This window comes from Talpa europaea (assembly GCF_964194135.1).
Source record: "Talpa europaea genome assembly, chromosome: 4".
NCBI lineage: Eukaryota > Metazoa > Chordata > Mammalia > Eulipotyphla > Talpidae > Talpa > Talpa europaea.
The window spans coordinates 50,308,305-50,380,393 of NC_140070.1; the positions used below are offsets into that span (position 1 = coordinate 50,308,305).

The following is a 72,089-nucleotide window of genomic DNA, read 5'->3' on the forward strand; positions in this document are numbered from 1 at the left end:
AATCAGTATGCAAAAATATGCTTTAACCCGTACTTCACACTATATGAAAATTTTAACTCAAAATGAACCATAGAATTAAATGTGAAATGTAAAACTATGAGCTTTCTAGAAGAAAATATAGGAAGACATTGGGGGAAAAAAACCTTTGTGACGTTTGGTTAAGCAAATCAAAATCCATAAAAGAGCACATAAATAAATTGAATTTCATCAAAATTGAAAACTTCCTTTTAAAATTAAGAGAATACAAAGGTGAGATACAAAAACTGGGAGAAAATATTTGCAAACATATTCTTAATATGAGACTTGTATCCAGAATATGTAAGAATTCCCAAACCAATTATAAGAAAACAAATTACCCATCTCTAAAAATCAGCAGAAGATTTGGAAAGACTTCTTACCAAAGAAGATATGTGAATGACAAATAAGCTCATGAACAGCTCAATATCATTAGTCCTTGGCATCATTTGGCATCAACATCACTGGTATCATTTGCCGATGCAAATAAAAAACCTATTAGAATGAGATAAGATTAAAAAACTGACCATATAAAAACTCTCATACACTGTTGGTGGTGCTGTAAAATGGTACAATTGCTTTCGAAAACTACTTGGAAATTTCTTGAAAAGTTAAGTATACACCTATCATATTTCAGGCATCCCACTGCTATTTTCTTTACTGAAAACATATGTTCAATGACTGTACACATATGTTCACAGGAGTTTTATTTGTAGTAGCCAAAGACTGGAAACAAAGCAAAAGTCCCTCAAGTGGTAAGTGGATAACAAATTGTGGTATATCCATGCAGTGGAATATTATTCAGGACCAAATTGTTAAAAAGAAACAAACTATGGCTATACATGCCAATATGGGTGAATCTGAAAATAATTATGCTGAGTGAAAGAAACCAGCACACACAAAAAAATAACATACGCTTATAATGCCCTTTCATATAAAATTCTAGAACATGCAAACTAATCTGTAGAGAAAGAAAGCAGTAGTTGCCTGGGGGGAAGGATTTGTGTGAGAATAGTGGAGGAAGGGAAACTTTTAGGGTGATGGTGGTGGTGATGTGCATATAAGTTAAAACTTATTAAATAATTGGCTTTAAATATGTGCAGTTTATTGTATGCCAAATGTATTGAGTAAGCCTGTTTATTTACAAAAACACTAGCAACAACAACAGCAACAACGAAATCACCCAGCAAATCAACTCCACTGGGAAATTATTGAGATCAGGTATATGTGTCCTGTTTTATATTTTCCACTAAGTTGATCCCGGGGCTACCTGTGCAGAACACAATCAATAGCCATCCGATTGCTTTCATCCTCACAAGACGCATCAGCAAGGAAAGAGAACTTATTAAGGTGGTTAACTGGTGCCATTTAGCTGATGGGGAAACTGTAATTTATTGATGCAACCAAAGTGACAGGAGGTCCAGGGAATTGTTCTGGTTAACCGTTTAACTGGGGAGCAAAATGAGATGAGGCAAGAATGATGATGGTGTTGATGGGAGAATTCTGTCCACCACTTCGGAGGCACTAAGTGCAGGAGTACTATCTCTCGATGTGTTAACCCTGAGTAGGTGCCCCATGAAAGATATTATCATCCCTTCATAAAGAAAGATGAGAAAGTTAGGAAATGTGTACAGGTAGTTAGGATGGGGGAATCCCCAAATCCATGGGCCCCAACACCATTTTTCAAACTGAATGAGGAACAATGGGTTGAAGCCATGAGGGTGCCCCAAGCTCAGGTGCCCCAATTCCAGGTGCACCAAAGCCATCTATCAAACTGAATGAGAAACAATCAGCTGAAGTCAGGGTGCCCCCAGCCCAGTAGAAAATGGAATGCTCAGAACACCAGCACAGTAACACAGTGCCAAAGCAATGGACCAAAGCTCATTTTGGAAAAGAGGCCAGGTAGCCTGGGAGACTCAGTGGGCCTCAGTAACCTAGGAGACCCCATGGGCCTCAACCAATTAGCAAGAGACACAAAGCTGAGACACCCAACAGGCGAATCCCCACGCCTTGCCCACTATACCCAGATAAACAACTGCTTCTTGCCCCCTCAGGGAACAGCCATTTGGGACCCCTGTCTGCTCAGAGAGCTGTCCTGTCCTTCTCTTTTCTATCAATAAAGTTCTTGCTTTTCTGCCTACCTGTGGTCTCAATGTTGAATTTTTTCTTTGCCAAGACAAGAACTGAGAGCCCCTTGGGGTCCTCGAACCCCCAAGCCCCATTCAAAGAGGATGAAATCAGGGTGTGACTAGTGAGAATACATATAGGTAATAAATTGTGGAGTTAGAATTTGAATCATGTCTGTCTGATTCCAAAGCTCTTCCTATTAAACTGCTGCATTCCCAGGAAGAAATACATGTATGGCCAAGTGCATGTGTACACACTAGACCACACACCCACACATATACATGTTTGATGTAACATGCATGTGTAAGCACAAACCTGAACACACATGTGTCACCTCTGGTGCAGCAACCTTGGGAGCCGCCCAGGATGAGCGATCACTCAAAGTCCACGTGGAGCAATGAGAAGCTTAGAGGGCTACATAGGGATGGAATGTGCAGCTCCCTCCCTAAGGAAGCGTTGTATTTATTAGAATCAAGTACAATCAAGTAGAATCAAGTATATAGGGAGTGTACATGCATGGCAGAAGCAGTCATTGGGGATGTAAGCTAAGGTGGAGTGACCAGGGGCAATTGCCTGGGGGGCTCCATTGTTCCTGCTAGTCAGAGCATATTATCTCTATTTTTATATGTGCCTGCTATTTTCAGTAGATACTGGTTTCCCAGAATGTTCCTCGTACTGGGGCTTTGCTCTTAGTGAGAGGCCCCCTGCATGACCCTACACCTAACTGACAAGCAGAGGCTCTGGGCACCAAAACAATATCCCTGAGAAAAAGGGGTTTTGGGGATTCCATACACATATACACTAGCATGTACTCCAAATGGCTACCTAGACAAACAAATGTATGCACACACATCCTCCTCCAAGACACAAGCATTTGCACCCACACATGCTTGACATATACAGCCAAACACACAATACTGTGTGTGCACACATGCACACATACACTTAGGGCATCCTAAGGACACACATTCTACCCATTCCATTCTGGCTTCCCATGTGCAGTGACCTGTGTCCTGCTGCCAGCTCCTCCCAGGCCAGGTCCCAGCATCATCAGGACACCACAGTCCTGAGTCTGGTGAAGTCATACTCAGGACCCTGTGGATATTCGAGTCAGGGAAGTCAGCAGCATCACATTTTCTCATGAAAGAAATTTCTGGCAGGTTCACTAACCTTTGAAAATATCAGCTCTCAGTCTGAAGGACTTCCTGAGTCCAGATCGAACTGCAAAATAACCTTGCGACAGACCACCCAGTTCTGAGCTGATGGGAATTACTTTCAACCCAGGCCAGCATGTCCCTCAGACAAAATGTTCCCATACCAAACCTGACAGCAGCCAGCTCTCAGGCGCGGGGGAGCCAAGCATCGGCTATTGTGATGGGGATGACTGCTCTGGGTCTGCGTCACTGCGAGGGCATCTGGGAGGGGGGGCAGGAAGGATTGGCCTGAGTGCCTTTGACATTTATGTCCTTGTGCTATAGGACAAAATGTCTGTCTGTCATCACAGACAGACGTGGCCTTGGCCTCTGGCAACCGTATTCTGTTTCTAGGGTTCAGTTTGGGGTAGAATTGTAGTTCAGTGGGTGCTTTCAGAAGAAAGAGACAGAATGTCATGCAGAAAATTGGAGATAAACTGATAACTCCAGGGTTGGAGGAACTGACTCACCGTCTCGTGGTGGATGACAGTCTCCCCGCCTGCTGTGGGGCCATATCCCGGGCTCAGACGACAGCCTATATTATCTCTGGACGTCTCGGTGATTTTTCTCAGTCCATGAAACACATGTGAAACAGAACTTTTGTATAACAACAGCTGCCAGGGACCCCGAGTTTATCCTGTTTCTCTCCTGAGTAACAGAGTGGTCTTGGGCAAGATCCTTAATTTCAGAGCTTCAGTTTATGCACCTGGAAACTGGGAATATCCATGCCAGCATTGTCCGCCTCACCAATTTCCCTGAGGACCAAAAGGACCAAAGAAGGAAGGTGGGTGTGCTTTGTCACATCCTTGTCACATCTTTCAACATCCTTGCCATTGCTTGAGGGTTTCTGCTCATTCAGCCTTGCACCAGCTTCCTGTCATGTTTTAAGTTTTTTCCATTTTCTTCTAGAGATATCAGAAATCATTTCCTTGCTTTCAGATCTTGGTTCCTCCTCTCCAGCACTGCTGCAGACGGTGTTGGTGCTAAGTTCTAGCTTCTCAACCAAGTGCACAGGCCTTAGCCGCTACTTCAAACTTCTCATTCCTGTAATTCCAAATACAACCCTACTGCTTCTCAGCCAATGGCTTTGCTTTCTGTTGCTCAAAGGAAAGAGAGGCAGAGAGGCGGGTTGCTTTCTGATTCCCTCCTCAAAATCTACCTACACTCTACCCTCCTTAAACTTTTACAAAGCTCTGGCCTCTGAATGGCTGATATCCCTACTTAAGCTTGCATTCCCTGCAACTTCCTTGGGAATCTCCCATCATTACTTGTCCCTTCTCACTTAACTTTTTCCCTTGATATTGGTCCCTTTGCAGCACATGAAGGGAATTTGTGTTTGTAGGAACATGTTGGGGGTTTGGAGTCTGAATAGGGGCAGGGAAAAAGTACTCCGGATGAGAATGATAATGGGACAGATTTGACTGAGAAGAATTCAAAGATAGGAATGGAGGACTATATAGATGTTGCAAGGGAGTTGTTGAAAAAAGCAAAGTTCCTGGATTGTCTGGACTGTTACCTTTCCCTCTCAATTCCCTCACTAACTCCATCTCTTTTCCTGATTTTTATTCCCCCGCTCTCATGTTGAAAACTTCTAAAAATCCAGGGCGAAATCTGAGTCCTGTAGGAGAATGATGAAAAAGTTCAGACCCTGTAAAGCCACTGAGAGTTGGGTAGTTGAAATGTTACTATACCTTTATTTTGTAAGTAATAGGACTCATTCCTGCCTCACCAACCTGTCGATCCCTCTCCTAGATGTGTTCTGATGAATCCCACCACTGGGTGCAAGGTGTAGTGGGGCTGCCCATCAGAGGGAGCTCACCCATTCCCTATGGATACATAAGGCCCCATCCAACCAATCAGCTTCTCTCACCAGGAACTTGAATTTGATGGAAGCATGTAGTTAGAACCAAGTTATTCTGACAGCCTCTTGTCGAAGAAATTTCTCTTTAGTTCCTCTTTAGCTTCCATAATTCAAGTTCTTCCTGAAGGCTTGACTGTTCAGCTTTTCCTTTAACTGTGAGATAGTCAATATCCTTCTTATTTATTTATTTATTTATTTATTTATTTATTTATTTATTTAAAGAAGTGGGGTACAGGCCAGAGTCATGGTGGTGGGGTGGGGTGAGAAGATTCACCAGAGAGAGCTGGGAGTAGAACAGGCAGATGTACCGAAATACGCTACTGAGGGGAGCTGTGGGCAAGACAGGAGAGGTCTACCATGCCACTTGAGATGTTCCCCTGCTGGCTGGGGATCGAACACGCCCTGCAAAGACCACGTACAGCCTCATAGCTCTGCGTTCAACCCCCTGCACCACCAGGGAGGTCCCAAGATAGTCAATATCCTTTCATCACTTCCATCTCTGTTGTTTTAATCAGGAAAGATTTGTCACTTGCAACCAGAGAATCTTAACTGATAAATATATATAACTCTCCAAAGCTCTTCTGAAGATATTCAAAAAGCAACTGACTTGCTGCCATATGATCTTTTTGCTCCCCCTTTATGAAACACCATCCGGAAAGTACTTTATCCTCTGAGTCTGTAATATCAGTACTATTACTGTACCCATTTTGTAGAGGATGGAATGAAACACTGAAAGATATGGGTATCTACCCAAGGTAGCAGGAATTTTAGTTACTCCATGGCAGTAAAATTCAGTGTAGCCTGAGGAGGTTAATGAAAGAGATCACTTTCTCCATCTGTCTCTATCTCATGTGGTCTGCCACCTCTGCTTCTGCTCCATCTTCCTGCCTTTCTCTGTAGACTGGCTAGATTTCTCACTCATTATTGTTGAAAAAGACTGTGCCAAACCTAACTCTAAATAGTAAATCTCTTCAAACCTCTGCCATCAATTATGTTTCTCAGTTTGAAGTATTGAGAGAAAATCATTTGTTGCCTGGACAACAGGAGTAGTCTGAAAAGTGTCCTCTCCCCCAAGATATCTACCTCCTAACCCCTGGAACCTGTGAATGTTGCCTTATATGGAGATAGAGTCTTTACAGAAGTAATTTAAGTTGTGGATTTTAAGTTGGGGAGCTTATCTGGTTGGACCCTAAATGCAATCATGTGTATCCTTATCAGAGTGGGAGATTAGACACGGAAGAGAAAGTGATAGGCAGATGGAGAAAGAGATTGGAATGAGGCAGCCATAGGCCAGGAATGCTTGCAGTCACTAGGAGCTGGAAGGGATAAGAAACAAATTCTTCCCTAGAGCCTCTGAAGGGAGGACTGCTCTGCTCATGCTTTGATTTTGGCCAGTGATGTTGATTTCAGACAACCAGCATCCAGAACTGACAGAATAAGTCTTAAGTCATCAAATTTGTCATAACAGCTACAGGAATCTAATACAACAGCCAATTCTGACCTGCATCAGATGTCTACTCAATGTTCAATCATTCTGTCGAGAGGATGTTAATAGGAAAAATATAGCCACTGGAACCTATTCTCTCAGCAGTGGCTATGGGAAAGAAATAGGTGATCAACTCTCAGAGAAAGGACATGGGAGAGGAGACACTTGTGAAACAGTATTACTTGCACAGTGCTATATAGGGTCAAAGTGAAACCAGATCCCTATGGCACAAGCTTGGGGCAAAACTGGCTTTTTCCCAATGCATAAGTGGGGGGATGTGATGGCTTTGTTGGTGTTGCTGGCTCACAGCAAGTACAGCTGGAGGGCAGACTGGCCCAGGCAGCTGGCAGCAGCAGTAGCAGCAGTAGAGGAGTTGAGGAGGTTTCCCTGTCACCACCCAATCATGCTCACTGCCTGTAGGCAGCCCCTCCCCCAGCTGAACTCTGGAGCCCTGGCTCCCCTCTCCTGCAGCACCACCCCAGGGAATGCAGCCTCTCTAGGGCTGCAGTTGCAAACCCTAAACCCTGTGGCACCTGGTGCAGGTCTGCAGGGAGAATTGTGTCCCACTGGGCCAGCACTGTGGCTCCCTGGAGCAGCAAGCAGTAGAGCCCCATGGAATACTGAGCTAACATGGTGGGTTCCCAGCAGAGCCCATCCTGCAGCAGCACCTGGACTTGTGTCCCAGCACTGTTGCAAAGTCTATCCCTCCCACCCCCCTGTTCCCCTGTTGCATTATTACACCCAACCCTGCTGAAAAAGAAAAGAATGAGCTGATTGGTACTAAATGGTCCAATCAATCACTTAGAATTGAAAGTGATCCAATCAGGCTTATAGCTTGGGGAACTTGAAGGGAAATAATAAGGCAGGGCAGGAGCCAGCCTCAGAACAGTCTTTTCCTGGCCTCTGAAGAAAGGAGCAGCATCAGCAGCCAACCTCTGAAGAAGACAAGCATCCAGCATCTGACCACTGAAGAAAGAAGAATTATGCAGTTGGCCTCTGTAGACTGTTGCAGAGTCTCAGCCACTCTATCTGCCTCCAGCCCTGCCTCTAACATGGCATGCAAGGAACATCAATGGCTTGGGTCTGGTGTCTCAAAGCTGTTTATTGTCGGTGTAGACCAACATCTCACAAAGAGCTGTTAACACCGATGTGTCTCACACTGACTCCCAATAAACTGGTAATGATTGGCAGTACTGGATAGAGCTACCCAATACTGGTGACAGGTAACTGGCACTCTGTGTCCAGATCACTTTTGGGAGTTGTCCACTGCTTCTGATCACCCAGCACTGCCTCCTGGTGCTGTTATTTTCTATTGTTGTCTAGTCTAGCATCTGATGCTATCCAGCCTGGCCTTCAGACTTTTGTTGTGGTCTGTTGCAGTGTTACCTTAGCCACTCCACTTGTGAGCACCTCCAGCTGGCTGTGTGAGTTGAATCCTGGCCCACTGCTTGCTAATATGCCAGCATCTCTAGGTTCTCATTGGCAGAACAGCACCATCTTGCATGAGTGGCCTTTGTTTTGGGACTACGTTAAGTAAACCCTATTGTTGTTGTTCCCTGAGCCTGAGTGGTCTTGCAATTGAGCACAGGGGTAAGAACCCATAGACAGTGACCTGTCCCCTATGTTGGCACTGTCCTTTGACCTGTATAGCACTGCTATAACACTGTTTCACTTGCATGCATCCCACTGCCACTGCCTGACACCTGTTATCACTTACCACCTAGGCATGAGAGGAGATATTGAGAAGCACAGGCCTTAATGCGGCACCAAACGTAGGCCTTTCTCCTTTCCCACCCAAACAGTTCATAGGAAGACCTCTGACTGGGCAGCCCAGGGAAAACAGGTGAGGTCAGAAGATGATTCTACCTTGTTGAGCTAATCCAAGAAAGTGTTTACCTAACACACATCTTTAACCAAAACTGGTGATAAATTCGTAGCATAGGCACCAATCTGTAGTCCAGGGAAAGACAGGACCAGCACATCCCGGAAAGCTAGAAAGACAACAAAAGCGTTTAGTCATTTATTCAACAAATGTTTGCTATGCATAGTTATGCACCACCTAGGTGATAAAAAATATACAGCCATCGTCTTCATGGGTTGAGAAAAGTTAAGTAGATAAATGAGCAAAATAATTACAAACAGAGAAAAGGCTATGAAGGAAAGGAGTACGTTTTGGAGACAGAATAAGGTATATGAGTGGATGGAGGAATAGTGGTGGTGGAAATCAGGGTTTGAAATCCAGGTTATATTGGGGAGAGAGACTGTCTGTGAGAAGTTTGACCTAAGAAGTCCATGAGACCCTTAGATTTTAAACCTGGGTGTGCGTGGGAGTAAAGATTTAAGCAGAAAATGCAAATTTGCTACTTAGAACCATGGAAATGAAGGAAGGTCCAGGAAAAAGAGCACACAGGGAAGATGGTATAAGTTTTCTCTTTGGCATAGAGAAGCAGATGAAAACCTGATGTGTGTGAGCAAACAATTCACAAGAAACACTCTACAAAATTGCCCGAAATTGTCGCTTCCTGGTTCCGTCTTAGACTACATTTCCCAGGATGCCTTGCGAGCTGCGCGAGACCGGAATTCCTCCCCTCTGCTTCCCGCGCATGTGACCTCAGGTAATCATGGCGCCCGTCAGAGTCACTGGGTCGTTGCGGAGACTTTTGGCAGGTTCTCGAGGCACGGAAAGGTTCCCTTTGCGGGCCCGAGCTCGGCTCCAGCACGGCGCCCTGCTTCATCCGCTGCCCGGGCCCTGTGGGGCGGGAATGTCACGCCGTCAGCTCGCCTCCGAGGCCGGTAAGTGACCTGCAGGTGTCCATTGCGGCGTTCTCCTGGGATACTGAGCACCGCTAGCCCCAGCTCCTCCTGCAGCGCGCCCCAAGACCCAACGGGCTCTCTTCTGTCTCAGCAGGGCCTGTCCTCACCTCCGTTTGTTTGTTTGTTCCGTTGGTGAACCAACAGTGCCTGCCTGAACTCTGCTCTTTGCGAAGCGCCGCACGAGGTTTAGGGGATACAGCGAACTTAAGACTTGACGCAAGATTTTTCCTTGAAGGATCTCATGGTTCAGTGGGGGAAGTAGCAGTTCATTGTGATATAGGGTAGGGAAATGCCAATAAAAGTAGCGTCCTACTGAAGCCAGTGTGCGCTGTTAATTTAGCCCTTGAACCACCACAGGTTCTTGTCCCAGGACACCGTAAAAGGGGAGTCGCAGGTTTTTTAAATAAGTAAGCAGAGGGAAGCAAACTTTATTCAAGAAAGTAAAGAATAGCTTAAAGAAAGCAAGCAAAGACTCCCAGGTGTGCTGTATCTGGGAGGGGCAAAGAAACCATTATGGGCCCGTCTCAGGGATATTTAAACCCTTTTTCTCTCTTCTAAAATCTCACCATCCTGTTTTGTGATTAGTTCTTTCTCCTAGTGGCTACACTCCTCTGGGAAGATATGCCCATTTCCCCAGCTCTTAGAGTTACTCCTTTCACCTACCCCTGTCCAAAGTCTCCTAAAATTTAATGTCCCAATTAGCCTTAAAATTTGCTGCCCTAGAGGCCTCCTTGGTGGCGCAAGGGTAAGTCGCAGCACTATGAAGCTCTCTGCAGCCACTGCAGCACGAGTTCGACCACCTGCCAGGGAGCTATCCACATGGCACAGCAGACCTCTCCTGTCATGCCAGTTGCTGCTCCCCTCACCAGAGTATTTCAGTCAGTCTGCCAGTTCTGTTCCCCACTCTGTCTCAGGTGAATCTTCCCCCTTCCCCACCTCTGGTCTGTACCCAGTTTTTGCGTACATAAATAAATAAATCTTTAAAGAAAAATTTATTGCCCTCTGCCCTTATCTCAGAAGCCTCTTTAACTCTTCCAAAGTCCCTGCCTGTACAGTCTCTGAAGCTGCCTAATTAACCCTAACTTGCCCTAGGACTCAATACTAGGTTGAAAGGGCAAGAAAAGTTTCATGGAAGATAGGTAAAGCTGAGACCTGGTTAACCTTGTGAGGGAAAAAACAAGTATTTTAAGCAGAGGAAACAGCATAAGCAAAAGTCCAGAAGTGCGATTGAACACATGTAGTGTGAACCCATCTTGGAAATAGGGTTAATGAGGCTTGGTTATGGCTTTGGATCTAGGTTTGAAAGAACTAATGTTGATTTTCAAATTTCTTTCTGGCTTGAGTAGTTGAGTGGGGAGTAGCCCCACTTATACCAACACAGAGAAGATTAATTGTAGCCACACTTTTTAAATCAGGAAGCAGAGAGGGGAGGTGGAAGAAGCAAAGCCCAGAGTAGATGAGGTGAGGAGATGGAAAGCGAGGCAACTAAATGTCTGCTTTGAACATCAAATTTGAGGTGCCTTTGAGATATCAGTGGCGGTATCCAGTGTGCAGTTAGATACAAGTTGTGAAAGGTCAGGGTAAAGACAGGGTGGGGAAGCTGGGAGAGTGGAGTGGATGACATTGTCTGAGGAGGGAGAAGTGCTGTGTGTCCAGTAAATATGTGCCTGGTACCATAAGGGACCGTTGGTGCCAGAGTATAAGATGGGGTTCAAGCCTGGGAGAGCTCATTGTATAGTGGGGCACATAGAGATGTAAGCAGGCCACCTTAGCCTTTTATAAAATATTTTGCAAGTCACTGGTAAGTTTTAAACATGAGGATGATCTTGATTACATTTTTAAAAATAAGAACAAAGAAGGAAGTGAGTGGACTATGATGGTGGAATATGAGTGAGTTGGTGATGGATACACTATGGTGGTAATTCCTGATGGGGAAATTACCATCATAGTGCTGCTAAAATTAATCTTCTCTGTGTTGGTATAAGGGGGGCTACTCCCCACTCAACTACTCAAGCCAGAAAGAAACTTGAAAATCAGCATTGGTTCTTTCAAACCTAGATCCAAAGCCATAATGAAGCCTCATTAACCCTACTTCCAAGATGTCACCTCAATTAAAATTAAAAATAATTTTTTAAAAAGATTTATTTATTCATACAAGAGCTGGGATACAGGCCAGGGGTATGGGAGGTGAGAGGATTCATCAGAGACAGAGAGGGAAACAGAATAGGCAGATTCACTGAAATACACTGCTGAGGGGAGCAGTGGACAAGTCAGGAGAGGTCTGCTGCACCATGTGAGTAGCTCCCTGGCCAGGGATCTAACTCATGCTGCAGTGGCTGTGGCTAGCTTCATAGGTTGCGTTTTAACCCTTTGCACCACCAGGGAGGCCCAATTAAAAATACTTTTATCAGTTTTATTGAGATATAATCTATATCTCAGCAGTGTATAAGTGTAAGCTGTACAGCATGGTGATTTTGCTTATGTATATTATGAAGTTACTGCCACAGTAAGAGTTAACAACCATCCTCTCATATATACACAAAAAGGAATATAAGGTTTTCCTCTGGTGATGAAAATGTTTAGGTTTTACTCCCTTAACTTTCCTATATTCCATAGAGGAGTGTTAACCGGTCATCATGTTATTACATCTCTAGTACTTATTTATCTTAGGACTGTCAATTTTTTCCTTTTGGTCTCCAGTTCTGTTTTCCTTAATCCATTTCTCCTTTTCCCACTCTCTGCTTCTGGAACTCACAGATCTTATCTCTTTGTTTTTCTTTTTTAAAAAAAAATGTTGTAAGTTTCCACATATAAGTAAGATCACAGAGTATTTGTCTTTCTCTGTCTACTTAATTGATTTAACGTAATGTCAGCAGGGGCCATCCATGTTGCAAATGGCAGGATCCCGCTTCTCCTTTCCCTTCTTTTAAAGGCCAAATAATAGTCCATCTCTCTCACACACACATATGCACACACACACACACACACATCCCTCCACACTTCTCTATCCATCTTCAGCTGTTGATGAACGCTTCGGTTGTTAACATGTCTTGGCTATTGTAAATAATGCTGCTATGAACACAGTGATACAGACATCTCTTTAACATGATAATTTTGTTTCCGTCAACTATATTCCCAGAAATGGAATTGCTAAATTATATGGTAATTCAGTTTTCAATTTTTAGTTCTTATTTCCATAGTGGCTTATTAATTTATAATCCCACCAAAAGTGCACAAGGTTCCCCCTTTTCTCCACATCATCGCCAGTGCTTGTTATTTCTTCTCTTTAGAACAGTGTGAGGTGATACCTCATTGTGGCTTTAGTTTGCAATTCTCCAATGATTAGTAGTGTTGAGCATCTTTTTGTGTACCTGTTGGCCATTCATGTACCTTCCTTGGGAAAATGTCCATTAAAGTCCTTTAAATTGGATTATTGAAGGTCGGGGGGTGTTCTTTGAAAGCTTTAAGATGTTCCTTCTAAGAAGAAAAACAGTGCCAGGCCCCATCTAGAGAGTGGGAAACTACCTGTCTTGGATTATTTGGGTTTTCTTTTTGTTGCTGTTGTTATTGAGTTGTATGAGTTCTTTATTTTGAACATTAGCCCTTTGTCATATATGTGGATTGCAATTTTTTTTTTTTTTTTTACTATTTTGTGGGTTGACTTCATTTTGTGCTTTAATTTTGTTTCATTTGCTGTGCAGAAGTTTTTAAGTTTGAGGTAATTCTACTTTTTAGATACTTTTTATTTTGGTGCTAATGCTTTAGGTGTCAACCATACAAAAGATTTTTGCTAAGACTCATGTCGAGGAATTTTTTTCTGTTTTCTTCTAGGACTTTTATGACTTCTGGTCTTACTTTTGAGTCTTCAACGCATTTCGAGTTAAATTTTGTGGATGGTGTAACTTATGGTTTTATTTTATTCCATTACATGTGAATGTCCAGCTTTTTTCAACACCAGTTGTTGAAGAGACTGTCTTCTTCATTGAGTATTCTTAGCTCCTTTGTCAAATATTAGTTGGCCTTACATGAATGGGTTTATTTCTGGGCTCACAATTCCGTTTGCATTGGTTTATGTGTCTGTGTTTATGCCAGTATCATGCTGTTTGATTAGTATATCTTTGTAATAGAGCTTGGAATCAGAAAGTCTGATTTCTCCCATTTTCTTTTTCAGGATTGCTTTGGCTCTTCAGAGTCTTTTTTTTTTTTTTTTTTTTTAAGATTTATTTATTTATTTATACAAGCACTGGGCACAGTCAGAAGCGCGGGAGGGCGGGAGAATTCACCGAGCCAGAGCAGGGCACAGAGCAGGCAGAAGGACCGAGGTACACTGCTGAGGGGAGCAGCGGGCGGCAGGAGAGGTCCACGCGCCATGCGGGACCCTCCGCCTGTGGCCGGGGAGCAGCTGGGGATCGAACTGGCGCTGCAGAGGCTGCGGGCAGCTTCTCAACCCAGCGCTCAACCGCTGCGCCACCGGGGAGGCCCTCTTCAAGGTCTTTTGTGGTATAAATTTCTGTGAAAAATGCCATTGGTTAGGATGGCATTTTAACAGTTCTCTATGGATGCTTATTTGTATTTTCTTCAAATTTTTTCATCATTGTCTTAAATTTTCATAATCATTCAATTCATTGGTTAAATTTATTACTAAGTATTTTATAGTTTTGATGCTTTCGTTAATAGAATCATTGTCTTACAAAGGAAGAGGTGAATAGCAAGGATTTTTTTTCCTGATGGCAGTAGAAATAGAGGTTAGGCAAAGGGATACACAAACTGCATAAGACGAGCTGAGATCTGCTTCTCCTCTCCTGTCGAAGGTTCTTCCATGACACCACGTGTCTCTTCAGCATTAGGTCCAGTGATCCAGGCTTCTCTTTCCTGTGCAACCCCTTAACCTAGAATTTCCTTTTTTTCTGTGGCCTCTTCTGGCCCCTGGGAATCCTTCTTTGACCCTACCATGCTCTTCTTTGCTCTATGTATAGTTCCTTCCTCTGTCGTTACCCCAGCCTCCCTCTCTCCTGAACACCTCCCTTGTATGTAGCACTTACACCGAGGAGTGTCATGGTAGATTGGAATTGATGTAGGCTCTGCAACCAGAAAACTTTAATTTAAATCCTCACTTCGTCACTTAATAACTAGCTGTCTTTAGGCAGGATCCAGTGTCATTTATAAAATTAGGATGTCTATACTTATTTTCTGGGTTGTAAGTATTCCTAAAAATGTTTGTCATATTTGGCATGTAGGTATGCAAATGGTAGCAACCATTGTTATTAATATTATTACATAAATTACTTTTCTCCTGTTGCTTCCTCCAACAGACTTTGAGTGCCCTTTGGGTAGAAACTGTGTCATCATTATAGTGAATACTTAGCAAACTTTAAATGAAGGAATCAGTGAATCTCATAGTATTAGACTTATGCATATTGAGGTGGACATTGTGCTGATAATTTCTATTGTTAACTTACTTTTCTATTTACGGGCTTTATTGGCTTGTTATTTTAGTCATCTTATTTACTAAAATTCATTTTAACAGAATCTGGTAGCTTAGAGATCAAGAAACCTACCTTTATGGATGAGGAAATCCAAAACATACTAATCAAGATGACAGGCTTGAATCTGCAGAAAGTTTTTAAGCCAGCTATACAAGAACTGAAGCCGCCAACCTATAAGCTGATGACCCAGGCACAACTGGAAGAGGTATGTAAATGCAGAGATATCAGTAGAATACCTTTCTTTAAAGGGTTAAATGATATTTCCACAGGCCCCTCTAGATATCGATAGCTTCTGTTCCACAGTCACTAGTGAGTGCTTTGTAGAAGACACTTTGATATATGAACATATGAAGCATTTTGCTCTTTCTACTTCAAAGTAGAAGTCATTGTGAAAAGTTCAAATTTCCAATAGTATATATCATATGAAGGGGGTAAGTCCCCCCTTTCATCTCTCAGAGGTAACCAATGTTAGCAGTATGGCATGGAGCCCTGTGGTCAGTGGTTAAGAACAGGAGCCTAGGTTCTGGCATTGAATTGCCTGGGTTCAAATCCCAGTACTACAACTTCCTGGTAATTTATAGCAGGTCTTTGAATAATATCTTTTGTTCAACATCATTTCACTATGAAGTTGATGAGAAGATAAAAAATCCCAGCCTACATTGAACAAAACAATGTTATTTTAGGACATGCTTTTCTTATAAATTTCACTTGAAGTCACAGTTCCCAAGAACCTATCAACATTGAGGATGTAGCATACGTAACAATTATATGCCTGTTTTTTCATAAAATGAGGTGAAACAGCACCTATTCATTAGGTATTTGTGGACATTAAATGAGCCAAGTACATTCAGAGTATTTGAACAATATCTGGCACATAGTAAGCATCCAGTAAATGCAATAGTTTATTCTATTTCAAGCTTTTGTGGCCTGGTTCTACTCAGAGCATTCCTTTGTGTTTTGACAATGGTTGAGCTTGTAGTTGATCCTTTCAGGCATACCACAGAAGCAGAGTCCACAGCCTGAGATTCATGACAACAGCAAAACTCTTTGTAATCCTTAGAATTTTTTATTAATTTCTGCTTTTGTCAGATGATATTTTGATTTGTAACCTTGTGACTTAAATATTTTATTTCATCAGGCTACAAGACAGGCAGTTGAAGCAGCTAAAGTACAATTAAAAATGCCACCAGTTCTGGAAGAGCGAGCACCCATAAATGATGTATTAGCTGAAGATAAGATTTTGGAAGGAACAGAAACAACCAAATACGTGTTTACAGATATATCATATAGCATACCACACCGGGTGAGTATGTGTCTAATAAGTAGCAAAATGATCTTTATTTGAAGTAGTGTGGATATGGGCTTGAGGATAAGGGTCAACATTATGTGACTCAGCTATCTCCGATGCTTTCAAACCAGAGTTCCTATGACTGGGTGAGACCTTCTGGAAGATAGAGCAAAAGGAAGAAGAGAAATACAAACCAGCCCCGCAACTTCCTTGCAGATTATGGACACAGTATATTCAAATTGATTGCAAAGAAAGGTGCTGAGACAAAACAAGGGTTCATAGACAGAAACCTACCTTCAAATTACAAAAAGGCAGAAAACATGAAGGCAGTGGGAAAAGGGAGATTCTCTGCCTAAGTTACACTAATTTTTTTTTTTTTAAAGATTTATTTATTATGCATGCAAGAGCTGGGGTACAGTCCAGAGGTGTGTATGTGGGGAAGGGGGGTTGTGTGTGTGTGAGAGAGTATTCACCAGAGACAGAGCAGGGAATAGAACAGGCAGATTGACCAAAATACACTGCTGAGGGGAGCGGCGGGCGAGACAGGAGAGGTCTGCTGCGCCATGTGGGTTGTTCCCTGGCAGGCCAGGGATCCAACTGCTGCAGAGGCTGTGGACAGCTTCACAAGCTGTGTCTTAACCCTTGCACCACCAGGGAGGCTCATACACTAATTCTTTAGTTGAAGCTTTTGAAAGGATGGAGGTTTTCTTTTCCGTAAATTTTTGATGAGGCCAAAAAAACCCAGACTTTCCGAAGGATATTCACATTCTTGAATTTGCAGTAAGAGTATAAGGTTTCCCTAGATAGTTTTCAGACATACTGCTTATTCTGTTGTAGTTTTTGGCCTCTAGCCCCTCTTCCCTTGATTGCCAGTTCCAAAAGAACACTTGCACTTAAAAATACATTTTTTTTTCTGTTTGAGCCTTTTCAAGTAAAGATTTATTCACAACTAGACCCACAAAAATGCAGTAGAATGCAACCTGCTAGGGCTGGGAGGATTGCCCCATATTAATCTCTATATCATATATGATTGTGGTTAGAAGACATGATTTGTACAGTGCCCATGTCTGTACATCGGCCATTTATGTATACTTGATATAATGAACACGAGTCACAGAGTTTTGTATTAATTAGAATTCTTGCTTTGGAGTGCTTTAATACATGTTTTCAGTGGCTTTGAAGGCTGGTGTGGGTGCTTTCTATTACATAACCTAAAAGGGAAAAAGGAACTTAGAATTAAAATTACCAATATTCTTTTGAGGAATAATTGTGTTATTTTAGCATCTGCTACTTTTTTCTTATCTGGAGTGACTGATTAAAGTTTTAATTATGTTACCCTCAAACCACACTCAGAGACTTTTAACCTCTAAAAACTTAGGAATCACCACTATTTGGTTAATTTAACATTAATTAGATGTTTATCAAGTATCTGCTTCGTTCAGAGCTCTGTGTCTCTCTAGGTGCTACAAAGACTGTGCTTTTCAACTTCTTTAAATGGAAGAAATCAGTATCGGGAAAGTGTCAAAAATCTTGATAAGTAGCTAAATTGTACAGTGTTTAGATTTCAGAGGAGGACGCAATCCCATGGTCTGGGGTTTGATAGATGATGTCAGAGGCATGTGGACCAGTCAGTCTTTGACATATTTATGTTTCTTGAGAAATCCTAGAGGTTCAGAATTAAGACGCCACATTCTTAAGATTGTTACTTTTATCCCAGGGACTTTAACCATAGATCTTAGAGTAGTGAAATCCGTTTGGGTGAGAGTTTGGGGTAGAGAAATGAATTTGTAAAGGTCATGTAGCACTTCTTTCCTTCAAAATGGATTTAGATAACTCTCAGATCAGGCTTCTCAGTTGAACCATTTTTTGTGTTGAACTGTAGTTGACACTGTGAATACTTTCATTGTAGATTTTTGATTAAGAGGCACAGCCGTACTGAAGGAATTATCAAATCTTGCCAAATCTTTGTTGTTTAAAATTATTGAAATCATCCATGATTGAATTTTATGATTTTAGTTGCATTTTATGTTGATTGCAAATTACTCTTATAATGGTGCTTAGTGGGACAGTGCAACTCAAAATAAATCTTCACAAACTCATCCTAGATTTTGTTTTCTATATCAGGAGCGTTTTATTGTTGTCAGAGAACCAAGTGGCACACTACGCAAAGCCTCTTGGGAAGAACGAGACCGGATGATACAAATTTATTTCCCAAAAGAAGGTCGCAGAGTTTTAACACCAATAATTTTCAAGGAAGAAAATCTGAAGGTAAGGTGACTTTAGTTTCATAGAGTCAGTGTTGGTGGCTTCTTTGTTGAACTAGTTGATTTTTTTGTTGCTGGACATTTGACTTTGATATAAACATAAACATTTCTAATAACTCCATTAGTGATCTGTCTAGTAATTGGCTGAGATTTGAATCCAGGTATGACAATTTCAAAACTCATGGTCTTTGTGTGTACCATGATGGGCACAGCCACGACCTGTTCATGGATGAGTAGGCCTGTCATGGCATCAAGGACAAGTGTTGAGCTTTCCTGTTTATTTCGTCTAATTCCAACTCTCCTGTGGTGTTTTAGAACATGTATAGCCAGGACCGGCATGCTGATGTCCTCAATCTCTGTGTTGCCCAGTTTGAGCCAGATTCTGCTGAATATATCAAAGTAAGTATATTTTTGTAGTTTGTAAGTGTGGGCTTAAGTATGGTTATGAGTAAGATTTTTAATCTAGCACAGTGAGTTATAAGCTTTGATACAAGGAGAAGAGAAGAGATATACTTAGACATCTCTTGAGTACCTGATGTATGTCAGATACTTTATCCTTACAGCAACCCTTGAGTTAATTATGGTTGAGAGAACTTAGAAAATTTAAGTAGCTTGCTGAAAGTTGCACAGGTAGTAAGTCAGGATCCAAACTTCACAGCAAAGCCTATTCTCTTAATTTATCATACAGAAACAAGTTATTTATAGAAATTTGCCGAAATGTTGTGTATGTCCTACAGTTCAGTTTAGTAAGCAATAATGTAGTGCCTTTGTGTACAAGTTATTGTAGGGAGTACAGGTGATGACATAAACTAGAATAGAGTGTGCTATGTCAAAGCTTATAGTCCAGAAATGATTGTGGAGAAGGGTGCTAGGTAAGTATACAACCAATTATTTTAGGTCTAAGATGTTAGGTACTAAAAAGGAGGTTACAGAATACTGTCAGGAAAGGCTTCAGAGGGGTCTTGAAGAGGGTTCTAGGAAGACAGGAAACATTGGGGCAGAGGGGTGTTTCAGAGGGAGCAATACCAACAACAGGGAACAAACAACAAAGTACGCTTGAGAAATGGCCATTCATAGGGTTTGCTTGCATATATGGGGAAGTGGCTTAAGGTTGAGTTAGTAAGGTAGAGGGGCCCACATCACTGGGCTGAGGAATATAGACTTAACTCAGCAGAACTTTTAAGAGCCTTTTGAACACAAGAATATACCCTGATTAAAGTCTTCATTTAAGAATATCAGTCTACACTGGGGTAGTTGATGGGCTAGAGGCCAGGAAGAGAGGAGTAAAAGAATGTTCTTGATATTTTTTTTCCCCAAGAGATGAAAAAATGGTAGTCCATTACTTCCAGAGGTCTATATACATGTAACCTGCACTTCATAAATAGCGCTTGACTACTGGAAAGTAATTGATACGGCTATATTTGGCAGATTGGTTCTACTCACACTTCTACAAGGGTTGGTATAAATTTTATCGATTGATGATAGTGGAGACAGTATAAATAGACCTGGTTCTGGGCAGCACTCATGCTAGTAAATGTGTTCAGTAATGTTGCTCACTTATTTTCTGGTTTCTGAAAAATTGTATTTTATGTGGATAGATTCATCATCAAACCTACGAAGATATAGATAAACATGGAAAGTACGACCTTTTACGTTCAACAAGACACTTTGGTGGAATGGCTTGGTATTTTGTAAATAAGAAGAATATTGATGGTTTACTTATTGACCAGATTCAGAGAGATTTGTAAGTATGATCTTGGTTAAGTAAAACAGCAATTATTAATGTCACAGTAAATCTGTATGTAACTGGTATTTTCCCAATGATAAGTGTATTGTCCAGTGATGAATAGCTCTTACCTCCATTTATTTATGGGTTTGTTCTTCCAACATAGCCCAGTTTTCTCAGTTGTTGTTGTGTTCTGTAAAGAGGGCTGTATTCTTTTGAAAAGATTAAAAGTGACTTTGGATCTCTACTGTATATCCTGGATATCCAATTTCCCCTGATGTCACTGATGATCCTGGCTATCAGTGAACCAAGATACTCAAAGGGGATCAAATAGAAAATGTAAAATAGACTTAAGCTCTGGTGGGTATCTGTTGTCTGGTAAGACTGCTTCTAAAGTTTTTCAGTAAAAGTCATTTAGTTTATGAAAATAATCTTTCCTTTGAGATCCCTTGCTTTTGTAAGATTTTTAAGTCAATGGAAAAAGTTAGGATTTTTTTCAAAGAATGTCTTTTATATTTTACCATGCAAATTGCTGTGCTTCCAGGCTTGTAAGTTGAAATAATAATTGTACTTTATAACTTGGGATAAATTTGAGCATCTTTCTATGGCTTGGGTTTGAAAGACCAAATGACAAGGACAGAACCTTTTTCCATGAAAAGCCCTTGCTTTACTGAAAGTCTGAATTACAAGAAGAGAGTTCAGTGATTGTTGCCACCTTCAGACTGCAAGGAGTTTTGACTCAGAGTACCCTCCATGTAGTCTGAGCCATTTATACAAAGATAAAACATTTGCAACGAGAAGCTTCCATAGGCATTATCTAAGAAATATGGCACAAATTTGGAAACGGGACATCATTTCTCATAGAAATAGCACTCCTGGTGGTAGCTGATTTCCAGGTCTCCGACTTCACCAGCATAGGTAATATAATCCAGTTCAGTAGGTAGAGATATACCTTATCTCACATAAGCAGGGGCTTGCTGGTGGCTATAAGGATGCTCAAGGATGACTTACTTTTAGGTGAATTAACAGTTCTATCACCTGTGAAGGTATTTTCCATTGAGTTTCTCAAAGGTAATCATTCTGAAACTATTATAAAAACATTTTTTTGGGTGAAAATCAGAACAGAAATATATGACTTTGAGAATTACTTTATCAAGATGTACAAATATGTGATATTATTGTAATAATTATCATATGTAAGGTTTGTATCTGAAGCAGTTTATGTGCCTTTTGGGAGAGAAATTTGAGTACTTAACTAACTTTTCCTGCTCTGCAGAAGTAAAACAGGTCCTGTAGGAATTCTGAACAGGACAGCTTGCTGCAAAACCCAGTTTAGAAGGTAGAGGGTGCAAGTACTCAGTGAGCAGAGCCCAGGCCAGAATTGGGATTTTGTATGTTTGTTTCAGATTCAAGTCCCACTGTTTGTTTTGAATTGAAAATTTTTAAAAACATTTATTTTTGTGCATACAAGAACTGGGGTATAGGCTAGAGGTGTAGGGGGTGAGAGAATTCACCAGAGACAGAGCAGGGAACAGGCAGATTGACTGAAATACACTGCTGAGGGGAGCAGTGGGTGAGTCAGGAGAGGTCTGCTGTACCATGTGGGTAGCTCCCTGGCCGGGGACCGAACTTGTGCTGCAGAGGCTGTGGACAGCTTCATAGGTTTCATCTTAACCCCTTGAGTCACCAGGGAGACCCTTGAATTGAAATTCTTTTAAAGTCTTTTTGAATAAGGAAATTAATTTGCTCTTAATTTTTAGGTACACACTAGGTATGAAGCTAACTTGTTCTGTGAGATGCAAACATTATACTTTAACATGAAAGTAATGAAGCCCTAAACATAACCAATATATAGAAACCTAGTTAAGCTGATAACATGCCTAAGCTATAAAGGGATGCACTTTCATTTGTCACATTTGTTCACATTTCTTAGATTATGACAATCACAATAGATTTGTAACGAGTATTTTAAATCCGCCCCCTCCCCGGGAAAATTTTACTGCATGAGTAGATCTGGTTTCTGTTATCCCCAAATATGGCCTTTATGGTGGATGGTCCTTGGGGTAGAACCACAGCATCAGAGAATTTCCCTAAAGTCACCATGGCCGAGAAATTCTTTCCTATTCCCAGCACCACCCCACTCTTTACCCTCTAAGTCAGCTATTAAGAAAATAAGGAAGGTTGAAGAGTGATGGCTAGAGAAGCAATGGATTAGGATACCCTCACCTCTACCCCCAACTGAAAGCCAGTAGCTAAAGTGTACACAGCAGAAGCACCAGCACTTCGGGTTATTTTTATATATTCCTTCAGCTGCGAGGTGTCAAATAGTAGGGTCTTGACTGTGAGAAGACAGTGATTGTTTGGTTTGGGGAAGTCTAGGGAAGTTTTTTGTTTTTAAAAATCTATTTATTCATACAAGAACCGGGGTAAAGGCCAGATGTGCAGTAGGGTGAGAGGATTCACCAGAGACAGAGTGGGGAACAGAACAGGCAGACTGATGAAATACACTGCTGAGGGGAGCAGCGGGTGAGACAGGAGAGGTCTGCCTCGCCATGTGGGACCCTTGCTGGCTGGCCGGGATCGAACTGGCGCTGCAGAGATTGCGGACAGCTTCACAGCGTGGCGCTCAACCACCTGCACCACCAGGAGAGGCCCGGGAAGTTTTAATGTTAAAGAAAATTGTTTATGTTTCTAAAAGTTAACTACAAACTTGAATTCTTGTTCTGGCTTCATCATAAAGTTGTGTGACACTAAAGTTAGACTGCTGAAGTAGACCAGACTTTCCTTCTGTCTGATGTGCATCATTTCAGTAGGATGTTAATTTTTAACTAGGGGTTTCCTGTGAATAGACAGGTGACCTGAGGGCCTTTTCTTGGACTCCCAGGCTGCCACCTGTAGAGGCATTTAGCCTGATTCAGATTCTCAATAAAAACTTCTCGCCAGATGTCACTGCTGATGTACTCCTAGGCAAGTGGCTACAACCCCCATGGTCATCCCCATGGCCACTAGTCTCTGGCTTACATGGGCTGAAGACACATTCCTGCTTCTGGGTTGGAAGACTTTATTATCTGCTATTGAAATGGGCCAGCCAGGAAATCACAAACCATTAAGGATACTGTTTAAGAAGTGATGCTTTCTTTCCAAAAATAGTCATATTTTGAATATATTCACTTCCATAAATTGGCACTGCCTGTAGTGATTCCTGTTCTATCTATCTTGGAGTTGGTATGAAGCCTAGACTAGCAAATTTCCCCCAAAATTTTAGTATATAACTGAAGCCTTAAAATTTTTTTTCCTAGCCCAAGGAAAGTTTGAAACGTAATCTAGTTTGAAGTTGGCCCACTTTTATAGGACTGTGAAGGAAATGAAGAAAAGCCCTTGGTAACACTAGCCCCTTTCTACTCCAGAGTTGAAGATGCCACCAGCTTGGTGCAGCTGTATCACATCCTCCATCCAGATGGCCAGTCAGCCCAGGTGGCCAAGGAGCAGGCTGCAGAGGGATTACAATTAATTAAGGTAAAGGACTTTTCCATTGGCTTTTGTGTGGTAACTGAATTGGGAAGAATTCTGAAGTGGTCATATTTAATGTTAACAGATCTATGAGTATGGAACACGTGGGGTCTTGGAAACAGGGATAGACCCCCTGTATTTCTTCAGCCTGGATGACTGAAACAGAAGGGATGGGGCAGAGGGGCTGCAGCTGAAGCCCAAGAAGTTCACATAGTGGGCAGCAGCCCATTGATTTTTGGAGTACCGGCCTCTCAGGTGGTCAGGTCACCACAGGGCCGGGAGCAGGACTAGGAAGCACACGTCCCCAGTGCAGCTTCCTGTCCCAGTGTGATCGCTGCCCAGGTGTCCAGAGGGGAGAGGATGGAGCTTGTAGCACAAGCGTCACTGTTATTGTTGTTTTGGAATTACGTAACTCTAAACTGTGGACTAACAGATTTCTCTGAAAATGTTGAGAGTTGACATTTTTTCAGGGAGGATCACTATATAATTTTCGCCTCTTCTAGTGCTCATAATAGACATGGTTTTGTGACTCTGCCTCTATCCCAATATTAGTTCATGCATACTGTACAGCAGTTATAAGGCTTCTCAGGGTAAAACTGCCAGTGATGAAACCTAAGGAAAGAGAAACTACAGAATTAATTTTGATTTTCTGTGATAATCCTGATAGGGCCAAATACTTCTGGAGGAAACATTATTTAAAGTGAAGAATTAGTTTGCTAAATTTTATCCTCCAGATGCTTATCTTGAACCTAATGGTTTTCACCTTGATTTAGCAGGAGTTGCAATGTCAGGTTTTTTTTTTTTTTTTCTGATAATAGTCCAAGAGACAGATAGTAGGATAAGTCTGGTGTTTAGAATTAGTGTTGCTTGCACTGTTTTGGATAGTTTCCAGTTGACATAGCATGCTTATTGTTTTATAATCAGAAAAATTATTATGAAACTAGGAAGACCTTAACTGGAACTTTTCTAGTATAGAAAATTACTGTCTCAAAACTGAAAACTTTATAAATAGTATATATTCCATTGCTTTAAAACTTTTTTTTTTTTTTTTTTTAATTTAAACAGGTCTTTGCAAAAACAGAAGCACAGAAGGGAGCATATATAGAATTAACACTGCAAACTTATCAAGAAGCATTCGTTAGCCGCTCTGCATCTTCCTGAAAATTTTTTTTAAATAAATTACATTTTACTAATTATGAAATAGTTTTCTCTGTGAATGCTGAGCTGAATGTTTAGAAATGTCACAATTAATAGGTACTGCTTTGGCATTCCCTTTGAACTTCTATTTTCTAATTCCAAATAATGTCTTTTAACAAAAACACAAAGGAAAACTGATTACTTTGTTACTACTTCATTCACTTTCCTCCGCTACAGGTAGATTTGAGTGCCTGGTTAGGAATTCCTCTGATCATACAAGTGCAGTGTGAAAATAAAAGTATTATGCCTTTTGGATTAACAGACAGGCCAAAGGTCATGTGAACAGAGCCCAGAGTAGTGAGGTCAGAGGGGTTGGAGATTCAGAAGTGAATCTAGTAACAGGTAGCTTGTAGACAAAATCAGGGCCAGAATCCAAATTACACAGACTGGGGGGAATAAGCAATGAGGTAAAAGAAAAAGGGTTTAGAGAATTATAGTAAGGATAGTCAGTTCTAAGAAAAATGTGATTGAGGGCCTCCCCAGTGGCGCAGCAGGTTGAGCGCAGCTCTGTGAAGCTGTCCACAGCCTCTGCGAGTGGGTTCGATTCCCGGCCGGCCAGGGGGAATCCCACATGGTGCAGCAGCCCTCTCCTGTTGTGCCGCTGCTCCCCTCAGCAGTGTATTTAGGTCGTCTACTGTTCTGCTCCCCACTCTGTCTCTGGTGAAGCCTCTCACCCTCCTGCACCTCTGGCCTGTACCCCAGCTCCTGTATAAAAATAAATCAATCTTGAAAAAAATAGAAAAGGAAAAATGTGACTAATAGTATTTGAAAATATGATTTAGTTATGCAAAGAAAAGAGAATGTTGTGGCTGATCTCTGAGTCCACTGCAATTTCGTCTTAACGTGTTTTAAAACTAGAAGCATATTTCCATTATCAGAAAGGAAAGTTTGAAGTATCTTCTTTAATTCAAAAGATTTTATGAGATACAGTCTAATGACAGTATGAAAAAAAAAAATCAAAGTCCATGTCTGTTTTAGTTGACAAAGAAACATAGTGCTAAACAAAGATTTAGATGCTGCACATAAACTCCTCCTTATGTGAAGAGGGCACTGTGCTCCCAGTGGTCCACAGTGCTTACATATAAAAATCTAAGGAGTTTCTCAGAGTCCAAAGCACTGTGGTTAGGGGATCAATACCTGTCCATAATAATGATCTGTTTTGTCGGGTAAATGGGAAGCATTGCATTCAATCATCCAAAATATCTTCATCAAGGTTGATATCTGTTGTGTCAATATCTTCTAATTCCAAATTATCCAAGTCAACTTCCAGTTCAAGTAAACTCTGCAAAGAAAAGCAAAAGGGAGAGTTATATAGACCCGTGTGATCGCTGATTCATGATCCAAGGAGAACTAAAACTTAACAGTCAAACAAGACATTGTCCCATTCTACAGCCCCTGGTCTGGAACTGATGACATCACTTAAAACGCAGAGGCCTTCAAGGGGAAGGCAGGTGGAAGGGATGGTGCAGGGGTTCCAGTGGGAAGCTTGGGGATGATGCCTGTACCTTTTCTTCTTTGTTGGCTGGGTGAGAGTCCACAATAACAGGAGTAGGAGAAGCAGGTTTCCCATCAGGTTCCTAAAAGCCAAGAATAGATAGATAGAAAAGCAAAGGAATTTGCAGTTTTCCTCAAAGGAAGATTGATCAGGACTAGGAAACTAGAAATGGTACTTACAAACAAATCTCAACCAGATTATTTCATGTAGTTTTTTACTGACCTGTTGATCTGCAGATCTTGAAGGCTGAAAGCCTTTTGCCTCTTCCATAACATTTCGTTCTTCATTGGGCTATCAGAAAATAAAGCAGAAAGATGAAATATTCTGAAGTTATAATTCCTCTATGAACTTGGTCCAAGTCTCAACCCAACAATAATAGATGTAGTGCAGTTCAAAAACCGAAGTCACGAATGCACTTCCACCCTGCAGTCATAGCAAATGAGGCCCAGGACCCCAGCCACTCACCGTGACAAGTGGGTATTGTTTGGCTGGCCACAGATCAGCATGCGTTTCCTTCACCCATTCTTCCACAACAAAGGCTTCTTTTAATCCAGGGAAAAGGTTTTCATACTCTGTTGGATCAGCAAGGGATTCTGCTGCTTTCTGATTGACTTTTGAAAGGTTTTCTCTCCAGAGTTTTACCACCCTATTACAGATATCATGGAACAAAAGGGAGGCTGAGTGAGTGTGCTCTGTTTTAATCTGCAACACTTTTTCCTAATATTAAAAGTCTGTACCTTGAAACCTGACTGGGTAAGTAAGTCCGGGCCAGAAAGGCAGCTTCTGGCAGTCGGCCTGTTCTAATCAAGAGCTCCAGGCAAGCATCAAGCCTAAAGAAGAAAAAGGAAGGTACTGTTACTAAGAATAAACGCTATGCAAAGAGCACTTAACACATGAAAGAAAGAAATATGGACTTAGTATTGCAAAGTCTGCAATTCCTTCCCGGCTCCCACATATACACCTCTTTTTATACCTGAGTCATTGACTCATCATCACTGGTGTGTTTCATAATCAATGTGATAGATAAGATGGCTTTTGTGACCACCTTCAATCTCAACTTGTTTTAAGAACTAAGAAGACTCTAAAGGGGCTTTTTAAGGCAAGAGAAGACAGCAAAGATAAGCATATCTAAAGACCTCAGGAGATGGGGGGCTGAAACCCGCTTTTCCAATTGGGAGCATCAAGGAGGGTGTCCCTTGACACTGGCTGTACTGGATGATCCAGTGGTGTCCAGTAGGAAGATATCCAAGTGCCTATTTTTTAATTTCAAATTTTTGTGTAAATTTGATAAGGTGAATAATGTATTACAGGGTAAAGAATTATTTGGATTTTAGAAAGGCAGTGATATATGCGTGTTACATAGCATCATCAGCATCAAAAGTCCAACAATATTCTACAATAACACATTAATACTAAAAAATCTGATAGCTTCCGGCCATAAAATAAAACACCTCAGCCATTAGTGGCAAGGCTGAGAAAGGGGTTTAACATTTCTCCTAGTGGAGCCATCTTGAATAGCTCATTTAGCTCAATTATCTAGACAAATGTACTGAGAGCATTCCCTGCTGAAGGCGAGGGCCACACTATCTAAACAGCACTGTCCTCTGACCACCCCACTGGCAAGAGCAACAGCCATGCAGCAATTCTCTCTCCAGAGGTCATTCTTTACATTCTTTTCCAAAAACCACTCTCAAAGTCAATGAGAAGTGCTTTTAGTTACGATGCCGACATCTTTTAGAGCTTGAGTTAATACTTACCTGCCCTGTAAGAAGTAGCTCATGAAAGCCACATTATTCTTGCCATCTCTCTCTGCACCCTCTGCCAGCTTGTTCACCATACTAGCATTTCCAGAAGCAGTGGCCAAAAGCAACAGACCGCCGTAATCCTGTGCATGGTGCAGGCACTCCTGGGCTAGGCCAAACTGACATTTACTAATGGCAAGCTCAGCAAGTTGTTTCCACTTTTGTTCTGACTGTAAGAGAATTTCCAAGTTAAAATACTTTTGAAATAAACATTTGAATTTCTAACATCAACACTATTCTGTTAACATGAGTATTACCATGCTGACAGTGGAAGCTATAGAGATATATATAGATGTAGCTATATATATATATATATATATATATATATATATATATATATATCGATGTTATTCCAAAATAAGAATGGAATAACATAATGAATATCAATGAAGAAATGGAAATTATTCATATACAAAATTAATTCAGACATAAATCAATCTTAATGATGCATGAATAATCATTACCAATCTGTTGTACTTTTTGTTTTATAATTACACAGTGGAATTAAAAGTAAAATTCCAACTGTAATTCTAAGGCAATTACACTGCAATTTTAACAAGTGATTTAATGTCTTTTTGAAAAAGTAGAAAACTGTATTTGTTCTTAAATATTTAACAATAATAAATATCTGTTACATGTAGTGTCTCACAAATTAAAATGTTGCACATTTGGATGATCTTACACAGTTAATTTATTTTGCACATCTGAAATGAATTTACCAGTAAATAACTAGACATAAATCACAACTGGAAGGCCTAAATATACAAAGACCTGTGAAATTGTCATATAATGTCTTTTAAAATGCCAGAGACCTTTGATATCAATCTTTCCCACTAGGTTGGGATATTAGCAAATTACTGCTATGTCTGCACTTGCTTAGAATCCCCAGACTAGTTTATCTACTATCTTACTCTTCTCTCCCAGTACAGGTCTCATGTAAGACATGAAAACACCTTTTTGCAAGCAAATTAGAATGCTATGAATATCTCCAACATAATCCATTTAATTTATGAAAGGATTAACATGATTTTTATAAAGACCAAAGAGAAATTACCTCACCAAAATGAGTCTCAAGAAATTTGCATTTCAGAAAATTTTAATAACTATGTTAAACATGTAGAAGTATCCATGACCTTTTCATCAGTTATAAAAACTGAATTAGTACATACCTCTGCTTCCACTGCTAACTGGTATGCAATTTTTAGTTCTCTAAGCTGAAGAGCAAGTTCAAAGCGATGCTCGGGATCTGTGGATACTGTGAGAGCTTGATGCTTGAAGCCCTAAAAAAGATAAATATATATTTATAAGTGTGTGTAGTTATGTATTTAAAATGTGTGCGTAGTCTGTATGTACTGTGTATATATATATATATATATATATATATATATAGTGTGTATATATATACAGAGTATAAATAGAGAGCACACACACACACACACAGCAAATCATTCATTTCCCTTTTGATACCGGAATTGTCAGGTCTAGTCTCCCAGCCAGGAATGGATCCCAGGCTGCAGGGCAGCGCTGAGTCCCAACCACTAGACCCCCCAGGGTTGGTGTCTCACGAAGCCGCAGCAGGAACTTCGCAGACGCTCAGGCAAGCAAGCAAGAAGAGGCAGGTTCGTTTATAGAAAGAAAAAGTTTATTGAGGAGAAAAAGAACAGAAATAAAGTGGGACTCCCAGGCCAGGGAACCAGGCCTGGGAGGGGCAAGGAAGCCAAAGTAGAGTCGTGTCTTAGGGAATATATACCTTTTTTTCCCTTATTATTCTAAAACTTCACCAGTCTCTTTGTGATTGGTTAGTTCTCGGCTGTCTTACTTAATTTGCTACTGAGTGCAGGATTTTCACATTTCTTATTTAACAGTTTTCTCTTTCCCCATTTGTTGCATCTTTAAATTTATGGCCCAGTCCTCTGGATGGGCATCCCTGCATTGAAGTTAAACAGCTGCCCTTCTAATGTGACCATAAATTAAACCACTCTCCATTTCTCCAATCTCCGCCTCCCTTTACCACCTGAAGGAAACCAGGACCAGCATTAACAATGTTGTCCTTGGTCCTGGCATGTTTGTTTTTCCTAATGGAATGGGTTACTTTCCCTTGCTTGTCCTTATCTCTGAAGCCTCCCTAAATTTTTCAGAGGTCCCCTCCTGCACTATTCCTAAAACTGCCTAATAACCCTAGCTTGCCCTGTCTCACTTTCAAACTAGAAATACCCTGCTAACATAGATACCCCTCTACTTGAATGGACCAAAAGTAATGGATAACAAAATACTCTGTAAGGGGATTCGATGTTCCCAAAATACAAATGACAATGTCAATGAACATTACCCCAATAAAAAATTAAAAATAAAGATTCCCAATATTGTTCTTTATATTCTTAAGTTTGAGAATCTGTGAAAAGGAAATTGGCAATTTTCTAGTTAGATTAAAATAGTATGAGAGCAAACTATTTTAAGTACCCATCATATTTTCTAACTTATATAACAAAAAATACTCTTTAGTGAGAAGACAATATAATTAAGAACTCATTAACTTGGTAAGAATGAACCTGATGGACAGTTCAATCACACAACACCTACTGTTTTTTCCCAAAGCAGTGGAAGTTGACCAGTGCTAGATAAGCTCAAGGAAAATAAGAAAATTAGAAATGTAAAAGTAGGGCTCCCTGGTGGCGCAGGCGGTTGAAGCTGTCCGCAGCCTCTGCAGCGCGGGTTCAATCCTGCCGGCGGGAGAGAAACCCACATGGCGCAGCAGACCTCTCCTGTCTCACCCACTGCTCCCCTCAGCAGTGTATTTCATTCAGTCTGTCTGTTCTGTTCCCTGCTCTGTCTCTGGTGAATCCTCTCACCAGAGTGCACATCTGGCCTGTACCCCGTTCTTGTGTAAACAAATAAATCTTAAAAAAAAAAAAGTAAAAGTAAACAGAAATGTCAAAAAGGATTTTGGAAAGTTGATTAAGATTCATTTCAAAACGACAAGCATAGTTAGTGTTGTCTATGCAACCTACTCACTAAGCTAGGTGTTAAGAGACTATCTAGTCCAGGCCTTCAAAAAAAAAAAAAAAAAAAAAACCACCAAACTCAAATGTAAAACTTTCTGATTCCCTATCATTGTAGGTCATTTAGCAGACAATGCTTTCAGTTCTTGACACTAGCTGGGTGTCTTTGTGCCTTTACTGTCGGCCTCATATCCAGTTTACTTATCAACAAGTGTTCCAGAGGGCAGGAGGTCTAAATTTGCCTTCCCATACCCCACTTAATCATCATAAATAGGCTTTTAAACCAACAATTGTAATACTAAATTAGCAGTACTGATGGATGGGGTCTGCCCTGTAGGCAAGCCTTCAGCCCTCATTACTGAGGGAATATGCTTGGTTACAGGGTGGTCTGGGTGAAGCTGGGCAGCTCTCCCAGGAGTTCTGTCAGGCTGGATCTCCAGGATAGCTATATCATTGTGTTTAAAGTTTCACATATACCAGCTCCTTCTACCCCATTATTCTGTGAGTACAGGTAAACAAGGCACTCTGAAAATCTGTTATTCCTTTTCTTCCCTAGAACAGATGTAGACAATATAAAACCAAGAGTAAAGATGGAAGATGTATGGAATTCCTTACTTATAGGGAAGGGAAAAACAGATGAAATGAGATAAACTAAATACACCTCATCTGCCTCCAAATCCCCACTGAAAAGACACTCAATGGGTTCCTTTTTTGAAGGCATAAACTTCAAGGGCACAGAAAGGCAGAGTTAACAAGATACTGGGAGCTGAAAAGCTGGTGGAGGAGTATAAATATTCAGATAAAACACTAAGGAATAGTAACCTTAAATCAGGAGTGAAGAGTATAGAAACAATCTGATTCACACTGAGGCACCCAAAGGTGTCCTGTGAAGGATAGTCTTATGACAAATAAACAAAAAGGCCTGCGAGTCTATATAAGAAGCATGGGAAACCCCAAATTACTACTCCTCTCTCCACACTCAAAGACAGGTTTAGTCTTTGGAGAGAGTAACTAGGGCATCTAGTCTGAGGGAATCCTGCACACCCACGAGGAGGACTGTTGTGTCAAAAGAAAACAGGAGATTATGAGAATGGATATGGAGATTAAGTGAAATACTAAATACTGAGACATTATTTTCAAGTCATTTTCTACTCAGCCCCTAGAGCAATGGTGATTAAGGAGTTTATTTGCAAACTCTAACCAGGCAAAAGGTAAAACTTAAAAATACTACAATATTGATGAGGTCTATATGCCAGCTAGAACAGTGCCTGGTTCAGTGTTAATTGTTTACTAAATTTATTAGTTGAATAAATGAAGAAACATTAAGTCTATTAGATGAAGATACTGACCAATGGCCCGGCTTCATCACATTGTGAAGTCCATCCCTAACAAGTCCACCCACAAACTTAAACCGTTTGCTTTGTTTCTTAGCTCTCCACTCTTAAATGAGTGCCTAAGGACCATCAGACATGTCAGGAAAATCTCTAACAGAAAAGACTGAGATCAAAATGAACCAGTAACAAAAATTATTTTTTTTAAAACAAGGAAACAAACTATAATCTCAGTCCCCACATGCTCAGAAACTTTAAGGAAGCATACCACAAAGAAAATTTTAAAGCAGCAAAAAACTATCATTCATATCCTTAGGATATTCATATCACAGAGAAACTTTCATTCATAAATAAGAAAAAGATTTTTAAAAGTCTAAGAATAACAAAATGAGAAAACCAGTGCAGGAAGTCCAATAACTGAATAAACAGTTGCACAGATTGAGGCTACAGAAAACAGAGAAAGGAAACCATCAGAAATTCATTCAAAAATATTTCTAAAATGAATTTAAAAGAGCTCATCTAATATCCAGAAGAATGAATGACAACTGGCCCTGCTGAAGGGCCATCCATCATAATGTCCCACAACAATGGGGACAAGATCCAAAGAGTTTCCAAGGAGAAAACAGATCAAGTACCAAGAATCAGGAACAGAAACTTTAGACTTCAACAAAAACTACAACTACAAGTTAGAAGGCAATGTAACAATACTATTAAAATTCTGAGAAAATACCTCCAATCTAGAATTTCATATCACTAAAGTGGTTAAATGTTTTAGGCCAGAACTATAGCCCAAAGATAATCAAGATCACAAAAAATTTACTGCCTTTTGTCTGAAAACTTCTGAAGGACATGTTCCAGCAAAATGAGGACGTAAACCAGTTTAGAAGAGAGGGGATATATAGGCAACGATGGATCTAACTTGAGAGAGAGGCAAAAGAAGTCCCAACATGGTGGTGAAGGAACTGATAGCTGTCACAAGAGCAAAAAAACCGATTCAAATTGAAGCAGACTGAAACCTTCTGAAAGGAGTATCAAGGAAATCTGGAGTACAACAAAGGAGTAGAGAAATTAACCAGAACTTAAAAAAGGAAGGAAAAAATAAAAAAAGACACATTAACTATGGAAAGCAATTATAGGAAAAGATATACACATGACTTAGCTCTGTGTTTACTCAGACATGATTATGTACACACTGAATATTGATCAAGTCATTATTGTGATATAACTGTATCAGAAGGATAGGAAATAGATAAGTATGTAGTAGAAGTGGGGTAAAGAAGGGTGAACGAAAGATGAGCCCTCATATCCTATATAGTGGAACTCACAAGAAATGCTTAAAGCTGAGAAACAACAATACATGTTATTTAGAGGTGTGGCAATAAATACCAAGAGAATTAAATAAAAAAAATTAAAATTATCTGGAGGAAGCAGAAATGAGGCAGGGAAAGTAGGGCTGTTTTTTCTTAAGCTTTGCAAAATGTTTTGTGTATATGTATTATCATTATGGTAAGAAAATGGCATATTAATGATAAATTTTATGTTATGTTTTACCATACAAAAAAATCAGCTAAGACAGAAAAATGTAGTTCAGAAATGAAAATATTGATAAAATGGAAGTCTACAAAATTGAAAACTGATAATCACTTCCTATACTAAGGGCGTTGAGCAAGAAGGAAAATTTATAGGAAAATTCCATGGTCACAAGGAAATCAGTGGCAATTAAGAAGTTTTTCAGATTCATATTAACATTCTTTCAAAGTGCTGGTTTTAACAAACACAAACAAAGAAAATAAACAAAAACCATCTTACCTGTTTTTCCAAAAAGTGTGCAACTCTTGTCCTCTGTTCTTTTGGAATGGTAGGAAGGACCTTATCTGCCATGCTAAAATCCCTCCGCATGACTGCTGTCTGGTATTCTAGCACTGAAACCAGCAGGGAGTAGCTAACGATGTTCAGTTCTTTATCTCCCAGGTAAAGCCTATTGTCTTTAGGAATATAGCCCAGGAGATACATTGTCCTATAAGAGAAACAAGCTAATTCAGAAACCATCCCTAATGAGAAGACACACAAACACAGTATCTCATTTGATAGATGTGATTTGGTTAGCAATTACAAACATACTGAAAAATCAGGCCTATCATTGCTACAAGGCAGCAATAGGTTTTGTTTAAAAAGTATATACCTTTTGGAATGCTTAAGACAAAAGCCTAATGATACTCTGCCACCTACCTGTCCAAGTGGGCAATGGTGACTATTTCTCCGCCGACATAATAATTTAATCTGTTCACAGAACTTGTGTAAATGAAGCAATCACCTACCCACAGCCCTGTTTTCACGATTTCCTGAATTTCACCAAGAACCTGCAGAAAGAAAATAAACTTAATTTATTATCTTATTCAGCATTAGAAAGCCTATCAATAAGAAAAAACTGAATTGGGGATGAAAAAAAAGTAGAATTAATGGAATCCAACTCAATGCAAATGCAAAATAAAGTTCAACAAAGAAAAACCTTTCTTTGGAATTTCTGCTCTCCTTCATTTAAGAACAGCTTCTTGGATAAGTTATTTGTAACATGAAATATCATTGTTCCATCAAAGCTGTGATCTAAAAAAATGCTGATCTAGGAACTCTAAAATACACATAAAACTAGAATAAGAAACACTTCATAAAATCTTCTGGGATTTCTTTGCCATTTGAGAATTCTGGCAGACAACTTCTAATTTTCTTAGCGAAAGACATCAAATTTCAAACCCTGATCTCTGAGCCAAGTTTTTAGTTGTCAATTTTCAACATAACCCTTTAAATGCTTAGTTTCCCCAAACCTAATTTATTATAAAATGTTAAAATCAGTGAAGTACTATTATAAGAATATAAATCACTTAAATACAAAGCTAAAGTTGTGTTGATGTAATTACCTCAAATGCATCTTCAATCCCATCTTCAGTAACTCCCTCATGTGTTTCCTGTGCAGCCAAGACTTTTTCCGACAGATACTTAAGGATAAAAAATGACTCCTCGGTGGCAATACAGACTAGTTCTCCAGAGTCAGACCAGAAAATCTGCAACATGACAAAGAAGAGACAAATGACTTTGGATTTCTGAGTGGATATGACAAACTGCATATACTTTATTTCTCATAAGATTTATCTTTTTACATAGAGATGATAAGTGTGTACTTGACAATGTTTTGTAGTGAATATGTACATTACTCAGGAGGGTGGATAGGGCAGTGTTGCTCTAGTTAGCCTAGAAATGGAAAGACCTGACCTAAGGAGACAGAAGGAAGAGCTGTCAGCAAACAATGGCTATGCTATAATTCAGAACAGCAGCCGATTCCCTAGTGCTCCAGAAAAGTTTCTCTCACCTTCTGTTTTCATTATGCCTCTCTACCAAACCTTCATTTTTTCCTAATCACCTTCCCCAAGGAAATTTTAATACCACAGATACTACATATTTCATACACACATATATAATGCACACACATGGTATACACATATATGATGAATGTATACATATGAATACGGTTTATAGATTAAAACAGTAAGCTTTTGCATCACAGAAACCCATTTTTGTCCCCCTGGGGGTACTGTGATCCCACTGAGAATACATACTCTAGAAAACAGAACCAGGAGCTTAGGGAGGAGCATCTGTCTCCAAAGACAATTTCCTAACAATAAATGCTCTCAAATAAGCTGGCCATTCTAAAGGCAGAAAACCTTGTCACTGGAGAATATCACCTAGAGTTTAAAGTCATTATTAGGTAGAGTATGATAAGGCTTCCTCAGGCCTTTCCAAGTCAAGAGCTTCTTGACTCTGTCTTCAAAGCATGCGTTTTATAAACTCTGCCTAAAGTCATTTGTAAATAAATAGCACTTGTCATTTGTATAACTTTATATACTTCTCAAAATATCCAACATCTATTGCTTTATTCAACTACTATGATTCTTTTTTTTTTTTTCTTTCAAAGATTTATTTATTTATTTATACAAGCACTGGGTACAGTCAGAAGCATGGGAGGGTGAGAGAATTCACCAGAGACAGAGCGAAAAGGCAGACTGACGAAATACACTGCTGAGGGGAGCAGCGGGCAAGACAGGAGAAGTTTGCCGTGTCATGTGGGACCCTTGCCCAGTGGCTGCAGATCGAATCGGCACTGCAGAGGCTGTGTGCAGCTTCACAACCCAGCACTCAACCGCTGCGCCACCAGGGAGGCCCTATAATTCTATCTTTTTAAGCAATCCTGAGGTAAATGGCACTAACCCCAACCCATGGATCAGGATCAGCAGGTACAAAGGATGCTCTGGGCCACAGGGACTCTGAGCTCCTCATAAAGATGTGCATACAAAAACAACAATGGCGGAACTCACATGTTTAGGCTGAATTTCAATTCTGCGTATGAGTTCTGTATTGTCCCAATCATAAAAAGCCAAGCCATTTACAGATCTGACTCCCAGTAAGAAGCCTCCATAGATACCTACAAAGAACAAAAGAGATTTTTGTTAGATATTTGTGAACCATTACAACACTTCTAAAAATGTATCATATATAAACAATACTCACTTTCAGCTCCAAAATCTGGTTTAAATGATTTCTTTTCCTTAAAGTTCTTAAATATCTTTACAACACTGTTGCTCTCTCTAATTGCATATCTGGAGGGAGAAGGAAGACAAACACAGCATATTATTTACTAAACCATAATTCCATCTCAACAAACATCTTCATATATATATTTTAGTACTAAATTATGCTAAACTATAAAATTAGTATTTGAAGATTTAACTAGTATGCATTTTCCCTAAGAGATCATTAACTCCTTAGAGCTGGACAAATAATGAATGGGTTTCCAACTGTCCATCACACAAATTACCAGGGTTTTCACAAACTGTTTTAGAAACTAAAAAGACCCCAAATGTCTATCAAAAGGTGACTAAACCAACTGTGGTAGATTCATACACTGGAATATCACCCTGTAAAAAAAGAAAGCAATTTTGATCCTTGCAACAATATGAATGAATCTCAAGAACATGCAGGGCAAAAGCAGCCAGGTAAGAGCACAAGCTAGATACAATTCCATTATATGAAACCCTAAAGGAGACAACTCTAAATCACATGTTGACAAAAGGTACGTCAGAGTTTGCATTGGGCCAGGGAGAGGGGGCAGGAGTGAGTACTGACTGTTAAAGGAAATAAGAGCACTTTTTTAGTTGATAGAAATGTTCTATATCTTGAGTGTGTTGGTGGCTGCATATTATAAACATTTTTCCAAATTCATTAAGAGGTACATTTAAAAGTGCATTTTATTTTGTAAAATAAATTATACATAAATGTATGTATCAACTGTCTCACAAACATGATTTAAAAATAAAGAAAAATGGTGGCTCACTAGTGAACCACATTTGGCAATAAAAATTTGTGTATATTCTGGTCTCCACCTGAAGCAGGGCTGTTGCTATCACTGGATATTTGAGAATATTTGAGAAGTGATAAGTGCTTTGCTCAAGACAGGCAAGATCCTGAACAGGAGCATCACTGGATTAAGCCAAAAAGAGGGAAGTAGCAAAACAGAGAGAGAGGTATGTTGAGAGAGGTAAGGCAATTCAAGAACTATACTATTGCTAAGGCAATAACAAAATAGCTTTTAGTATATGGAACTGTATTTTGGAAATCTGTGAAAAGATCAAAACCATTCCTTACCTCTCAGTGAACCTTGGCTAAAATGCTAAAAAGACATGATTTTATTACACAATATTACTCACTACAAAATAAATGTGGGGTTGAGCCCTAAGTTACTCACTGCTGGGGGCAGGGAACAACACAAAGTATGGGGAAAACCAAACTAAGAAAAACTGTATAAAGATGTAATTCAGTGTGTGAGCTGAAAAAAACCAAAGCCCTAATGTCTACTAGATATACCCAACAGGAGTCTAAAAGAAATCAGTCAGTGACTATCTAGTATAAATCAAAGTTAAATGATTTTTCCTGCTTTTAATGATGACATTTTATTAACATTTTGATTTCCGACAGAATTTGTTTTGTTTAGAATGGGGAGGGGGGTGGATAATATCTCAGAAAATGAATTTTTATAGGTTCAATGAAGTTCCCATGAAGATGACACCAGGCTACAGAATCTCTTGCAAACAACTCATAAAGAAGTAACAGCATCTCAGGAAATAAGGTCTTAAGGTAGGCCTGCCAAGGACTTGGTTTGGGGGCCAACTATGCTTGAGTCCACAAGTACCAGGCCCTTCCAATGGCTCCAACAAAGAAATGGGTATTGGGTTCCTAGTTTAATGGGACTATTTGAGCAGCTTGAGTGAGCCAGCTCAAACCTAATGTTGAAAGGGCAAAGGAAGAATAGGCTGCACTGGAGCCTCAGACTCTAAGCTTCCAATGGGCAGTTCTGGTGAAAGCTGTTCTTCAACATAGAGAAGTACAGTCTATACTGAAACTTGAGAAAATCTTAAATATGCCACACATGGAACTTCCATCTACCATCAGGGTGAGATGATACCATGCCAAAACTTACTCTGAAGAATCATGGGCCCATGCAAACTCCTGGGCAGACCCAAAGCTCTTGTTTCTCAAAGCCATTGCTGTGTAGATGATATACTCGCCATCACCGCACACCACAACAAACCTAGAAATTACAAAAGTCCGGGAAAGAAGAATAGAGGACCAATGATGTATAAGTTAAGAAACACTGATTCATCTTGCTGGTAAAATATTTCTAATAAAAATTGTTATTTCAATAGGCTGTTAGGCTTGAATCTAATTTTTTTTAAAGTTACACACTTCTTTGACTACAGAGGTAGGCATAAATACTCTTCCCAACAAATATACGGAAAGCAAATGATACGGATGAGGCTACTGTTGAAAATATTATTCGAACGGCCACCTCTTATAAACAACAGGCAGGAAGAAGAGACCAGCTAGACACACACAGCAGGGGGAATGCCAATAACCCCTATAGCACTTGTTGAGCACCAAGATGTCTAGCACTTTCTTCATTATATTTACACCCCAAGAAGGTACTATCTTGTTTCATAACTATCTTCATTTTAAAGCTGACCATTTAAATGAATAAAAATACCTTACTCTAGTTGTTGAGAGCTAGGTTAAATGAGCAACAATAAAATGCCATAGAGTCAAATAAAATTTTCTCAATAGATACAGATAAAACTCTTTTTAAAGTTATAATTTAGAATCCTGACTGCCAAAGGCAAAATGCAAAACTTATAGCAAAAAATGTTTTATGACACTACGGAAAAAGTATATGTATTCTTAATCTCCCTGAGAAAATTGTATTACAAATAATTATAGATACTATTTACTCACAAGGCAGCAGACTTGCTTTATATACTTTGTCTTTTTCAATACTCAGGACAACATTAGAAGATGTCCAGATCTACTGTAAAAAAACTTTTAATAGTTCTATAGGTTTAAACTCAACATGTGAGAAATTCTTCTCAGACAATGGTTGGTGCTTTCTAAATCTTAAGAATGAAAATCAACCGATGGTTCAAATTGCAAATCACAGTATTCTCACCAATCCCAAAGCTTTTTGAAAAGACACATACCTCAGAGTCAGCTTTTCTTGTCAAGAGCAATGAGTCAGCAAATATTTAGATAACAATTACAAAGTCTAGGCAAAGACATAATTTTTACCCTCAAGGGAATACAAGGACACAAACCCAGTATTTTAGAAATAAGTGTGAAACTATTTAACCATGCAAAATTCTTCCTGGGCATTTCAACTCAATTTACTGGTATGGCTGCCCCCAGCAATGTTGAGGAGGTCTGTGAGTCAAGGCAAAAAGCTCATGAGGAACATCCAACATAGGGCAGGAATGGTGCAGGCTATGGATATGCAAATCCTGCTCTCACATATACAAAGGCCTAGAGAAAGACTTTGGTAATAGCTTACCGCCCATTAGGATTGTGTTGAATAGTCTGAGGGTATATTTCACAGCTGCCCATATCCTTTACTGCCAGTGGCAATCTTTCCCCATCTTTAATTTCAGCATCTCCCATTGCTTTCAGATTGGCCTGCTGGACTTCTGAGTGCTTGGCCCAAATGATCTTTCCATTGGCATCCATGGACATGGCAGGTTCCTCCCGACCAAGCTGAAGAATGACAAATGGCTCTTAGCAATGAAAAGGAAAACTAGTAAAACAAGAATAATATAAACATTTTCTATTTTCATTTTTTTCCAAAGATTTATTCATTTATACAAGCACTGGGTACAGTCAGAAGCGTGGGAGGGTGAGAGAATTCACCAGAGCCAGAGTGGAGAGCAGAGCAGGCAGACTGATGAAGTACACTGCTGAGGGGAGAAGCGGGTGGCAGGAGAGGTTTGCGCGCCATGTGGGACCCTCACCCGGTGGCCGGGGATCGAACCGGCGCTGCAGAGGCTACGGGCAGCTTTGCAACCCAGCGCTCAACTGCTGCGCCACAGGGAAGGCCCTCTATTTTCATTTTAATAGAGGATTCCTTCTCCCACTTCAAATTGCCAGCACTTAATCTCCAGTGCTTAATGAAAGAAGTGCCAGTTTAATAAAACTGGTAACTTGGAAGACAATCATACTAAAATACAAAGAAAACTATTCGCTATATGTCCATATATTGAGAGACTATAATTGGAAATTACCTTAACAATGATGCTCCCTTCATCATAGCCCAAAGCAACATTATTGGACCCTCTCAGACTGGCCACACACCACACCCTCTCCATTCCATAATTCAGTGTGCTCTCAAGACGATAGGTGCTTGAATGCCAAATACGCACGGTTCCTAAAAAGAACAAAGTGAACATTCCCTTTTGATTTGAACATTCAAAAATGAACTATATCAGGTGAACCAGACACACGGAAATCTTTATTTCAAACTGAAATAAATTTTTTACCTATAGGTTTGTGATTTTATACAGCAACATAAATAGAAACTATAAGAAAATTAATATTAAGAAATGTGATTTTAAGAGTGAAACAATGACAGGACTTCCTATGTTACAGTTCTTACCATGTACGAGTTGCTCTGCACATGTGAGTTCTTTTCATCCTTTCAATCTAATCCTGTGAGAATAATCCTTCTCACTTTAATACCAAAGTACTGTGGAATGATGATGATGATGATATTGTCCTTTTACTCTTTTATAGCTTATGTATTCCACACATCAAAATGCATTCTAAGTATCAAAATCCTTGGGAACCTACAATTCCAATTCAGGGCACTATGTGGCTTAATTATCCACTCACTAATTGTAAGCACAGGAGTAAATATTTCTAACTTACCATCTTCTGAACCTGTGATGATGATTGGCAACTCAGGGTGAAAACTGGCACAAGAAACATTCTGGGCATGTCCCTCCAGAGTCTGTACACATGTTTTGTTCTGTCATCAAGATGAAGAAAACACTTTTTATTAGTGAAAAGGAAGAAACCCATCCTTACTTTTTCCATGCAGATGTTATGACAGTTGTTATGATAGTCTAGATAGTAATTCAGAAATTTTGGAAATAGAACTTTCTTGTTGTGTACATATTATCTCTAAGTTTTGACAGTACAGGCAAATATAAATGTAACTAGCACGTTTACAGAAAGTTTAACACCCCTTTCTCATGCCCAAGAAGACCTGGTTTTCCTCTAAATATTTTACCCCCAAACTCCTAGAATAATGCCTTTAATATTTTATTCTGCATTTAAACATCCATTTGAATAAGCTTCTAAGTAATACTAGTTTTCTAGGCCTCATTTTAACTGTATGGAAATTTTGATGTGACAAACAAAAACACACTGAAATCTAACATAATTCAACAAAAATTTCTTATCTTGGTGACAAAAATCATAGTAACAAAATACATAAGTTGGTGTACAAGAAGTCTTCATGGCCAAATGACTGTACTATGGCCATATCATGACATCGCTCACTGAAGTGCTTGCTTTCAAATATAAATGGTTATTTGCCAATAAGGAGACTAGCATATATAAGAACTCATCAAAATGCTAAAACTTCTAATTTCTCCTATTAAATGAAAAATAAACATCATGGCACTTTATTATTAAAATCTTGATAGACATTTGTATCCATTTTTATGGAGAATTTTGACAACACACTTTAAGTGCGAAAACTTAGGTTCTCAGGTTATGCTATGAACAGAGTTCAAAAACCCAAGTTTCCACTGTCCTGTAAGAAAGTGAGCAACATGTCTAACATATGGCAATTAAGGTTATGAGAAAACTGTACCTGATAGTCCCATATTTTAACAAGACGGTCATCCGCGCCTGAAATGAGGTATGGTTTGTCACCACCACTGTAGTAATCAATGCAATTCACACCTTTCTCATGTCCCTCCAGAGTGAAGTTTGGTGAAGAAGAGCCCAGTTGCCACACCTTCAGAGAGCGAGAGCAGCTGCAGTCAATATGGGGCCTGGCCTTTTAGGACACAGTTCCACTGTAATTCTGACATGAAATAAAATGCCACAGCCCAGGACAGAGACGCTAAGAGAACATTCATCTTGTTTCACTAATTTCTTTTTATTTTTTCTCAGTTTACTTGAATTTCCAGGGGGTAGAATCACTATGGCTTTTTCTGAAAAAGTAAATTTCCAGGCTTTATCCATAGATATTATGATTCAGTGGCTCTACACTGAAGCCCGGAATCTAAGTTTCTAACAGACACACCAGATGACATACTGGTTACACTCTGAGAAATACCTCTTTAAAGACAGGGAGTGATTTTTTACAAGAGATTTAATATAATGCTTATGAAAGTAGATATGGCATTAAAAGGAGAAAATTACCACTTAATTAAAAAACTTAAAGTATGGAAAAGTAATCAAACATTACTACAACACTGATATGGAGCTTTATTTTTATAAATAAAAATTTACTGAGCACCTACTACATAGGAAGCCATGTGGAGAGTCATAAAGATGTGTAAACTGTAGACAACAAACTTTAGCAGAGTCAAAGACAGCTCTTAGATATTCAGACATATAATATTTAATGATTATTAAATTATCAGACAAATAACATTTCATGTAAGTTAAAGGAAAATAAAAACATAATATAGATGTAAGCATACAAGTGTAAGCAAAAATAAGTGTAACATATAATTTTAAATCTATGCATAAAAAGATCTTTTGAATATTATGATGACAAAAGGAACAAGACTGCACTTGCTGCAACATGTATAGGCAAGGCACTGCGCTACTTGCTACTATCTGTTAGAGGAAGGGGTGACAAAACTCCTGCCTCAAACATCAACATTTCAGGGGCTAAAGATTTCTGGACACAAATGAATTATTATTTAATATGGAAAGGTTAATAATACAGGCAAAAACCAATGGAAGGAATGGGATGATGGCTCTGTCTAGAGATGTAAAGACTGTCTGAAGAGAACATCTCTAAGTAAGTAATTGTGTTTGAAAGATGGGTAACTTTTCAGGGGAAAATAAAGAGTACTGCAGGCAGAGGAAATAGCTTGAATAAGGTAAGAATCGTGAATATTTGTGGCATCTCTAGAAAATGGTAAGGATTATATGAGATGTCTCATAATGTTTGTTGAAGCCAGTTTTAGAAACTCGTATATTCCATATAAAGGTATCTGGACCTTATCCTTAGGTGGGGAACTGACAAGAGGTATATGAAATTTAAATATAAAATACATTAATAATCAGCAAAGGTCAAAATGAATCATTAAAAGGAAAGGAAATAGCAACCTAGAGAAAATACTGTCATTTCCCTTATTCTGCATTAGCAGAAATACAAAAATATTATCACATAGCTCTTCTACATGGAAAACACTCCTTCATTAAGAAAATCAGGTTAAAGTAATAATCAAAATCAACAAGCAACTATAAATCAGAGATACACTACAGGGGGGAAGAGGGGGAGGGGAGGAGGGATTAGGGTCAAAATAAGGGGGGTGGGAATTGTATGGGGAATACAACCAAGATGAAAATGCATACACTGTGCAAAAATGAAAAATGATGTAAAAAATATATAAAAGAAAATGAAAAAAAGAAAACCAGGTTGCTATAATATTTTTCTAAAATATACTTCTTGATGAAAATGAGAAGTCCTATTTTGACTTATTTAAAACGAGTTTTTGAGAGAAACTTCTAAGTTAGGAATAACTTTCAGGGCAGCCAATAGTAAAACATCTAAAACAACTATATTTCACCAATAATCTTAACGGATACAGGGGACACTTACCTTGATTGTCCTGTCCAAAGACGCACTAGCAAACTGATTGTTATCTTTGGGGTTGATCACAATCTGCATGACATAATGGGTGTGTCCTTCAAACACTTGTGAGCAAGACCATTTTTTATCCCAGTCCCAGAGCTTAATAAGCATGTCATCTAGGCCAAAAGAAAGTCTCAGGTTAGTTCCAATTTCTATTCCTTTCATTCAGAACTAAGATGCAGAGTCTTTGTGCATTTTAATTCAGCAAATCTAACACAAACCAACATTCCATGATTTACAGAAATGGAAACAGAACTGAATAGGTTTTTCAAATATCCTTATTTATGCTAAGACTAAATATAGGATAGAGATAAAATAGCAAAATTACTATTAGCAAATATAAACATTTCATGAAAAAATTTAAAAAAGACTCAGTGGGCATTACAGAATGATGAAAGAGAAACACACATTTGATTAGAGTCTAAGTATGACTGAATAATGATGGCAATGATTATCAGGGACTAAGCATTTGCTCTGATAATGTAAGATTGGTTTTAAAAAGTTTTGACTTACTTCTCAATTTTTAACTTAAAAATGTTTTAAAGAGCTATTATCAATTCAATGCAACTTGTTAAAACTGCCCTCCAAAAGGTCCACTATTTGATACAAAATACCAAAGAACAAGTCTTATGAACATAAAGATTTGACTAGGATACATGGCAATCTGCCAAAACCTTGCTCATCAGCATGTAAAGTAGCAGTCTGTTCAACAGATGTTTAAGCATCTATGCCTTCAGATGTTCTCTGACAGGAATTGGAGCAACCGCTATACAAATTCTAAGTCAAGCTGATATTTCCTTAAAATTAAAAAAGCAAGCAGCAACAACAGATACAAGTTAATGGATTTAAATAGTTTAAAGGCTGCTTGGAATTAGAACTCAACTTGTAACAGCTGTAAAAGAATTACATGTCTCACTGAATGAAAATGAGTTACTCAAGAGATGCATATACAACCAAAAGGGGTCATCACTCACCACTGCTAGTTAGGATGAAAGGCTGAGTTGGATGAACAGCAATACAGCGAATATAGTCTGAGTGTGCTTCAAACATATGAACTCTCTCCAGGGTATTGTAATTGAACACTCTAATCTGCATGTCATCCTAGAAAAGGAAATTCAATAACCATCACTACCATTATGAAGTAAAGAGCACAAAAAAAAGTTTACAAGGTATGAAGTGCATACCAAAATACTGCATTAATTAACAAATAAAAAGTAAAAATTCTACAGCTCATTTACATAATCACTGATCAATCCAGAAAATATCAACAGAATTAGAAAACCATATAATTGCTTACCGCTCCTGTCACAACCCAGTTTTTTCTTGCGACGAACTTTGCAGCTCGAACAGGAAGATCACAAACTTCAAATGTTTTCACCAGGGTCTTTAAAATTTAACAAGAACATACATGTTGAGTTATGAGACAGTAACTGAAAAATCCATTTTGCCATATTTAAAACATCCAATTATTTAGATCACTGCTAATTTAAAATATTTGCAGGCTAAAATACAAAAGCTTAACAGATGAGTGAAAAAAATAGACAAATCATCTTTAATGGACTCAAAATTAAAATATTTATAAAAGATAAAGGAAAGCAAATATCCATATGATGGAAATTCTATATCCTCTGTGCTCTGGTCATTCCCTACTTCTCTTCTCTTTGGCTACTCCCAGCATTACCTTTGTTCCTGTTCCCTCTACCTGAAAACTACCTGCAGAACTTTATACTCCCAATTCATAACATAGCACCTTTGCAGCTGTTAGCTTTATGTCAATCTTTCCTGCTAAGCTCCCTGAGTGTAGGAATCTTATCCACCACTGTATTCCTAGAGCCTTGAACGGTGATTGTAAACAATCAATGTGTAAAAAGTATTTGTTGAATAAATTAGCTTCTAGTTTCTTCTTTTTAAAATTAAACCCATCAACTCATAAAATAAACTCATAAACAAGATACTATTTCTTGTACACTTTTGCAGTAATATGCCGTCATCCAAATGCTCTTTCTCTCTTTTTTTAGTGAACAATGAAGAGTAATTCAGATGTCCCTTCAAGTTGCTCAGAATGTGATTTATATACACAGGAAAAAGGTAGAAAACTAGGAAACTCTTCTAGTAAAAGAGCAGGGGTGAATGCATTTCTTTGTCTCCCACTCTGATGCCATGTTCTGTAAAATTCTAACAATCACACTATCATTTTCAGTCTCTCTTTTTATTTCCGAGGAATGAAAATATGACACTTGTATGGATTAAAGAGTGAATGAAATAAATATGCACTAAATAAAAAGAACAGGGGCTGGTTCATAAGACCTGTTGAGCCTACTGTGGCTTCCCAAGGAATATTTCAAAGACTCTTCAGACAAGATTAAATAAATGGAGAATCAGCTCCAACTTGTACAAGTACTGCCAGCTGACAATGGTACAGACAGATGAGAGCTGACGGAATATGCAGTCAGTAAGAGTGCCAATAAATCTGGGGTTCTGAGCAATCAAAATACAGCAGTTGCAGAAAAAAATTATGGTTTGGGTCCACACTAAGTGCTGTGGCTGATACAAATGATAAGAGAGGTAATCTTCAGACTCTATAAGCTAAACAATCTCAAAGGGAAACGTTACCTTCACTGTAACATCTTAGGAAAAGAATGACTAACACGTGTATGCTACATGATAGATCACAAATACAAATTGAGTCTCAACATAGTTACAAGACTTGTCCAAATCATTAACAGGCTGACTTCAAATCTAACATACTGATTTTTCAAATACTGCACCTCAAAGATTATACATCGTAGCTCCTTATTTGAAATTCAAGTACATTTAAATTTACTTCCAAAAACTTTCTGGGCTCCTTCAAGTATTCTGCTCATATATAAAGTATCTCCTGTAATGAGGGGGGAAAGCAGGGAGAACCACAATAGACCAACCACACTCACAGATTTATGGTCTATACAATGAGCCTGACTATCATGTGTGTACCTGGAGCAAGATAAGATAATCCCTGTCTTCACAGAATCTTCATTCTTTAAGAAAAGAAGGAAATCAAACAAGAAATTACAGAGATAATTATGAAAGGGGAAGCAGATAGCCTGCCCTGTGGAAGAGCACAGAAGGGTACAAAAAAGAAAATGAGGTAAATGGAAGATCCTTAGAGAGCAGTATTATGTTAATGTAAAGCCTAGAGAAGGGTGTATACCTGGGCATTAAAATATATTATATGACAGAGTTGAGAGACAGCTAAATGGAGCTGATAGAGGGGATTCACAGGAACAATTACAAAACATGGTGGGGGTGATGAGTGAGGGGTAGGGGAGGTACCAACCTATCTGTTAAGCATAAAATTAAGGTTTTAAACATTTGGAAGGAAAAGGCAAAAAAAAAGCACATTATATGCCTCAATGTAAAAGGAAATCACAAGATAATAATTTCAATTGCACAGGATAGAAATCCAAATGGCATGCTTATTTATTATAGTTCAACAAAGAATTATTGAGCATTTACTATGTGTAAGGTAATGTTACAGGCACTGGGATACAGCAGAGAACAAAGTGTTAATGTGTACAAAATGTCACAGATGTAGTGCTAGCTTACTGCGTGGTCACTGCTGTTTCATTACAGTGATATAAGACAAAGAATGTTTTTAGGTTATTTCTGACTCTGGTTTCTTCACCCTATTTTTTGCCATCTTAAATGCCTCAAATATTAGTTCACTCTGGATTTTAAGAATTTATCATTGGATGTTGTGGATAATCACTAAATATGTGGAAACATTACTACATGGGAGAGTATCAGCTCAATGTTCTGTACTTTTAAAGAAAAAGATTAAGGATGGTCAAGAAAGACTGGAAAATATGAGACAATTACTCAGATGAAAGAGAATAAGATAAGCATTTAAATCAAATTGTAAGATGTATCTTCTTATGTGTAATCAAATATTTCCCTCATATAACCTATACTTTGTATGGCCGACTGAAAATTATCTGCATTTAATTATACTGAGCATTTGGGGAAAAAAAAAGTAAAATTAAAAACTGTTAAAAATAGTCATGGAACAGGAAGTCAAACGTTAGTAAATACTTATCTAGAGCAAGTGACCTATATATTGGTGTCAGATTCCTTAATTTCAAAAAGCTAATACAACCTATATAAGAATTTAACATTTAAATGTTATATATAAGGGTACCAGGACAGTTTTTCCCACAAGCTGTAACCTCATAAATGTTAGTTTTACTTTACCGAAAATTCTTTATATGAGTTTTGAGAAAACAGCCTTTCTCTTTCATTTAAAACACAGTCAAATACAGTATTTCTAATAAAGTCTTTAAAAATTCTTACCTGTGTCTCATGATTCCAAACGCACACACTGCCATTGTAAAGACTTGCCAACATCCATGGCTCTGTAGGATGCAAATCTACACTCTTCACTCGATCAGATCGAGCAGTTAGCTTTCTCTTGATATCAAGTCGCAGAGGCTAAGGAGAAGTAAGATTAAAAAAATGAGAAATACTTAACTGCTATACCAAATAAACCGTCTTTAAAATGTTAACTAGAAACAGTATATTAATAGGTCTACGAAACAATTCAATTTTTACTTTGCTAAGCTGTAGACACATTCACTTTTTCCTCACATATTATGAAAAATACAAGTATTTAACATTTTTAAACTTACAGGAGCAGATGTCAAACTTTTGGTCTCCAGATCCATTTCACTATTAAAAAACTTTGAGGATCCTAGAGATATTTTGTTTATGTAGGTTATTGATATTTACTATGCTAAAAATTAAACCTTAGACAACTTTAAAATTATTAATTCATTTTCAAGTAAGAAAAATAAACCAATACATGTTAACTTAAATAATACTTTTTTTAATGAAAAATAACTACATTTTCAAAAGAAATTCAGTGAGAAGAGTGGCAACGTTTTACATTTCTGCAAAGCTCTTTAAATTATCACGTAATAAAAGACAGTGGGTTTCTCATATATTTGTTTTGCCCTCAATATGTAGTATGTTGTGATATGTTGTTTTGGTTGATGCATATGAAAAAATAACTAACCTAATAAAGATATGTAGTTGAAAAGAGAAGACTATTTGAGCAATTTTTTCAAATAATTAGGACTATACTTCTTTGATACAACACCAAAAATTGACTAGTAGTAGTTTCTTGAAGGTAACTGCAATCAATGTGAAATCTGAAACCAGATAAATGAACTTTTTATACTTTGTTATTAAAATCCACTGGTCTGTTCTGTATTTTAAATGTATCTTCACCCATGCATCATTTTATAACATCATGCACTGGTCATCTGCAAAGGGTTGGTTCACTGAGCTATGTGGATCTTCCAAATGTTGACACACTTCATTATAAAGTGTTAAAAAAAATCACATTTATTAATATCACTAACTAGGTCAATTGATAAGTCCTGAAGTATTAGAAATCTGTCAATCCAGTGATAAGTTTTCTAAAGTTCTAATTTTCACTTCAAATTTTTTATTTTATTAGCAGCAACAAACACTGTCAGAAAACAGCTAGCTTCTTTCAATTTTTAGAAAAGTCTGCCAAGTAAGTCTGAATAACTACAGTTTGTCATTTTTCAAGTAAAGCTCACAACTTAAACAATGCAGAAGTGCTATTACATAGTTCTCATTTCATTACACAGAATACTCAAAAGATGTGTACTCAAGGGTCAAGAGGTAATATTTTTTACTGCTTCATCAATGACATTCTTAAGTGAAATTGCCTTTTCCAAAATATTGTGTGACAATAAAGAATGAATTACCATTACAACTTGGTGACACTGTGTAAACATTATCACCTTTCATTTCTTTTCTCCCATCAGTACAAATGTCAACACAGTGAAAATGTCAACAGTATCTTGCTATTAGGAAAATCGTTTTAATTTGTGAACCTCCTAAGAATATGGGAGTGTTCATGGACCACTTTGAGAACACTTACATTAAACTACCTAGTTAATCAATATAAAAACCTACTAAATCACAATTGAGCTGATGTTATCAGTATCATATCAAAAAATATTCTGAAGAAGTGTTATCCATAAAGTCTCAATAACCCCAAACAATAATACTGAATTCTTTGGAGGAAATAATTTATTCCGGCAATAATACTAATAAAAATTAGACAATGTAATATATAATCAATATGGGTTATATTCATGTCCATAAAGGTTTCTGGAGTCATATAGGAATGTTTGTATATTTTAATGGATTTAAGTTAGAGGGACAAATTTTAAACAAAACTAAAATACTCTCTAGAGTCAGAAAATAGTAGTAGTTTAAAACAGTCTCTTCCAACCTCTATTTTTCATCAAAAAACAAAAAGAAAACAATTTGAATAACTCTTCTCAGTTCTCCCAAAGATATTCTAGGCAAAAATCTAATTCATCATATACATGATGTATAAGGGCAGTAGTTTAATTCTCTCTTGGCAGACCAAGGGATACTGATTTAAAATATATTTACTCTTAACAGGGCTTAAAAATGCAGTCTAAATGTTTATTTGGCAAGTTAAGTTACTGGCAAAACTTTATAATGATGATCATGAATGGGATATAAATTTAAGTTTACAACACAAAATAAAGATAGGTAATTTTGGCAGAAATAATTTCCTGTGACAAAACAAATGCTACAAGAATTTTATTCATCTTTTTGGATCTCTATCAAATTTGTGTCACTGACTACTTCCAATCTTGTTCTTACAGCTATACCTGCCTCCCTCATTTTCATCAATAACCTACACCTCTTATTTTACTTTAAAAGATCACCACAGTTATCTGGCTCTTCTCTATAAAAACCTCAAACATATTTCACTGTTACAACTTCTTCTCCATCTCAAAATTTCTACTTTCAAACCATCATTTTCACATTCCTTACTTTTGTGGAGAGGCGGAATCTTTCACTTCATCCACTTATAAATTTTGCCTCAGAATCACCACAGAATGAACTCCTTTCTCTTATCTCTTCACAATCAACAAACATGAAGTGTTTATCATGTGCCAAGAAGCATGATGGGGGTGTTCACATAAGACAGCATATCTCATACTTTCCCTCCAGTACATGGGGAAATTGGACAATTACAAATTGTATATATTTTACCACAAAAGTGTTATAAACAATTGACTACCAAATAAGTTATGATCCAGGAAATCAAGTAACACCTCTACACACTCCCAATGCACAATTCCCAGCTTACAAAGCACAGGCAAGAGCTCTCTCTGTTTCTAACAACAGTTCAGTAACTATTTTGAATGACACATTGTAGTAGGCACTCTAGAACACAAGGATAAGATACACTTATATTGTACCCTCCACTCTAAATGTCTCTCGCCATCTTCTAAAAGCTGGATACTTTTAGAATTCAGCTTAAATGCTACTGCCAATGATCTTTCTGATCACACTAGCCAGAAGTATCTTTTCCTAGGGGATCCCATAAGATTTAATTTTAACCATTCATGATACCTTGGCGTACATGTCTCTTCTTGCTTCTAGAGTGAATGCTCATTTAGGGCAAGACCATTGCTTATTCATGTCTTTATCTCCACAGCACCTTATATATTTGAATATGGTGGGGGCTGTTTTAAGAGCAGATGGTAATTCAGGTCTAGAGAATCACGGGATTCAAATTTCAAATGTGCAGTAGTGGGCAAGTTTACCTAATGTTTCTGAGGTTAATATATGTAAAAGAGGGATAATACTATTATTTACCTCAAGTATTATAAGAATTAAATTCAGTGTTAAGCAGTTAGAAGAGTGCCTGGTTATCACAGCCACCCCATCAACATTATTAGTAACTCATTCTTTCATCTCTTTTGAGATTAGGAGCCAAATGTTTTACAAAGCACATGAGAGATGGTCAACACTCTATGATAAAATGAGTGAATAAATAAATTCACATTTTGTACCTTACACAAAAGATTGAAACGTGTTAAAGAATAAAAGAAATATTTAATTATAAAAATGCACTCTTGAATGTAAGGATTGCAAAAGAAAACTAAATCAGACAGATCCAAGGGTCCATTCCAAATATGTCCATTATTCAAAGCACAGCAGAGCCCAAAGAGCAGGTTGCTGGTTATATGAGGTGGTGCAATTAAGAGACTAGAGATCTGTTCCAGGGATCTCAACCTGCAAACTCAAGGAAGTTCATGGATGATGAAGTGCTGGTCTGAGTGAACCCACTAAAATCATGCAACACCATGTGTTTCTCTATGCTTCTTCTCAAAGTATTCAAAACTTTCACGAGTTGGCCCCAACCAACCTCTGTCATAGTTCTAACTCTGCTGCAATTAGCCGTGTACAAACTTAATGTTAATTAGCTTTTTTTTTTTTTGGACTGCAATCTGAAGGGTTGGAATTACTAACCCTAAGATCTTTAAGCTCCAAACTCTTTGAACCTGTGCTTTATAACAATAAGGCAGAGAAGTGTTTAAATATATAAAATACCCAACTTCCTTACATTTTTATGGAAAGCATATTCTCAACACTATTACTTTTTTCTTCATAATTATAACACCTTTGTGCAAAAGATTTTTGGGGATTTGAGTGGGAGATATTGCCATTCCTAGCAGTCACTGCCATAGCTGCCATTCCTAGCAACCACTACATTTGCAAATGCACGAAAGCACACCAGTTTCACAAACAACTCGCGACCCTTCTTTTCCCTCTAGAAACATAAGCTGGGAAATATAACTCCACTTTGTAGTTGGCTTCTCTATGTAAGCTTGCAGTTTGTAGTCAGTACACAGTATACCAGAACAGACCCAAGATCAGGCTTAAGGGCAGAATGAGGTGGTTTACCAAAGCCTTCTCCCCAGTTCAATGTTTTTGGCCTCCTGTACCACGGATTCTGACTTAGACCTAGAAGTTCTGGCAAATATCTTAAGTCCGGAGGAGTAAAGGACTCCTCATTGCAGGTGTTGCTGTCTCAAGCCACCCCCGACTCCTGGGTCCCACACCCTCTCCCCCTCAGAACTCACACCGGACCTGGGCCCGGAAAGGCAAGAGGCGGCGGCCGTAGCGGGGGCCCAAGCCGCTCCTTACTCCGCTCCGCTGCCAAGGAACCCCAAGAATTAGCCTCAGCCGAAGGGGCCCCGCTCCCTCCTGCACAGTCTAGACCTACCATGGCTGCGTCGCTGCGAGCCGGGGCGCCTCACTTGATGCGGGCGATGCAGGTTCTCCGACACCCACCGACCCGCTGACCGGCCGACTGACTGACGTGGAACTTCCGGGAAGCGATTCTCGCGATAGTGGAGGCCACGTTCCGGGCGCATGCGCAAAACTCACGCAGAGCTGGCGTTTCCTAAGCCCCGCCCCAGTTTCCTAGGCAACGGGCATTCCACAGTGGCCGGAACCGACTGACAGAAGGCCGCCCCCCTCGCAGAGGATGCTGACGGTGGACGAGAACCAGAAAGTTAAGAGGTTAAAAACGAAATGCTTAATCCCCTCTGGACACTAACGACAAGGGAAGCCTCCCCGTTAGTGGAGCTGTGTGGCAGAGGCCGAGAAGCAGTTTTCCTCTGATTGTGTCTGAGGAACGGGAGGACGATCGAGGAGAAGCAAGACCCTAATCTAAGCCCACGGTACAGCGATGGGCTAGGGATCTAGCCGAGGGTTTTCTCTGCAGGCCCTAGACCGGTTAAGGCTACGAAAATATAGGCCGGACTCCGCCTGAGTTTCAGGTCTCTGCTCGCAGGGAGGCGAAGAGCCTTCATTCTGGAGCTCCACGGGACATGGGACTACCCAAACGTGCACCATCACCTTTCTGTTCACTCATTTAAAAAAAAAATATCGATCTTCGGCTGTGTGTCAGATAAACTTTCTTCTCAAATCCTCACATCAGATCTGTATTCGCCCTGTTTTATTAATGAGGAAACTCTCAAAGAAGTATCCCGGTCAAGGCGGTATACTAAGTGGGACAGTCAGATTTTGATTCCAAACTGCTATGTCCTCAAAAATCCTGTGCTTTTTCTACTACATCAAAATATCTGTCAAGGTAATTGAACTGTAAATAAGAACCTGTGCCATAGGGTTGCAAATTAAAGTGCGAAAGCATTTACCTACCTTCACTCTCTTACATTCCCACTTTTATTTTTTAAAAAACACTGGGCCAAACAAAACTTGCCTTCTGTACATTTATACATGCCTGAGAGAAGGCTTGGAGTTGTTTTAAACCTGTGGGTTTTCAAACAGGCCAAAAAAATTAATTATGTGTGTGTCTAATGTGATGCTCAGAAGAGGACATGTGGGTTTTGTGTCAGGTAATTTGTTTTTAATAGGAACTTTGCTGCTAATGTGACCTCTTCATGGGCCTCAACTTTACAAAAAAATTAGGTTGAAGAATTTCTAAAGATCCATATCTGCTACTCTGTGTTTCTGTGATATTCAGTAGCAGAAAGGGTGGGTCTGGAACTGGATTTTAGTGCCAACAGTGTGATTGTATGATATACAAATCAAAACTAATAATTGCATACTCTCTTTTCTCTATAGAACTATGAGGGTCACAAGAGTTTGTTGAAAAGTTTACAAACATGAACTGTACTTAATTTGCTTGAATAATGGCAATCCCATATTTCTGATTACTAGACACTATTGCATTTGAGAAAGTATCTTAAGACTTGGCACAGTGCCTTCTTTGATGTCTGTTCTCAAGGAACTCACTTGGTGATACTTAAATCCTGGGTACCACTAGGCACCCAAGGATTTACCTAGCTGTTATTCATGAGGGACTAAACTCCCAGTGTCACACTCCCTTTGTATCATTTTTCATTTTTTTCCCACTACTTTCACCCAACAGTAAACTCTGCAATTGTACACTATAAATTCATCTTTCAGCTACTGCATATTGAATTTGTACTCTATCCAAAGCCCTATACTAGGTGCTACCTAAAAATTATACCCATAAAAATTTAGTCTTGCATTTTGGTTGAAAGAAATATCATTTTAAAGAAATAAGATTCTTGGAGCCTCCCGGGTGGCGCAGGGGTTAAATCTCAGCCCTATCAAGTTATCACTAGCCACTATGGCATGAGTTTGATCCCTGGACGAAGAGCTAACCTACTTAGGGCGCAGCAGACCTCTTCTGTCTCTCCTGCTTCTCCCCTCAGCAGTGTTATTTCAGTAGATCTGCCTGTTCTGCTCCCCACTCTGTCCCTGGTGAATCCTCTCACCCCCTGTACCTCTGGCCTACATACCAGCTCTTGCATGCAGAAATAAATAAAATAAATCTTAAAAAAAAAGATTTTCGGGCCTCCCCTGGTGGCGCAGCGGTTGAGCACTGGGCTGCGAAGCTGCCCACAGCCTCTGCAGCGCCGGTTGGATCCCCAGCCACAGGCAAGGGTCCCACATGGAGCGACAAACCTCTCCTGTCACGCCCGCTACTCCCCTCAGCAGTGTATTTCGTCAGTCTGCCTGTTCTGTTCCCCGCTCTGGCTCTGGTGAATTCTTTCACCCTCCCGGGCTTCTGACTATACCCAGTGCTTGTATAAATAAATAAATAAATCTTAAAAAAAATGATTCTCAAGTATGAGTTAATACATAAAATAACATTACATATATGTATACATTCTTGTAGCTTCCATAGCAGTCTTAAAACCTTTTGTTTGCTCTTAAGATTAGAAGAGACTGGAAGGCTAAGAAAACAGCTCTGGGGACATGAAAAGAAATATGGACAAGCTTAGCAAATTGGTAAAGAGTTTCCCAAGAGGTTGATTAATCCACAGATATTAAAGTCTTACCTGGTCACTTTCTGGGATGACTATTTTAACCCTGACTTCTTGCTGTTGGGAGAATTCTAAGTAGCAGTAGTGCCTCTATTAGTACACTTTTATACTGTTTTCCTCCTCATTCTATCACCACACCTGCAGAATACATTGAGGAAGTGGAAATAATTCCTTGAGAAAAAATAGTCTAGTTAGTCTTTAAAATGTTTACATACCTCATCACTTAGCAAAGTGGTAAGTAGAAGCACAAATAGAAACCTAGTTTCTCTCTTCAAGGGCATTATAATCTAATAAGCAGGAAGGGTCAGTTACGCACAAATAACTTACTACCAGACAGAATCTGAGTACCTGAAAGTGAGAACCAATAAAATACTCTGAGGATATAATATTCCACTGGGGAGATAACGTGTTTCATAAAAGTGGCAGACTTTGAACTGTACCTTGAGATGAGTATGTGGTATATCTCAGAACTAGAAAAAGTCCAGTTTGCTTGGAGGATGGCATACATTTAGAAGAACAGTGAGGAGGGAGAAGGCTGGAGAGGAAAGATGGGGCTAGAATCTGAAGATTCTTAAATAGGGAGGAGTGGGACTTTGAGTCAATAAACAATGGGAATGATTGGGCTGGAAAAGAAACATGTTCAGTCTCTACTGATTTACCTTCTGTTGATGTGTTTGAGGAAATGTATTGGGACCATGAGATACTGTACAAGCTTGAGGGTAATGGGTGTGGAAATAGCAATAATAATAGTTTTTATGGAACGTGCCCACTATGTACCCAGCACTGGTATATTCCCATTGGGCACTGCAGTTCATGGAGTAATGCTAAAAGATAGTCATCATTTTCTCCAACTTAAAGAAGACAAAATGAGGTTCAAATGTGTTAAATAATATGTTCCATGTTGTGCTGCTCAACCATGAGTGAGAGGTTTGAGATCTGAACCCAAGCTATCTCAAAAAAGAATGCTCTTTTTTACTGGACTGTAACTTCTTTTTAGCCTGAAAAATTGTAATCAATAGGATACACAAATGATTTGAGTTTTTATGAGTTAAGGAATTGGGAGGCATCCTAATGCTAATGTTTTGAATTTAATGAACTCAAAGGAATATCTTTTTTTTTTTTTTTTTTTGTGGGACCCTCGCCGGTGGCAGGGGAATGAACCAGCACTGCAGAGGCTGCGGGCAGACTCGCAGCCCAGAGCTCAACCACTGCACCACCAGGGGAGGCCCTCAAAGGAATATCTTTAATTAGAAGAACTGGAGCCAGTAAATGACACACAGAAAGGAATAATTAGAGTAAGACAGCTTAAAAAAAAACTATGCCACAGAAAGAAAAGAAAAGGAGAAAATAATAAGGTGATTAGTAGTCTAAGTGACTGTAGAGAACTTGAGGAGGCTTGGTATAGAAGAAAAAAATTATTGCCAATAATCAAGTGATTATGAGGACGCTAGTAGGTTTCACATAAGCATTTTCAGTTGAATAATGCTAAGGGAAGTGGTTTGTAAGGGATTATGAAATGATTGGATAATAAAAAAATGGATGTGGTTAGTATAAACTATTTTACCAAAAGATTAATGATGAAAAAGTGAAAATGTGCCTGTCTTTCTGAAAGTGGATATTATTCCATTATTTAAGGTCTCAGTAACACCCCAAATAGAGGTATGCATCTTTGCAGTATGAGTAGGAACTAAGCAGACAAATGACAAGAGGGCATGTGTAGGGCATTCTAAGTGAAGAGAAGTGAGAGTTCGTTTTTTTCAGAGAACTGAAAGTAGTTTAGGGTGCTTGGGCCAGAGAGTAAGAAGCGGGAGGATTGAGAATTGGACTAAAAAGATAGATGAGGCTCAGATCTGAAGATTCATCATTGCTAGTTTAAGAAATCTGGACTTTATCTTGAAGGCTCTTGGGAATCATTGAAGAATGTCAAGTAGGGTAATCTTCATGCTCTATTACTGATTCATCATTGCATGTCAGTTACTTTCCCTATTAAAGGAAATGTTAAAGTTATCAGCTAGATTTTTGCATGAAGTGAATGAAAGCGTTTAGAGCACATAATCACAGACCAACCATTCACAGACTAAATTAAGTTGGAAAACCAGTGAGCTGTCCTCCAAGAAGAATGAAGCTTGCAGTTGCCAACACTTAGAGGCAAAGTTTGACTGACTGTGAAAGAATCGATCAACTGCAGTGTGCAGTGCACTTCATAGGATAATCTAAGAATTTCAAATTTTTTAAATTTGCTCATGTGAGTTTGATGTGGAATTTGGGATGGAGGGGAATGTTCACTTTTGTTTACTTGTAGGCATAAATATGAAGATTGTTCTTGTTTTTATATGTATAATTTTTCCTTTAAAAAACTGCATTAGCTTCATATCTCTTTAATAAACATTTTTAGAACAGGTAGAGTGAGCTGTGAATGAAATGAAGGTGATTGTACAGAGGAGATGAATTACTAGACTTTGTAAATACACTAGTATAGATTAGGAGTTTGTCATCTAGTGATCTCCATATAGTGTCCCACAAACCGGAGAGTTTTACATCCAGCTCTTCACACCATGGGGTGATAAGACCATCTCATGGCAAATCATGACCAACAGGGTTCTGAAGACTTCTTTGTCCCAGAGTTGTCTTGTGGAATGACCTCTCTGGGTCTCAGTTTCATTACCTACAAAATAAAGTTGGACATAATGAATTCCAAAGTCCCTTGTTCGAGCTTCTAGAGTTGTCAAATGAAGTGGGTGAGGGGAGTGACTGTAAGATGTATTAATAAGTGTTATTTCTTCTTGAAGTATTGTCCCCTTGATCATAATGTAGTGACCATTGGGGTCTCTTTTTATCTTTTTGAGTTTGAAATCTGTTTTATCTGATATAAGTATAGCTGTTCCTGCTTTTTTTTTTGGTCCATTTGCTTGTAGGATTGTTTTCCATCCTTTAACTTTGAGCCTATTTTTATCTTTTGTAGCTAAATGTGTTTCCTGGAGACAGCAAAAGGTTGGGTTTTGTTTCTTAATCCAGGCTGCAACTCTGTGTCTTTTTATTGAAGAGTTTAGTCCATTTACATTTAGAGTTAATATTGATATGTTAACATCTGTATTTGCCATTGTGTTTGTCTTTCCTTTGATTTTATTTATTTATTCTTTTAATAACTTTTTTTTTTTTTGGCCTTCTTTCATTGTTATTCGTCGCTCTGAGGTTCTGGCTTTAGGACTCCTTGTAGTATTTTTTGGAGTGGGGGTTTAGTTGCAATGAAATTCCGGAGTTTCTGTTTGTCTGGGAAGGTCCATATTCTTTCTTCAAAGAGGAAGGAGAGCTTTGCGGGATAGAGTATTCTTGGTTGGCATACACAAAAATCAACTCAAAATGGATTAAAGAACTAGACATAAGACCTGAAACCATAAAATATATAGAAGGAAATATAGGCGAAACACTACGTGATTTGCACATCAAAGACATCTTTACAGACACATCACCCAAAGCAGTGATAGTGAAGGCAAAGATAAACAGCTGGGACTACATCAAATTAAAGAGCTTTTGCACAGCAAAAGAGACAATAACAAAAACAAAGAGAAACCCCACCAACTGGGAGAACATTTTTGCACCCAACACTAATGATAAAGGACTGATCACAAAAATCTGCAAAGAGCTGATGAGACTCAACAACAACAAAGAAAATAATCCAGTCAAAAAATGGGCAGAAGAGCTTAAAAGAAACTTCTCTGAAGAGGAAATGCAAATGGCCAACAGGCATATGAAAAAATGTTCAACATCACTTGTCATCAGGGAAATGCAAATCAAAACTACCATGAGATACCATCTTACACAGTGAGAATGGCACATATTAAAAAAACTAGCAACAACAAATGTTGGCGAGGGTGTGGAGAAAAAGGAACTCTTCTGCACTGTTGGTGGGAGTGCAAACTGGTCCAACCACTGTGGAAAGCTGTGTGGAGATTTCTGGACCTACTAAACATAGAGCTTCCATATGATCCAGCAATTCCACTCCTAGGTATTTACCCAAAGGACACAGAAACATCAATTCCAAAGAACACCTGCACCCCTATGTTTATAGCAGCACTGTTTACAATAGCTAAGCTTTGGAAACAACCCAAATGCCCAAAAATAGATGACTGGATCAAGAAGATGTGGTACATATATACCATGGAATATTACTCAGCATTCAAAAAAGATAAACACATGCAATTTGCTGCAACATGGATGGCGCTGGAAGGGATCATGCTCAGCGAAATAAGCCAAAAAGAAAAAGAAAAATACCGGATGGTCTCACTCATAGCAGGAATCTAGAACTTAAATAAGGGACCAGGAAAATGAATAACTATAAGAAAGTGAAAATCAAAATCAACAAAAAACTATGAACCAGAGACACTTTTAGGGGGGCGGGGGCGGGAGGGGAACGATTGGGGTCAGAATGGGGGGCTGCAATTATATGGGGAATATAACAATAAAATTTATTTAAAAAAATGTATTAATAGATAAATTTGTTTTTACTTAATCCATGCGCTGATGCAGTGGCTCTCACTGCATATTTCACATAATTGTTCTTTTTCTCTGGAAGCCACCTTCAATCAGCAAATTTTTGTTGAGGCTTCACTGTACTTGGAACAACATTGCACAAACCGGAGGGTCCTAACACTGTGGGCAAGGAGCCTGGTGGGCATGAGGGAACCATAGACGCAAGTGTGTGTGGTAAGCAGACTTCCCTGGTAAACATTCTCTAACAACCAACACTAAACTTTCTTTCTAGAGAAAAGATTTTGCAAAGTTTTACATGAGCAAATTGATAGGTTTAGAGCAATTATGTTTCCTTAAGAATTATGTCCTTGTAATGACAGTACTGCATATAAATAAATGAATAATAATGACAAATAGCCTGGTTAGCTGGCATATGGCAGTTACCTTTAAATTAACTGAAAAAAAATTTAATGTAAAAGTGAAATATTTGGAGTGACAAGGCTCTGCACAGTATAATTTCCATCAAATTGCCTTATTCCACTTTCTTCTAAAGAATTTGTCGGCTCAAGTTGATCTAAGGGCATTACTGAATTTGAATTTAGATGTAGTTCAAGTCCCCAGGTTTAAAAATGAAGTCTTGGGCTCTGAACTCATGATGTGGTTATGTGCCTGAAGATGAAAACCCAAATCATATTGAGTTTCGCTGCTACAGGAATTTTCATTTGTTGTCAAAGCAACTTCACATTGATACTGATTGATTCATTCACTAAAATTCAAAACACATTGTCTCTAAGAGGAGGAAATTGTTTTTGCTAAATATAGCCTTACTTTGGTGCATCTGACTTTGTCAATGAATATAGATATAACTTTGTCCTGAAAAGGTTTCTATATAAATATTAATTGGATCATATATACATATACACACATAACAACAGACACACATACATACAGAGAGAAAATCAATGAAAGAGGTAGAGGAAGGTTACAGATGATTTTATTTATATTGTCTAATTTTCCTATTATACACATGTAGTATGAAATAAGTAATTTTAAAGCAAACATAAAATGTAGCACAGGAGTTTGTCATGTGAGGGAAGACTGTTTTGAATTTGACTATATAGCAAAGAAATACCATTTTCTGCACGAATCTAGATTTTCATTTTATAAATCCCATTCGAGGTGCAACAAAATGAAATCGTTATATCAAGTACTGAACAGTTTGCCAACAGAGAATATGCAAACCTGGTCTGAGTGTTTCCGGGGAAATAACAACCAGATTTTGAGAAAGAAAGTTGTCCTGTGGATTTTTTGTTAAATGTATATTCCTGGTGGAGATAAACAAGGATACAGTTTTGTTGGAAGGTTTAAAGTTGCAAGGGGTGGGGGCCTCCCAGGTGGCACAGCAGGTTGAGCACAGCACTGTGAAGCTGTCCCAGATGTCCGCAGCCTCTGCCGCGCGGGTTCAATTCCTGGCCGGCCAGGGAGAATCCTGTCTCTGGTGAATCCTTTCATCCTCCCACACCTCTGGCCTGTACCCCAGTTCTTAATAAAATAAAATAAAGTTGCCAGGGTGAAAGGTGAGGTAGATGAACAGGGAACAGAGGAAGGATGAGCGCTGCTAAGGAACCTAGTGGCAGGGCACTTATTCCGCTGGTTGATTAATACTACCAATACATGTATTAAAATAAAAAATACTTGTTCTTGGCCATTGCCTTGAAAGCCTCCATCTCCCTAACAGATTGGGCCCCTCCCCTGGCCTTTTCCATATTCTAACCTCTAAAGGGATGACAATTTACACCTGTGCCCCCAAGATTCTGGTGGTGAGTAACAGCCAACATCTGATCTGATACTGGAAATTTCCTGATCGATCATGCCAGTGCCTTAATATTGTTAAATATTTTGAGTATCAATCCTGCCTGTAAGGTAAAGATAAGGAAATAGCTCTTGACACATCAGTAGACAAGGAGTAAAAGCAGATTTTTTTTTTCTCAACAAACTATATTCCTAGTGGGCAAATTATACGGTGGGCCCGATTGGTCTTTGGCAGCCACTTTCAACCTCTCAGGGCCGTACCCCTGACTTTTCCATCAACTCTGTGTGCCACTTACAAGACCTTTTCCTATAACCTTCTCAAATGTGGGTCTGATGAACTTATTATCTAGCCTATCACTTTAATGTGCAATCGATGAACATGAGGTTTTTCAAACCTCGAATTTTACAGGGGACCACAGAGTTAGAAAAGGAACCAATTCATTTTTGAATAGTATTTTTTGTTGTTATAGATAGAATTCTAGGTTAGCAGTAATGTATTTTTCTAAGCAAATTAAAGTTATATCAGTCTACCCTTTTCTGACTTACTGTTAAAAGTTCATTACCACTATTCTTTTGAAGATAATCTTTTTTTTTTCTCTAGCTGCTTTTGTATTTCCTCTGCAATTCCATTATGAATTGTCTAGACTGGGTTTCATTTTATTCTACTTGGAATCCACTGGGTCTCTTAAGTCTGTGAAGATGTGTCTTTCATCAATTCTGAAAAATTCTCAATCTTTATCCGATTCTCTTTTTTATTTTTCCCTGCTTGTCAATGTTAGAATTTTGCACCGTCTTTTCAACAAATCCTGCATGCTTTTGTGTATTAAAATGTTTTTTTTTTTCTCTCAGTACCACATTCTGTGTAAGTCATCTTGTAGGTGGCTACCAGCTCGTTATTTCTCCCATGTGTTGTCAATATGTTGCAAGTATGATCATTGACTTATTAATTTCAATTGCTATTTAAAAATTTTTAGTTGGTTCTTTTTCAGATATGGTAGATAACTTTTTATAGTTTCCGTATAGTTATTTCCAAGGTTCACATTTATTTCCATAAACATCCTTAATCTATCTGTATGTGTATTAATTTTGGGAAGGTGTCTTGTCAGACTTTTAAGTTGCTGTGGGCCCCACATGTTCACTTGGACCCTCATAGTCCCTACGGTATTACAGATGTCCTTAGGGGTTTGGTTATCCAATAGTCTTCTTACCATTTGGGTAGCAGACTTTGACATAGATATTCACCCAGAAGGTCTTTATTGTGTTCAGATCTTTGATTATTTTAAGGTAGTATTTATTTAAATTTATTTTAGCAGTATTTTTTTTTGTTGTTTTCAGCAAGAGTGTTTATCTGAATAACCAAGCCTGCTATTACTAGAAACCAAGCACCTTTAGGGAGTTTATAACCGGGTCTAAATAGAAGTGTTTTGAACATGAAAGACAATCATCATGATAAGTTATTCTGATATAGATGGAGGTGAGAGATCTAAATTGAATTGGCAAGGAGCTACATTGCACAGAACAATATCACACACAAAAAGAACATTTTAATTTTTTTATAACTTTTTTAAATTTAAATTTATTTTTTATATATTTTACATCAGTCTTTCTTTTTGTACAATGTATGCTTTCTCCTCTCAGGTGTAGTCCCCACAAAATTCCCACCACCAATTCACTCGTGCACCATCATCATAGTCCCTTCTATAAGAATACATTCCCTCCCTTGTTTTAATGCCTCTCCCTTTCTATCCCCTTCAGAGTGTCTCTGGTTAATAGTTCTTGTTAATTTTGTTTTTTAATGTATTATAAATATTTTTCCTGGTCCCTTAGTTAGTTCCCCTATATTCCTCCTATAAATGAAATAATCCAATATTTTTCTTAGCAAAAGAACACTTTTAAAGGAGATGAGACAGAGCCCTTCCGCGTCTCTTGAAATTGACTCCACCTATGGGTGATGAGGCAGGACAGAATTTTTTTTTTACATGTTTGGCAAGAATTTTCCACACATTTCTTCATACACCTTTATTTCCCACCATTTCTTTGCCTCACTCTCCCTCAGCAGTCTCTGCCGAATAACCTGTCTCAAATTCTTTCTCCATCTCTCTACCGCCGCTCCTCCCTCATCTGGATCAGAATATGAGGTGAATGTTCACAACAGTTACTTTTCCTAGGTTACAACAGGATCTTCTCCCAAGAATGAAAAAGAATGTATAAACAAGTACCTTCTCATATGATTTCAAGACGTCGCAGAACCTATGTTAAAAACAATCCAAACAGGGTGGCACAGCGGTTGAGCTCTGGGCTGCGAGGCTGCCCGCGACCTATGTGGCCCCGGTTTGTTCCCCGGCCGCCGGCGAGGGTCCCACCAAAAAACAAAAAAAAACAAAAAAAAACAAAAAAAATAAAAACCAACCCAAACACCAAGCCTATGATGAAATTACATTCAAGGAACATTTCCTGATGACCTATAATGAGCTAGGAATCTTGTGGGTTTTTGAACTAGATAAAAAATACACCACCCTGTCCTAAAGGTTCTGAGCTTAATATAATATAAAACACGCACACACATTGTCTTCACCAATATACCCAGCGTCATTTCTCTTTGAAGGAAGTTTATTTAAATATTTTACCTGCTTAAAAAGAAAATCAGGACGATTGGATGCACCATAATTTCAAATTGCAGCAAAAAGAGCAGAGGGCTAGCTGTAGATTTTAGTGGCCTGGAGCCACATCACCAACCAAGGGAATGAAAGGCAGGGCAGTGGTCACCAGCACTATAGGTGTCATCAGCACTTACACAAAAGGGCCGTCTCCCTGTACCTTGACATGGATTATGTTCCCATAGGAAAAGGGACATGTGGCAGTGGTAAGGGAGCATCCAGGGACACCAGTGAGAAAATGCAAGCTGCGTACTGCCACCGATGACCCCTGGGTAAGGAGAAACATCAATCTGTTTTTGGCATTAGGGGAGAAGACAGAAAGACCAGACATTTCTCCACTTCTTCCAACAGTCAAGATTGCAGTGGAAAAGGCTCAGCATAGTTTTAGAACATTTTCCATGCATCAAACATGTACCCCTTGCCTCATCCTCTGTGACCTTCGTTAGGAATTCATTGAAAGGCTACTGTGTACTATAAAATCTTGAGAAAGATTAACCAGTAAGCTAAGATGGTGTGAGTTCTTTAGCCTGTGATTACATAGTGGAATTGTATCATACATTTAATTTATACAATGTCAGCTATTTGAATTAAAACATATTAGCAGTACCTCCTTTCTCCTGATGGAATGAAAACAAACTGGAAGTGAATCTGCTCTTACTTCAAAGCACCTCAGTTCCTTTGTATATTCCATAATGAGAACCTATTCCCTCACTGAATGAGATTGTGGGGTTTAAAACGGGTGATTTTCTTATTACATGCCTCTAATCTACCTGTGCCAGTCAGTGCTAACCCAGGAATCTGTGACTAAAGGGGAAAATGGCTGTATTGAACTTAATGAAAGACAGCATGCCAGTCTCCAGATGGCTCCTTCCTAAGCACCTTTTGAAGGATTATATGGTATGATTTGGCATAATATGCTAAATCTAGAACCCAGACTTGCTTGTATGACTGTTCTAAATGCAAAATATCTTTTTTTTTGTGGAGAAAAAGCAATTTAGACACTATCCAGCAAATTTAGGGTGCCAAATGAATAGTTTGTCTTGAAGAATTTAGTTTGACTGTTTCAATTCAATGACAATCTTTACATAAGATCTACTGTGTGATGGACCAATGGAAACGAATAGAAAACCCAGAAATAAACCCACAGATCTATGGTCAACTAATGTTTGATGAAGGAGCAAAGAATATGCATTGGAGCAAAGAAAGTTTGTTCAACAAATAGTGCTGGGAAAACTGGGTCACTACATGCAAAAGAATGAAGCTTGACCACTACCTCACACCATACACAAAAATCAACTCAAAATGGATTAAAGAACTAGACATAGGACCTGAAACCATAAAATACATAGAAGGAAATATAGGCAAAACACTGCATGACATGCACTTCAAAGACATCTTTACAGACATATCATCCATAGCAGTGATAGTGAACGCAAAGATCAACAGCTGGGACTACATCAAATTAAAGAGCTTCTGCACAGCAAAAGAGACAATAACCAAAACAAAGAGAAACCCCACCGACTGGGAGAAAATTTTTGCACACAACACTAATGATAAAGGGCTGATCACAAAAATCTACAAAGAGCTGATGAGACTCAACAAAAACAAAGAAAAAAATCCAGTCAAAAAATGGGCAGAAGAGCTAAAAAGAAACTTCTCCAAAGAGGAAATACAAATGGCCACCAGACATATGAAAAAATGTTCAACGTCACTTGCAATCAGGGAGATACAAATCAAAACTACCATGAGATACCATCTTACACCAGTGAGAATGGCACATATTAAAAAAACTAGCAACAACAAATGTTGGCGAGGATGTGGAGAAAAAGGAACTCTCCTGCACTGTTGGTGGGAGTGCAAACTGGTCCAACCACTATGGAGAGCTGTGTGGAGATTTCTGGACCTACTAAACATAGAGCTTCCTTATGATCCAGCAATTCCACTCCTAGGTATTTACCCAAAGGACACAGAAACATTAATTCCAAAGAGCACCTGCACCCCTATGTTTATAGCAGCACTGTTTACAATAGCTAAGCTTTGGAAACAACCCAAATGCCCAAAAATAGATGACTGGATCAAGAAGATGTGGTACACATACACCATGGAATATTACTCAGCAATCAAAAAGATAAACACATGCAATTTGCAGCAACATAGATGGCACTGGAAGGGATCATGCTCAGTGAAATAAGCCAGATAGAAAAAGAAAAATACCAGATGGGATCACTCATAACAGGAATCTAGAAAACCTAAATATGGACCAGGAAAAAGAATAACCGTAAGAAAGAAAAAAATCAAAATCAACAAACAACTATGAACCAGAGACACTCTTTGTCGGGGGGAGGGGGAGGAGGGATTGGGGTCAAAATCGGGTTGCAATTGTATAGGGAATATATATATACAAAAAAAAAAGATCTACTGTGTGCAAGACATTGTGAGATGCTACTAGGGAAACAGTGAAAATTCCTGCTTTTCAAACCTTCGCTGCTTGTGCCAAACGGAGCACCAAAGACAAAAGGAAGAGGATGGATTTGAGTAAGGTTTCTTGGAGAAGGAGGCACTTAGGAATGGGCCAGATTTCAACTGATAGAGAAAAAAAAAAAAAAGACAGCTGGCCATGAATTGTACAGTTTGGTGCTTCATCCAACCACTCTGCATGTATCTCTATGTTAGAGGTGAGAAATCTCACAACTGCAGATGTGTGGTATAAGGTAACAACCCTATCTGTTATAAGGATAATGTTAACCAGACTCTTAGAACAGACACACACACACACATGCACGTACACACACACACACATATCCTATATAAAATATGAATACATGTTAATTTACAATATATATTTAGAATTTGAATAACAAATGGGTATAACTAAGTAACTAGTTTAATTTTTTTGTCATTTACAGTGGGTGGTAGTGTTTTGGCTGCCCAGTATACCTTTCCAATATGGAGAAAATTCCCCATCCCCTGGCAACTTGAACTAAAACATGGCCATGAGCCCTTGCTACAACCTGTAATGGGCTCCTGTTCAAGCTGGATCTTGAGATTCTGATCAACTGGGAATAATTCGCGGCAGAGTTCTTCAGTGCTGAGGTCATGTCTGGTCAGGAAAGTGCAGTTGTGCCAATGAGGAGCTTGCAAGGGATTTGTGGGGTGCTATACTGAACCAAATGATTCTGTGATGAAATCATGGCAAGTTCTTTTCCCCCAGCTTATATATGTCTGATACTGATGTATCTAGAGTTGATGTCTATTTCCAATCCAGAACCCTACCTAGCAGAGTATCTAGTAACCTGCATATAAGCAAAAGATGGCCTGCTGCTCTCTTTGAAACCTTGAAAGGAAGCCCTAAGTGATATGTTGATAAGAACTATAGCTAAAGCAAGTTTGGGAGAGTTAACTAGTCATTCCAAATTGGCCTTAGGTTTTATTATCATTTATGGAAATAATATTCCTTTCTCTCTAGGTATGTGGGTGGTAAGAAAACAGAATCAATCAATAGGTTTGACCCTTGGCTCTGTATGGCTCTGTGGGTTTCTTGGATCATTTCTTATTTAATCTAAAGCCAGGTCAGACTCTCTAGGTGCAATGTTCATAAAACCAAAGCCTTAGTGTGAACATTTTCTTTAAGGTCAGGGTAATTTACAGCCTGTCTAGAGAAGCTTTTAGAGATGTAGAATGTGATGTAGAATGTGACTGTAATCCACAATGCGCTCTCATTACCCTTCGCTCCTATTAGAAATTGATTCTGGCATGGTTCCTTCAGGTGGAAAGTGACTCTGTCAGCAATTGCCTTTTCTTTTTTCACATATTGGGGTCCCTCCCCAACCAAAGTATTAAAACCTCTGTACTGTTTCTTTAGAAAAGGTTAAATACAGTTATCACCAACATTTGGAGTTTCATATCTGCTTGCTATTTCTACTGTGCTTTGCTCCTTAGGCAATTAGCAATCATGCAGAGTGGAAGATCTTTTTCTGAAATTACCTGAGCTTGACTGTCTGTGTGCCAAGAGACCCTGGAGGAAAACACAGCCAAACAAGGCACTTAGCCCTGCCATGTGTCTCCATTTCTCTCTCCCCCCATAGATGTCCCTTATAGCTTAGGAATAGATAAAACTGTTACCAGGCTAATTGTGACCATTTTCAACTAGACTCTAGGCAGGTGAAGAGAACACATTGGCTTCCTTCAATAGATATAGTTGACAAGGAGGTGGTTAGCTCACTTTTATATGTAGCCATTCATATTCCCCTAACTTTCAGGATATTTGTTAATGTGAGGTTAATTGTTATGTGTTAACTTGATAGGATCACAGGTACCCAGTTTTGTGACTAAACATTATTTCTGAGGGTATATGTGAGGGTATTTCCAGATGAAATTAGCATTTTTGAGTTGCCCTGAATAAAGCAGATAACCTCCCCAGTGTAGGTGGACACCTCCTATCTCTTGAGGGCCTTAACAGAACAAAAAGGTATAGAGAGAATTTACTCTCTGCCTGATTGAAATGGGACATCACCTTCTGCTCTTAATTTTAACTTAGATCATCAGTTTTCCTCGTTCTCAGCCTTTTGAACTCAGATTGAATTATACCACAGGCTTTCCTGGATCTCCAGCTTGTAAACAGCAGATTATGGTACAGGTATTATCTCGTAATAGTGCCTCTGGTATTCAATTTCTGATGTCATGCTTTTGGCCTTTTTTAGATTCTTTTTTTTTTAAAGATTTATTTATTTATTTATACAAGAACTGGGTACAGTCAGAAGCACGGGAGGGTGAGAGAATTCACCAGAGCCAGAGCGGGGAGCAGAGCAGGCAGAAGGACCAAAGCACACTGCTGAGGGGAGCAGCGGGTGGCAGAAGAGGTCTGCGGGCCATGTGGGACCCTCACCCGGTGGCCAGGGATCGAACCGGCGCTGCAGAGGCTGCAGGCAGCTTCGCAACCCAGCACTCAACCGCTGCGCCACCAGGGAGGCCCCCTTTTTAGATTCTTGCCCCCTCTTGTGAAATATAAATATTCTCCCAGCCACTGTAGAGAACATTATATCTTTCACAGATTCTCAAATGTCAAGTAGACATTAAATTTCACTTTATTTATGGTTATTATTCATTTTAAAGCTCCCAAATATGGAAGCATATTGAACATGTCTTTTAAAAATGAAGTAGATTCCCTGGAGATTTGGGTAAGCCTGTGGAGGAAGGAGGTCCCTGGGTAACAGTCATAGATTAAGGTGGTGGATCCAATGGTCATTCTTAAACCTTTTTCCTTATTGCAATCCATTTTAAATACTGACTTCATTTTTCAGATTTGGTTGCAGTGAGGAATGGCTACTGGTAGTAGTGATCTGAAATAGAAGTTGGCTGGTAGAGATTCTGGGAGAATCTGCTTTTCTTATAAAGGGGACTGACATAGCTTCTTAACTTGGGGAAGTTCATCACATTTAGCAATCTGAGTCGTTTTAATGTAAAATGATAAGAATACCTAACTCATGGATTGCTGCAAGAGTCACAAAGATAATATATTTGAAATGAAGGTATCTCTAAAAAAAAAAAAAACTCAATTTTTTTCCCCACCCCATACTTTTACCCCTTGCTGCACCTTCCTCTCTTCCAATCTCTAATTCATGGTCAACTATTCTATAATTATTATTCCAGTGAAAACATAGAAAGGGTCTTTTCTAGTTACTGAGTAGATAAAAGTGAGGAAAAAGAAAACTCTGGACATAGACTAGAGAATTCAGTAGTTCAAGATGTTTTAAGGGGCCTCCCTGGTGACACAGCGGGTTGAGCACCGCACTGTAGAGCTTTCTTCAACCTCTGCAGTGCCAGTTTGATCCCTGCCGGCTGGCAAGAATCCCACATGGTGCGGCAGACTTCTCCTGTAGCGCCCGCTGCTCCCTTCAGCAGTGTATTTCTGTTGTCTGCCTGTTCTGCTCCCTGCTCAATCTCTGGTGAATCCTCTCACCCTCCAGCACCTCTGGCCTATACCCCAGTTATTGTATAAAAATAAATAAAAAATCTTTAAAAAAAAAGATGTTTTAAAATTAGTGAATATAAGCCTTGATTTCCACTTCCAGGTAAATTAAGTAGATGCATTTTCCCATAGTCCTCTGCCTAAGTATAATAGATCAGCTAGGGCCTTTGGACCAAAATAACAACTTAATGGGAGTTCCCAAGGTTCTCATTTTTGTACTATATATTCCAGGTTTGTTGCTACAGAAAGCAGCAACCTGGAAACACCAATGGGCCCAAACAAAAAACAGCTCAAATAAAGGCCTGTTCTCACTAATCAATGGACCAGGAAGGGGAAGCCTAGAAAGTCAGCAAACTGACTGATGAAAATTGCTCTACTCTGGACAAATACCACAGGAAAAACAAAACAAACCTCTACTTTCTCTCTTCACTCATACCAGCAAAGATGAGCAGCAAGCCTAGACTTCCAACCTTCCAAACCGCTATAAGGTGTCTCAACCCTCCCATTGTGGTGGTGTCAGAGAAGGCCAAATAAAGAGTTGGAATCTAAATACCCACTGACTGATAGAGAGCTCCCTACCTCCATAGCACATGTAGGGAGCCTGGACTT

The 72,089-nt window shown here is 38.9% G+C and overlaps 2 protein-coding genes across 2 annotated transcripts; one reads left to right on the forward strand and one right to left on the reverse strand.

The window, feature by feature from the left end:
- Window positions 1-9,303: 9,303 nt before the first annotated feature.
- Window positions 9,304-25,001, forward strand: MRPS22 (mitochondrial ribosomal protein S22; the record flags this gene model as incomplete). Its single annotated transcript, XM_084232612.1, has 8 exons — window positions 9,304-9,475; window positions 15,024-15,187; window positions 16,121-16,285; window positions 18,395-18,538; window positions 18,850-18,933; window positions 20,133-20,278; window positions 23,668-23,776; window positions 24,836-25,001. 8 exons carry the CDS (start codon window positions 9,304-9,306, stop codon window positions 24,929-24,931), a joined length of 1,080 nt encoding a protein of 359 aa, XP_084088738.1. The 3' UTR covers window positions 24,932-25,001.
- Window positions 25,002-26,153: 1,152 nt separating this feature from the next.
- COPB2 (COPI coat complex subunit beta 2) lies at window positions 26,154-49,227 on the reverse strand (the record flags this gene model as incomplete). Its single annotated transcript, XM_084231701.1, has 21 exons — window positions 26,154-26,249; window positions 26,473-26,544; window positions 26,685-26,753; window positions 26,928-27,108; window positions 27,200-27,292; window positions 28,220-28,434; window positions 29,434-29,544; window positions 34,404-34,611; window positions 34,824-34,954; window positions 35,510-35,653; window positions 36,962-37,068; window positions 37,155-37,243; window positions 39,121-39,231; window positions 40,519-40,718; window positions 41,243-41,385; window positions 41,886-41,985; window positions 42,838-42,984; window positions 44,812-44,960; window positions 45,819-45,945; window positions 46,142-46,228; window positions 49,174-49,227. 21 exons carry the CDS (start codon window positions 49,225-49,227, stop codon window positions 26,154-26,156), a joined length of 2,634 nt encoding a protein of 877 aa, XP_084087827.1.
- Between the last annotated feature and the right edge of the window lie 22,862 nt (window positions 49,228-72,089).